Raw genomic sequence first — 69,157 nt, forward strand, 5'->3', positions numbered from 1 at the left:
TACACACTGTGAAATATAATGAAATGTACCCATACTACATACTGTGAAATATAATGAAATGTACCCATTCTACACACTGTGAAATATAATGAAATGTACCCATTCTACACACTGTGAAATATAATGAAATGTACCCATTCACATACTGTGAAATATAATGAAATGTACCCATTCACATACTGTGAAATATAATGAAATGTACCCATTCTACATACTGTGAAATATAATGAAATGTACCCATTCTACACACTGTGAAATATAATGAAATGTACCCATTCTACACACTGTGAAATATAATGAAATGTACCCATTCTACACACTGTGAAATATAATGAAATGTACCCATTCTACACACTGTGAAATATAATGAAATGTACCCATTCTACATACTGTGAAATATAATGAAATGTACACATTCTACATACTGTGAAATATAATGAAATGTACCCATTCTACATACTGTGAAATATAATGAAATGTACACATTCTACATACTGTGAAATATAATGAAATGTACCCATTCTAATACAATAATCAATTAAAAGTAATTCTACATTTCTGACGTCAGCCTACATGATGGTGATGATTATTCATCGTCCTCTCTCTGACCCGGAAGTGTTACAGTGTGTGTTGCTGCTGGATCAGCTGTGTTGTTGTCACATGCACACACGCGTACCCACGCACGCACACACACACACACACACGGCCAGCGTCCACGGCGTGTATTCAATCTGCGCTAAACACAGTGCGTGTTTGCGCGCGCGCGCGTTGTTATTGACGTGAGGCCACGCATGCACGCACGCATCAAGCATGAAGGGTGAGTTTATGATCCGATTTAAATTCAAATTCAAATCAGCTTTTATTGGCGTGAGAGAAAACACACGTTTACATTAACGAAGCAACGCTTTTTAGAATGTTGTGAAAACAGTTGAAAACGGTTTGTTTTTTTACCTCCTTCATGATGATGATGGTTCCCTGTTCTTTGAGGTGTCTATTTGTACGTCTCTAAATGTTATGATGAATTTAACAAGGTGCATGGACCCTCTTGTAAACAAGTGTAATGCTTCATGGTGTCGTCCACTCACAGTTAATAGTGTTGGTATTGAGTTGTGCTTGAAATGTACTGGAATTCTGCAAACTGTTGTGGAGGTACAGCATTATGTAAACAAAGTATACAGTTGGAGGTACAGCATTGTGTAAACATAAAGTATATACAGTTGGAGGTACAGCATTGTGTAAACAAAGTATACAGTTGGAGGTACAGCATTGTGTAAACATAAAGTATATACAGTTGGAGGTACAGCATTGTGTAAACATAAAGTATATACAGTTGCAGGTACAGCATTGTGTAAACATAAAGTATATACAGTTGGAAGTACAGCATTGTGTAAACATAACGTAGCTCTAAAGCCTATTTAAATGGAATAGAAAGACCTTCCTGTGATCCATTTAATGCCTTTGCATTAGTTAATGAATGAATGCAAAGGCATTATATGGACCAGAGCTACAAAACCCTCACATTTATAGCAGCTCTGTTTACATGCTGTGCAGTAGGTCTATAGATCTACTTGGTACAGATAGTATAGTCCTTAGGGTGGTTGTATTCTCTTGGCTTTTTTGTCGTTGGTCATATAGTTTGTGTGTGTGTGTGTGTGTGTGTGTGTGATCCATAAGCTAAATGTAGCTACCGGCTAACATACACTGTAGTGTCCACGGGGGTGAGATAAGCTAACGGTTAGCATGTAGCTAAAGGCTAACGTTACACTAGTCTCCAAGGGGAAGAGAGAAGCTAACGGTTAGCATGTAGCTACAGGCTAACAGTACAGTACTGTAGTGTCCAAGGGGAAGAGAGAAGCTAACGGTTAGCTGCAGGCTAACATTACACTGTAGTCTCCATAAAGGGTGTTTAGCTATGATGACCATAAGAAAACTGAAGCTACATTAATACAGAATAATATAACATTTCATTACATGACATGCAGCTTTACAGAGAATGGAGCAAATAAAGGCATAACACATTAAAATAATAACAGTAATGCAATACAGTGAGGACATGAATAACAATGCTTTTAGTTTACAGTGAGGACACTGTAACAAGGATTTATTAAATAATAATAAATAATAACAGTAATGCAATACAGTTGAGGACATGAATAACAAGGATTTTAGTTTCAAGCGGTTTTGAACGAGTCAAGGGATTTGCATGTCTTAATGGCTGTTGGTAGGGCGGTCCACATTTTGGTGGCATAGGAGCGAAATTAATTTAGTCCCTTATTTGTGCTGAATCTGGGTTGCACATGGTTTGTTGCACTCCCTCTGGTGTTGTGGGTGTGGACTTCGTTTACATTAAGGAAGTATTTATAGACAGGTACATGGGTATCTTAGTGAAGTATTTAGACAGGTACATGGGTATCTTGGTGCTGTAGCGAATCTTGTGGACCAGACCCATTGCAAGATGCTGTACTCTGTCGATAACTCTAATATCAAAAGCCGGAGAAGACGATGCAATGAGTAAATGACCTCACACATTATGTGAAAGTGAAATATCCCTTTAGGCATAATGTGACCGTGGGTGTGTTGTGTGTACAGTAACAACACCCACGCTCCACAACCTTTATTTTGAAGACAAACTATTTGGGTAAAGTGATGATAATATAAGAACACATTAACCCATTTAAACCTGCGGACGATTCTACAAATGTCTTCTAAATCCTGAAAGTTTTCTGAAAAACCTACAACACATACCTAAACATTATGTTTCTGTGTCAGTGGTGCTCAATGGACCCCCAGAATTGTCTGTATTTGGCCACCGACCCACATCTGAAAATATGTTTTTGACCCCCGGGCCCCAAAAGTTAAAAACGTTTGCTCTAAAAGAATATATACTCGAAGATTTGCACCACATTTTCACGATTTTTCGAAACGGGCAGTCCTACAAGCTTATAGCGCGGCACTCGGTGCCACACTATGAGCTTGTAGGTCTGCTATTTTTCAATAGTTAAAGTATAACATATTGCTTAACACCGCCCAGAATGGATTCAACCATTGTAAAGTCAACTTTGATGAGGCATGTCATGTCATGATTGTTCCAGCAAGTTCTGCACGATTATTTCTCAAATATGAATATATTTTCCACAAAAATATTTTTTGTGTTTAGTCTGTACTAGTTGCTGAACATTACTACATTAATTATATATAAATATGTATTGTCTTTAGTCTGTACTAGTTGCTGAACATTACTACATTAATTATATATAAATATGTATTGTCTTTAGTCTGTAGTTGCAGAACATTACTACATTAATTATATATAAATATGTATTGTCTTTAGTCTGTAGTTGCTGAACATTACTACATTAATTATAATATAAATATGTATTGTCTTTAGTCTGTAGTTGCTGAACATTACTACATTAATTATATATAAATATGTATTGTTGCTGTTCTTTCTGCTGTCTTAAGTGCAATAAGGGTTTTGTTGTGCAATAACAGCTGCAATTACATGTTAGGTTAGGCAATGTTAAATACATTTTATGTTTTTAAATTGGACCTAGTCCTAGACTAGTCCTAGTCCTCTTGTAGTCCTAGTCCTAGACTAGTACTAGTCCTCTAGTAGTAGGCACTGGGGAGGTACTGGACATTTCATATCACACACACACCATGAGACTACTATAATAATTAATACTAATGTAATCTTCTCATAACTCTTTTCAAACAGAGATGACGGAATCCTGATCAAGACTTCTCGCTGGTGATTTCTCCACCAATCGGACGTCTCGCTGGTGATTTCTCCACCAATCGGACGTCTCGCTGGTGATTTCTCCACCAATCAGACGTCTCGGCGGTGATTTCTCCACCAATCGGACGTCTCGGTGGTGATTTCTCCACCAATCGGACGTCTGGGCAGTGATTCCTCCACCAATCGGACGTCTCGGCGGTGATTCCTCCACCAATCAGACGTCTGGGCGGTGATTTCTCCACCAATCAGACGTCTGGGCGGTGATTCCTCCACCAATCATGGCGTTCCTGGACAACCCTGTGATCATCCTGGCCCACATCCGCCAGAGTCATGTGACCAGCGACGACACGGGGATGTGTGAGATGGTCCTGATGGACCAGGATGTGGACATGGAGCGAGGACAGCTCGCCCTGGTGCCCGGAGGGACCGCCCTGGTGCCCGGAGGGACTACCCTGGTGCCGGGGGGGACGGACTGGAGCCAAGGTTAGTATGGAGTGAGGACAGCTGGTCCTGGTGCCAGGAGGAACCGCCCTGGTGCTGGGAGGAACCACCCTGGTGCCAGGAGGAACCGCCCTGGTGCCGGGAGGGACGGACTGGACCTCCGGAACAATGGGATCTCAAGGTTAGTGACTGACTGGAACCGGGAGGGACCGCCCTGGTGCCGGGAGAGACCACCCTGGTGCCGGGGGGGACGGACTGGAGCCAAGGTTAGTATGGAGTGAGGACAGCTGGTCCTGGTGCCGGGAGGGACCGCCCTGGTGCCGGGAGGGACGGAATGGACCTCTGGAACAATGGGATCTTTCTGGACAAGGTTGGTGACCAATGGGGTCAGGGCATAGGTGAGTGTGTGTGTGGGGGTGAATGGGGTTTCTCCATCGCCATGGCAACCAGGAGGCTTTCATATGTTTCATCTCTTCAGGTGACGGAGGAGGAGGGCCTAGCGGGCCGGCAGACTCCCACGGCTGTGAGCTGTCCCAGTCCATGGACATCACGTCCAGCTGGGACTTCGGGATTCGCCGCCGCTCCAACACAGGTATACCCCCCCCACCCCCCGACGGTCCAACACAGGTATACCCCCCCCCCGACGCTCCAACACCCCCCCCCCCCCCCGAAGCTCCAACACAGGTATACCCCCCCCCCCCCCCGACGGTCCAACACAGGTATACCCCCCCCCCGACGCTCCAACACCCCCCCCCCCCCCCCCCCCCCGAAGCTCCAACACAGGTATACCCCCCCCCCCCCCCCCCGACGCTCCAACACAGGTATACCCCCCCCCGACGCTCCAACACCCCCCCCCGACTCTCCAACACAGGTATACCCCCCCCCCCGACGCTCCAACACCCCCCCCCCCCCCCCGACGCTCCAACACCGCCCACCCCCCCCCCCCGACGCTCCAACACAGTTATACCCCCCCCGACGCTCCAACACCCCCCCCCCCCCCCCGACGCTCCAACACAGTTATACCCCCCCCCGACGCTCCAACAACCCCCCCCCCCCCCGACGCTCCAACACAGGTATACCCCCCCACCCCCCCCCCCCGACGCTCCAACACAGTTATACCCCCGCCGACGCTCCAACACCCCCCCCCCCCCCCCGACGCTCCAACACAGGTATACCCCCCCCCACCCCCCCCCCCGACGCTCCAACACAGTTATACCCCCCCCGACGCTCCAACACCCCCCCCCCCGACGCTCCAACACCGCCCACCCCCCCCCCCCGACGCTCCCCCACCGATTCGGCCATTTTGGTCCAAATTTAAGGATTTCCTCAGAAAGACCTTGCGGTCTTGTTTACATTCTGGTCCATGCACTCAGACATACAGTGGGTCAGCTCCTCTTCCTGACCTCTGACCTGCTAGGCCTGTTTTAAGGGAGGCCAGTGATGTTTCACACCCATAAGACCTGTCGGCCAGCGGCCTACTGGAGAACGATGCAACTTGGGAACCTAATAATACCCGTTGTTAACTGTCTGTCTGTCTGTCTGTCTGTGTCCCACATGGAGATCTCTGTAACTGTCTGTCTGTCTGTCTGTGTCCCACATGGAGATCTCTGTATCTGTCTGTCTGTGTCCCACATGGAGATCTCTGTATCTGTCTGTCTGTCTCTGTCTGTGTCCCACATGGAGATCTCTGTATCTGTCTGTCTGTCTGTCTGTCTGTCTGTCTGTGTCCCACATGGAGATCTCTGTATCTGTCTGTCTGTCTGTCTGTCTGTGTCCCACATGGAGATCTCTGTATCTGTCTGTGTGTGAAGAGGGCAAAATGACTGACTGTGGTAGGCTAATCAATTGTCAGGTGTGAGGTTGCCATGGCAATCAATTGGCTGAAGCAGAGGCTGGTGAGGTGATTTATGCTTTTGTGGTGGTTCTGGAGAACCGTGTGTCCGACCGACTGGAGTCCTCCCTGCGGGGGTGTGTGGAACGCGTGTGTGGAATATGAAGTCGGCGGGGCGAACGCTTCTGGAGTTACGTTTTTAAAAGTAATCAGTCAAGTAAGCACTGAGGGCACTGAGGGCAGAGCTGCATGTAGCATTCTGTAAGCACTGAGGGCACTGAGGGCAGAGCTGCATGTAGCATTCTGTAAGCACTGAGGGCACTGAGGGCAGAGCTGCATGTAGCATTCTGTAAGCACTGAGGGCACTGAGGGCAGAGCTGCATGTAGCATTCTGATTGTCAGACCTGGTGGTCATTTGGTCCCAGGCCTAGAAGAGGTCCAATTACTTTGTTTTTGGAGATTTGGAGCTTATTCTTCTGTGCCGTTAAGATGTTTGGTGTGAAGTTGGAGGTTGAAATGTGGTATTCGGCGCCAGAGGGGGCGCCAGAGGGAGTCCAAAGGCTTTTTTTTTTTTTTTTTTACAAAACTACTTAGATTTCACTTTCACGTTTGTTTGTAGTCCTAGAGTAAAATATGTAGTTTTCACTGTAGTTCCTTTTGGCTCCCTTTGGGTTCTATTGGGTGTTTTACTACTGAAGGTTAAATCTGAACCGTTGGGGTGTTTTACTACTGAAGGTTAAATCTGAACCGTTGGGGTGTTTTACTACTGAAGGTTAAATCTGAACCGTTGGGGTGTTTTACTACTGAAGGTTAAATCTGAACCGTTTGGGGTGTTTTACTACTGAAGGTTAAATCTGAACCGTTTGGGGTGTTTTACTACTGAAGGTTAAATCTAAACCGTTTGGGGTGTTTTACTACTGAAGGTTAAATCTGAACCGTTGGGGTGTTTTAATACTGAAGGTTAAATCTGAACCGTTGGGGTGTTTTACTACTGAAGGTTAAATCTGAACCGTTGGGGTGTTTTACTACTGAAGGTTAAATCTGAACCGTTGGGGTGTTTTAATACTGAAGGTTAAATCTGAACCGTTGGGGTGTTTTACTACTGAAGGTTAAATCTGAACCGTTGGGGTGTTTTAATACTGAAGGTTAAATCTGAACCGTTGGGGTGTTTTACTACTGAAGGTTAAATCTGAACCGTTGGGGTGTTTTACTACTGAAGGTTAAATCTGAACCGTTGGGGTGTTTTACTACTGAAGGTTAAATCTGAACCGTTGGGGTGTTTTACTACTGAAGGTTAAATCTGAACCGTTGGGGTGTTTTACTACTGAAGGTTAAATCTGAACCGTTGGGGTGTTTTACTACTGAAGGTTAAATCTGAACCGTTGGGGTGTTTTACTACTGAAGGTTAAATCTGAACCGTTGGGGTGTGTTGAGACTGGAGGTTTTAACCGTGGGTTTTAGGGTGCTAAAGGAATCATGACATGAAATATGTTTTTGTATTTATTTTATTTATTTATTTTATTTTTCTGGTTTTCTGAGCTCAACTGCACCCAGAACTTCAGAACACACAGAGAAAACCACAGAACACCCACTGAATGTTCAAAGGTCAGGTTGTGTTTGGGTGTAACTGAGTCCATAAAACCTATAAGAATAAATAAAAATAAAAATAAATGAAAATTAATGACATGAAACCTTTATTACTAGAGGTTTAAATCTGAATATTGGGTGTTGCGGTATTTAAGATATATATATATATATATATATATATATATATATATATATATAAACGTTAATGCTGAAGACGGATTGTCTCATCAGGAAGTCAACCAGAGAAGCTCAACAAACCTGGTCTGGCTGGTAAGGTCTGAAGTTCTCCAATGTTCTCCTAATGTTCTCCACACGCATATTGATCATGTTATGTCCTTATAAGGTGTGTCCACACGCATATTGATCATGTTATGTCCTTATAAGGTGTGTCCACACGCATATTGATCATGTTATTTCCTGTGGCGTTGGTGAGCTGCTCAAGAACTGTAGCCATTCTGATGGAGGTCGACTCGTATCTAACGTTATTTTGTCCACATTTTTACAGAATCTTTCTTTCTTTCTTTCTTTCTCCTCTTGCAGCACAGAGACTGGAGCGTCTGAGGAAAGAACGTCAAAACCAAATCAAATGCAAAAACATTCAATGGAAGGAGAGAAGCTGCTCTACGTCTACTGGTACTGTTGTTATTAATATTATTATTATTAGTAGTAGTAGTAGTAGTAGTAGTATATGGAAAGCAAAGTTACTATGTTTACCCAGGGTAACTGGACTAAGCTCAAGAACTTGTTTACAGCCAGGCCCTGCTCATAGAACATTTCATGGTAGAGGTTCAATGCCTTGCTCAAGGGCACTTCCCCGGTCCGGGGATACGAACTAGCGACCTTCCAATATCAAAACCGCTCCGCAAACAGTTGGGCCAGCGCTGCCTCAACATATAAGTATCTGTCCTCACAGTGGACGACCTTGGCTTGCCACCGCTGCCTCAACATATAAGTATCTGTCCTCACAGTGGACGACCTTGGCTTGCTGTTTGAGAAGAGGGACTTCAGAGAGCGATCCAGGACCTCTGGGAGCTCCACTCTGTCGCTGCGTCTGGAGCAATGTCCGCAGCAGCTCAACAACCCCTTCAACGAGTACTCCAAGTTCGACGGCAAGGTGAGACCTTCTGCTTTATCCCGTTCTGACCTGAGATCAGATTCTATAAAATGTCTTCTACATCCTGACAGTTTACCATTCTGACCTGAGATCAGATTCTATAAAATGTCTTCTACATCCTGACAGTTTACCATTCTGATCTGAGATCAGATTCTAAAAATGTCTTCTACAAACAGTTTTCTGAAAAAGCTATGTTTCTATGTCAGTCGTTCTTCGATTTTTCAAAAAATAACAGATCTTCAAGCTCGTAGCGCGCCACCGAGTGGTGCGCTATGAGCTTGTAGATCTGCTATTTTTCAATAGCTAAAGCATAGCGTAATGCTAACACCAAAAGGGGTTCCCATCCCAAAATGGGTTAACACTAGCATGTCTGAACTTAACTCACCTACTACTCTGACGGCTAACGGTCAGGATGACCGTGTCTTTCCATTGGCCACTCTCTCCCTGCATTTCTTCTCCCATTGGCCACTCTCTCCCTGCATCTCTTCTCCCATTGGCCACTCTCTCCCTGCATCTCTTCTAATGCTCTTCACACCTCCCCCCCCCCCCACCCCGCCATTGTCTTCTAAATGTCACATTCCAACTAATTCAAGGCAGTTTCAGGACAACTCAAGTATTTTTTTCTTTTTCATTTCAGTTTACAGAACTATAATTATAGTGACGGTGTGAGCGCTATATTGAATACCCTTGCACAGCAAACACTGTCCGAAAAAAGAAAAGCAAGGCAAAGACATTAAAAAACAAGCAGTAATGCAATACAGTGAGGACATGAATAACAAAAAATAAAAGATCAATTAAAAGCAATGTTGTAGAAGTGGGTCTTGAGCTGTGCTTTAAAAATGTCTGTCGAAGGTGCCTGTCGAAGGTACAGTGGGAGCTTGTTCCATGCCGACGGCCCGTAGAAGCAAAAAGCTGCTTCCCCGTATTTTTTAGTTGCCATTTTGTTAGGCAAAGCAAGCAGGCCAGCAGTGGAAGACCTTAGGGGGTGGTTTGGGACATATTTAGGCAGGCAGTCATGTAGGTAGGAAGGTGTAGCCTACATTTACATGAGAGAAAGAAAAGGAGAGAGCCGTGCGTGCAAATCAGTTCCACTGGTCGCTTGCAGAAAAGGACAGAACTAACCGCTATCTTTTGACTGACAAAACATTTAGACGTTCGGGAGGTTGGAATGATTTCAAACACTGTCATTTGTATTTGGAATCGCATCGGCAAGCATTCTCGCTCCAAGGAAAGGACATTTCGGTCCTTATTGTTCATATCAGAAAGTGTATCTGTTGATGCAGATGGTGACTGTGTGTGTGCGTGTGCGTTTGCGTGTGCGTGCGTGTGTGCTCACGTGTGTGTGCGTGTGTGTGTGTGCGTGTGTGTGTGTGTGTGTGTGTGTGCGTGTGTGTGTGTGTGTGTGTGTGTGTCCACAGGGTCACATCGGCACCACGGCCACCAAGAAGATCGACGTGTATCTCTCCATGCTGATTGGTCAGGATAAGCTCCACCCCATGACGGTGGTGACCATCGCCAACGCCCGCGTGCACGACCTCATCGGACTGATCTGCTGGCAGTACACAGGGGAGGGGCGCGAGCCCAAACTAAAGTATAAATACTTAATACTACGCCTAAATACTTAACCCAGTACACAGGGGAGGGGCGCAAGCCCAAACTAAAGTATAAATACTTAATACTACGCTTAAATACTTAACCCAGTACACGGAGAGGGGCGCGAGCCCAAACTAAAGTATAAATACTTAACCCAGTACACGGAGAGGGGCGCGAGCCCAAACTAAAGTATAAATACTTAACCCAGTACACAGGGGAGGGGCGCGAGCCCAAACTAAAGTATGCATCAATGTAAATGGATCAGAGTTAGCCAAAGCTAAATTTCATCTTTAGTCCCTGTTAGGCAGGCTCTTAAAAAATGAATGATAAAAGAAAGACAGTGTGTATTGTGCAGGCACCCAACACCATGTCCATAGAAAAACACAATACAATACAATACAATACAGGAACAGATCAACATGGTACAGGGGACAGAACAACTGTAAAGTGAGAAATGACACCGGTGATGAATACTAATTAGTGCTGATAGTTACTCATGATTACAGATTTGAATTGTTTTTAGCCAACTTTTCAGGTTGAATTTGAAGGTCAGATAGTTGGAGGTCTCTCTTAATTCTGTGGGGAGACTGTTCCAGTGATGGGAGGCTCTAACAGAGACTGTTCCAGTGATGGGAGGCTCTAACAGAGACTGTTCCAGTGATGGGAGGCTCTAACAGAGAAGACTGTTTTACCAAACACACTACGTCTGATTGGCACGTCACAGTCCCCTCTGGTAGTTGCCCTTGTTGCTCTGTCACCACTGTCCCTTCGATCTATGAACTGGTTCAGTGGTGGAGGTTCAAGTCCATTTAAGATCTTAAAAATGAGCCAAGTATCTGCAAAGTGTTTAAAGCTGTTAAAATTAATTAAGTTGCACTTAATTTTTAGATGCGGGAGGCAAACGAATTCCCTCAAAACACAGTTTTTAGATGCGGGAGGCAAACGAATTCCCTCAAAACACAGTTTTTAGATGCGGGAGGCAAACGAATTCCCTCAAAACACAGTTTTTAGATGCGGGAGGCAAACGAATTCCCTCAAAACACAGTTTTTAGATGCGGGAGGCAAACGAATTCCCTCAAAACACAGTTTTTAGATGCGGGAGGCAAACGAATTCCCTCAAAACACAGTTTTTAGATGCGGCAGGCAAACGAATTCCCTCAAAACACAGTTTTTAGATGCGGCAGGCAAACGAATTCCCTCAAAACACAGTTTTTAGATGCGGCAGGCAAACGAATTCCCTCAAAACACCGTTTTTAGATGCGGGAGGCAAACGAATTCCCTCAAAACACAGTTTTTAGATGCGGGAGGCAAACGAATTCCCTCAAAACACAGTTTTTAGATGCGGGAGGCAAACGAATTCCCTCAAAACACAGTTTTTAGATGCGGGAGGCAAACGAATTCCCTCAAAACACAGTTTTTAGATGCGGGAGGCAAACGAATTCCCTCAAAACACAGTTTTTAGATGCGGGAGTGAAACGAATTCCCTCAAAACACCGTTTTTAGATGCGGGAGGCAAACGAATTCCCTCAAAACACCGTTTTTAGATGCGGGAGGCAAACGAATTCCCTCAAAACACAGTTTTTAGATGCGGGAGGCAAACGAATTCCCTCAAAACACCGTTTTTAGATGCGGGAGGCAAACGAATTCCCTCAAAACACAGTTTTTAGATACGGGAGGCAAACGAATTCCCTCAAAACACAGTTTTTAGATGCGGGAGGCAAACGAATTCCCTCAAAACACAGTTTTTAGATGCGGGAGGCAAACGAATTCCCTCAAAACACAGTTTTTAGATGCGGGAGGCAAACGAATTCCCTCAAAACACAGTTTTTAGATGCGGGAGGCAAACGAATTCCCTCAAAACACAGTTTTTAGATGCGGGAGGCAAACGAATTCCCTCAAAACACAGTTTTTAGATGCGGGAGGCAAACGAATAGAAAAAGAAAAAGAAAAGTAGTTAAAATATAGTCTAAGCTAAACTTTTAAGATTTTATATTATGCACATGCCATGGTCACATAACCATTATATGTTGAGTGCATGCTTTGATGGTTATTTACAGTTACAGTTTTATAATCAGTTTTGATGAGTAAACCTTTGTGGAGATCTTCTCTGTGCCATTCAGGATGGAAAATGAAATCCATTTGGATTTGGGGAGAAGTTTAAGTCAGGCTGCATGATATATCGAACATGTACCTTCATCAGAGTGGAGAATATAAGTATAAATCAAGTTGAGCAAAGCCACTCTTCTCTGCCCCTCTCTCTAACAGACACAGTTAACGATGCTTGTCAAGTGCCTGCCAGACAGACAATCAGATGACATGAAGGCAGGTGTAGAGTAGAGTGTAGACTAGTGAACTGAACATGTTCTCTTTATATCAAGTACTTCATACCAGCCCCTTATGAAACAACTTCTCCCCAAATCCAAATGGATTTCCATCCTGAATGGCACTGAGAAGATCTCCACAAAGGTTTACTCATCAAAACTGATTATAAAACTGTAACCATCAAAGCATGCACTCAACATATAATGGTTATGTGACCATGGCATGTGCATAATATAAAATCTTAAAAGTTTTATCTGATATTGATTAAAAACAAAAATGGGGGGGGGGGGGGGGGTGAGTTCGATTAATCGATTATTAATCGCCAGAGCTGTCGACTATTCGATTTGGCTGATGGTCACTTTGTGGCATCCCTAGTCCTGGATAAGCCCAAAGCTTATTGATACCGGGTAATCCGTAAGCTTGTTATCTGATTTCTTTCGGTTATCTGTTATCAAGCTCCAACAAATTAAAATCACATCCAGAGATTGTGTTTCGCCTGCAAACCAAACAACATGTGACATTTTATGATAATTTATGATTGAATGCAATGTTTTAATGTATTGATGTTCTTGTACAGCGAGAACGTGTCGTCGTACTGCCTCCACATCGCCGAGGATGACGGCGAGGTGGACACTGACTTCCCTCCGCTCGACTCCAACGAACCCATCCATAAGTTTGGCTTCAGCACGCTGGCTCTGGTGGAGAAGTACTGTTCCCCTGGATTACTGTCCAAACAGAGTCTGTTTGTTAGGATGTAAGTATTACTACTGCTACTGCTGCTACTACTACTACCAGTAAGACGCGCAAACGCGGGAAGCGAACGCAGCTGAGACCCTGCAGATCATGTCTGTCTGTGTGTCTGTCCCGCTGTTACTGTATATGTGGACCTGGCCCCTTTTGTGGCCATATATGGAGCTGAGTGGACCTGGCCCCTTTTGTGCCCATATATGGAGCTGAGTGATTGCTGATGCAACACACTCCATATTTGGACAGACACACACACACACACACACACACACACACACACACACACACACACACACACACACACACACACACAGACAGACAGACAGACATGATCTGCTAGGTCTCATAGTAAGTGCTCATTGCGTTCGCAACCAGTAAGACGCGCAAACGCGGGAAGCGAACGCAGCTCGTACATATTTGGGTTTTTTAAGATTTAAGGAGTCCCCAAAGCAGCTCCATATATGGGCACTAAGGCTGCAACAACGAATCGATTAAATCGATTAAAATCGATAATTGAATTCGTTGCCAACGAATTATCTTAGCGATTATTATCGCGGGTGTTTTCCAACATTAAAATGTAACATAAAGCTGCTTTCTTTTTACCGTTCAGTAACGGCACTAGGCTGAACGAACAATATGCAACGGGTCGTATAAACACAACACAAGATTGTCTTGAACGTGACCAGAGCAGCTCCCCCCCCCCCCCCCACACACACCGCAACGATCCTGTTGCAACGTTAGCTTGCTAGCCTAGCAAGGTTGTGTTTACTGTTGATATAGCAGCTATCGCTAACATGAGGAACAGAAACAAGTCCTCTTTGGCTCTCCGTGTTCATCGGATTCTTTATCTTACATAAAGAAATACGAGCGACCTGTTAAAGAAGTTAAGAACACAGCGTGGGGACAGAAGTCACAGTGACAGACTTGTACTGAGCGTGCCGTATGTGACTGAGCATTGCGGGCTGAGAGGACTCCCCCCTCCGCTCCCCAGGCTCAGGAGGGAGGGGGCTGTTTGACTGTACTGTGCGCTGGGCAGGAGCATGTCTTAACGGTAGAACGGAGCGGCACTAAAAGTCAGCATTGCAAAAATAAAAAGTATGATTTTATAGTAATGATTTATATAAAAGTAAGTCAATTCTGTCTTTCATATATTTGATTTATCCATGAATATTTTTCTTCACAGTTAGGTTTGTGGGCAGGGGGTGCTTAGGGGGTAAAGGGTCTGTAACAGAGTACAAAAATGGAACCAAATGGACTCAACATTGATTTTACAATAGAAATTAAAATATAAAAATTGGGGTCCCAGAGATAGAAATGGAAAGAAAGACAGTCAGCTATACACGGTCAACATTACAGATTACAGTATCATTACAAGTAGGAATGGCAATGAAATCAAATTGGATAAAAAAGGGGGTAACATATTAATTTTGAAGGAGTATTCATTTTTATTATCTTTATTGTTAGTTACAACATGCCTAAAATAACTTGAAGCTAATTTTTTTAAGTAATTGCAAAAAGGTGCCATAATCCGATTAATCGATTCATCGTTTAAATAATCGGCCGATGAACCGATTATGAAATTAATCGTTAGTTGCAGCCCTAGGGCACAAGTTGGACCATGCCAGTCATGTCACCATGACTCAGCCATAACCATATAAGGAGTCCCCAAAGCAGCTCCATATATGGGCACAAAAGCGTGACACACGGACAGACAGACAGACATTATCTGCTAGGTCTCATAGTAAGTGCTCACTGCGTTCGCAACTACTACTGCTACTGCTACTGCAGTATAATTTATACAGACAGACGAGGCATGAGTAATGCCTGTTCAAAGTGCCTGTTATCGCTGCTTGCAGCTATAGTATTTGTAACAGTTTTTCAGGTAATGGTCCATAGATTGTGTGTAGAACATTTCACGCAAATTGCTCCAAAATCCCGGCAGAAAATCAGGTTGCCTTAAAGGGACACCCTTTTTGCAAAAAAATATATGTTAATGACGTTTAGAAGCTTTAGAACACTTTCCTGGGGGTCTTTATGTGTGTAATATGTGGTTTTAGATATTTTAGATTGTAGCAGTGAGCCTGTTGTCTCTGATGTCATGGACACTGGGCTCACTTCCTTCCTGGACTACATGTTGTCTCAGTAAGACAGCTCTCCCCCCTATCCACAAGGAGGAGCAGTGCACCAAAGAATTATGGGAATTGTAGTCCAGGAAGGTAGTGAGACCAGTGTCCATGACATCAGAGACAACAGGCTCACTGCTACAATCTAAAATATCTAAAACCACATACTGCACACATAAATACCCCCAGGAAAGTGTTCTAAAGCTTCTAAACGTCATTAACATATATTTTTTTGCAAAAAGGGTGAAGTGTCCCTTTAATGCCTGACATCCAGCACCTGGCCTGAATATAGGCATTGAGATGTGCACACAATCTTCTCTGTGAGAAAATCAGGTATAAGCATTTTTTTAACTTTTTTTGTTTTTGAGAAGAGGGCTAATAAAAGGTACAGGTATGGTGTGTGCGATATTAATTGTGAGATTACCATAATGATGGTAATCATTAAAGGACCACATTTCAACCCATCTTCATATAGCAGGATAATATGTCTATACAGCTCATTACTGTGCGGAAATATACATAAATCTTCGTGTTTGAGCACAAAAAGCATTTTGAGAACCCACAAATTTCAGCGCTTCGCGCGCACACTGTGCGGCCCCCCACACACAAGCATTCTATAGTTGTGGCCCCCGGCCTCATCTAATTGCTGTAAAGTGACATAAGCATAATTATGACGCTGCAAGTATGTATTAGGGGCAGAAGAAGAATTGTCATTGGCTCATAAAACCCTCTCTCAGTAATGCGTTGTCTATGTCTCTCTCTCTCTCTCTCTCTCTCTCTCTCTCTCTCTCTCTCTCTCTCTCTCTCTCTCTCTCTCTCAGTAATGCGTTGTCTGTCTCTCTCTCTCTCTCTCTCTCTCTCTCTCTCTCTCTCTCTCAGTAATGCGTTGTCTGTCTCTCTCTCTCTCTCTCTCTCTCTCTCTCTCTCTCTCTCTCTCTCTCTCTCTCTCTCTCTCTCTCTCTCAGTAATGCGTTGTCTGTCTCTCTCTCTCTCTCTCTCTCTCTCTCTCTCTCTCAGTAATGCGTTGTCTCTCTCTCTGTCTCTCTCTCTCAGTAATGCTTTGTCTATGTCTCTCTCTCTCTCTCTCAGTAATGCGTTGTCTATGTCTCTCTCCCAGTAATGCGGCCCATGGCTTCTCTCTCATCCCGGTGGACAGCCTGAAGGTCACCATGAAGGACATCCTCCAGAAAGCTCTGAAGAAGAGGAAAGGCTCCCAGAAGGGCTCTGGTAAATGTAGTCCATAAAACCCATCTGTAGGACTACAGATAGTATAGAACCACAATCTGCAGTCCATAAAACCACAATCTGTAGTCCATAAAACCACAATCTGTAGTCAAACCACTTCCTGGTGAAATCTGTAGTCAAAACCACTTCCTGGTAAAATATGTAGTCCATAAAACCACTTCCTGGTGAAATCTGCAGTCCATAAAACCACTTCCTGGTCGAATCTTTAGTCCATAAAACCACTTCCTGGTCGAATCTGTAGTCCATAAAACAATTGTGTTCTGATGACTCCCCGTGTTGTGATAGGCTGTTAATGTGTTGTATTAATTCATAATTGTCTCGCTAATATTTACCATAATATTTCCTTTTCTGTTCGTACCCCCCAACCATAATAATAATAATAATAAAACTTTATTTGTATAGCACCTTTCATGACATTAAATGCAGCTCAAAGTGCTTTACAGAAAAATGGAGAATAAAAGAAAAGCAAGGCAACAACATTAAGAACAAGCAGTAATGCAATACAATGAGGACATGAATAACAAAAATAAACCATGGGACGTTATCTGCCAGCTACGTACATATTCATACCCCCACCCCACCCCAACGGCAACACCTCTGTCACCCCCAGCACCAGGATCTTTCCACACGGCCCCATTCACCTCCAGTCAAAGTAGGATGTTCAAAGCCTCATAACTCAGGATCTACGAGAGCTGTCCATGGTTCTGAATCTACGAGAGCTGTCCATGGTTCTGAATCTACGAGAGCTGTCCATGGTTCTGAATCTATGAGAGCTGTCCATGGTTCTGAAACTACGAGAGCTGTCCATGGTTCTGAATCTACGAGAGCTGTCCATGGTTCTGAAACTATGAGAGCTGTCCATGGTTCTGAATCTATGAGAGCTGTCCATGGTTCTGAATCTATGAGAGCTGTCCATGGTTCTGAATCTACGAGAGCTGTCCATGGTTCTGAAACTATGAGAGCTGTCCATGGTTCTGAATCTACGAGAGCTGTCCATGGTTCTGAATCTACGAGAGCTGTCCATGGTTCTGAATCTACGAGAGCTGTCCATGGTTCTGAATCTACGAGAGCTGTCCATGGTTATTTCTCTGGCTCAGATTTAGCTGGATTGAACAACGCGACAATGTTAGCGGCTCAATGCTAAATCCTGGTTACCGCGCTGCTAAAATATGACTATTCAATAGACGATTATATAGCTAATCTATCTGTATTGTGATGAATTGACTCCGCCTGCCCTGTGTTGTGATAGGTCCAAAGTATCGCCTGGAGCGTCAGACGGAGCCCAACGTGGGCGTCGACCTCGACTGTTCCCTGGAGAGCCAATCCACGCTGGAGTTCTGCCTGGTCCGAGAAAACAGTGAGTTCTGATTGGTTAGGTTAGGGTAGGGTTAGGTTAGGGTAGGGTTAAGGTTGTCTAAAGACAGGCTGACGTTATATGGCTGCATTGAAGTGTTGAGCATTGAACAATCTCAATAAATCACTATCATTAATCACAATATCTAATTGAATCGCAATATAAGAAAATAACCAAACAGTCCCGGGGGGGGAGAGTGTATAGGATATACGAAACAAACTAACATTGAGTTGGTTCATGTTGCACATAACATCTGTTCTTTTGGGCACGGTTAAACCAATGGTTTTCGATGGTGACGTAATGACGATATGTTTTAGTGTCGGGAGGATTAAAGGTAATGCTCCTATACATGTATGTAATCTGGCACCACTGCCATATCAGGCACAACTAGTCATTACGTGGGATTTGCTGGGACGAGTCCCGGGCAAAACTAGTACTTGCACGCTCTGCTTGCGCAAGTAATAATAATAATAATAATGTGTTCAGGTTCCAGAGGGGAGGAGAGCTCATAATAATAATAATAATGTGTCCAGGTTCCAGAGGGGAGGAGAGCTCATAATAATAATATTAATAATGTTTCCAGGTTCCAGGGGGGAGGAGAGCTCATAATAATAATAATAATAATAATAATGTTTCCAGGTTCCAGGGGGGAGGAGAGCTCATAATAATAATAATAATAATAATGTTTCCAGGTTCCAGAGGGGATGAGAGCTTATAATAATAATAATAATAATAATAATAATAATAATAATGTGTTCAGGTTCCAGAGGGGATGAGAGCTCATAATAATAATAATAATAATAATAATGTTTCCAGGTTCCAGGGGGGAGGAGAGCTCATAATAATAATAATAATAATAATAATGTGTTCAGGTTCCAGGGGGGAGGAGAGCTCATAATAATAATATTAATAATGTTTCCAGGTTCCAGGGGGGAGGAGAGCTCATAATAATAATACTAATAATAATAATAATGTTTCCAGGTTCCAGGGGGGAGGAGAGCTCATAATAATAATATTAATAATGTTTCCAGGTTCCAGGGGGGAGGAGAGCTCATAATAATAATAATAATAATAATGTTTCCAGGTTCCAGAGGGGAGGAGAGCTCATAATAATAATAATAATAATAATAATAATAATGTTTCCAGGTTCCAGGGGGGAGGAGAGCTCATAATAATAATAATAATAATAATAATAATGTTTCCAGGTTCCAGGGGGGAGGAGAGCTCATAATAATAATAATAATAATGTTTCCAGGTTCCAGAGGGGAGGAGAGCTCATAATAATAATAATAATAATAATAATAATGTTTCCAGGTTCCAGAGGGGAGGAGAGCTCATAATAATAATAATAATAATAATAATAATGTTTCCAGGTTCCAGAGGGGAGGAGAGCTCATAATAATAATAATAATAATAATAATAATAATGTTTCCAGGTTCCAGGGGGGAGGAGAGCTCATAATAATAATAATAATAATAATAATAATAATGATGTTTCCAGGTTCCAGGGGGGAGGAGAGCTCATAATAATAATAATAATAATAATAATGTGTTCAGGTTCCAGAGGGGATGAGAGCTTATAATAATAATAATAATAATAATAATAATAATAATAATGTTTCCAGGTTCCAGAGGGGAGGAGAGCTCATAATAATAATAATAATAATAATAATGTTTCCAGGTTCCAGGGGGGAGGAGAGCTCATAATAATAATAATAATAATAATAATAATGATGTTTCCAGGTTCCAGGGGGGAGGAGAGCTCATAATAATAATAATAATAATAATAATAATAATAATAATGTGTTCAGGTTCCAGAGGGGAGGAGAGCTCATAATAATAATAATAATAATAATGTTTCCAGGTTCCAGGGGGGAGGAGAGCTCATAATAATAATATTAATAATGTTTCCAGGTTCCAGGGGGGAGGAGAGCTCATAATAATAATAATAATAATAATAATAATAATAATAATAATAATAATGTGTTCAGGTTCCAGGGGGGAGGAGAGCTCATAATAATAATATTAATAATGTTTCCAGGTTCCAGGGGGGAGGAGAGCTCATAATAATAATAATAATAATAATAATAATAATAATAATGTTTCCAGGTTCCAGGGGGGAGGAGAGCTCATAATAATAATAATAATAATAATAATAATAATAATGTTTCCAGGTTCCAGGGGGGAGGAGAGCTCATAATAATAATAATAATAATAATAATAATAATAATGTTTCCAGGTTCCAGAGGGGAGGAGAGCTCATAATAATAATAATAATAATAATGTTTCCAGGTTCCAGGGGGGAGGAGAGCTCATAATAATAATAATAATAATAATAATGTTTCCAGGTTCCAGGGGGGAGGAGAGCTCATAATAATAATAATAATAATAATAATAATAATAATGTTTCCAGGTTCCAGGGGGGAGGAGAGCTCATAATAATAATAATAATAATAATGTTTCCAGGTTCCAGAGGGGAGGAGAGCTCATAATAATAATAATAATAATAATGTTTCCAGGTTCCAGGGGGGAGGAGAGCTCATAATAATAATAATAATAATAATGTTTCCAGGTTCCAGAGGGGAGGAGAGCTCATAATAATAATAATAATAATAATAATAATAATGTTTCCAGGTTCCAGAGGGGAGGAGAGCTCATAATAATAATAATAATAATAATAATAATAATGTTTCCAGGTTCCAGGGGGGAGGAGAGCTCATAATAATAATAATAATAATGTTTCCAGGTTCCAGGGGGGAGGAGAGCTCATAATAATAATAATAATAATAATGTTTCCAGGTTCCAGAGGGGAGGAGAGCTCATAATAATAATAATAATGTTTCCAGGTTCCAGAGGGGAGGAGAGCTCATAATAATAATAATAATAATAATAATAATGTTTCCAGGTTCCAGAGGGGAGGAGAGCTCATAATAATAATAATAATAATAATAATAATGTTTCCAGGTTCCAGAGGGGAGGAGAGCTCATAATAATAATAATAATAATAATAATAATGTTTCCAGGTTCCAGGGGGGAGGAGAGCTCATAATAATAATATTAATAATAATAATAATGTTTCCAGGTTCCAGAGGGGAGGAGAGCTCATAATAATAATAATAATAATAATAATAATAATAATAATGATGTTTCCAGGTTCCAGGGGGGAGGAGAGCTCATAATAATAATAATAATAATAATAATAATGTGTTCAGGTTCCAGGGGGGAGGAGAGCTCATAATAATAATAATAATAATAATAATAATAATAATGTTTCCAGGTTCCAGGGGGGAGGAGAGCTCATAATAATAATAATAATAATAATGTGTTCAGGTTCCAGGGGGGAGGAGAGCTCATAATAATAATAATAATAATGATGTTTCCAGGTTCCAGGGGGGAGGAGAGCTCATAATAATAATAATAATAATAATAATAATAATAATAATGATGTTTCCAGGTTCCAGGGGGGAGGAGAGCTCGGAGGAAGACCCTCCTGTAGACATCACGTCGGTTCAGGACATGTTGAGCAGTCATCACTACAAGAGCTTCAAGATCTCCATGATTCACAAGCTACGCTTCACTACGGACGTACAGCTAGGTAAATACATGTACAGTACAGTACATCTCCTTACAACAGTGTTTTACAGGATTTTACCGTGTTAAAATAACACCATAAAACCACCATTGCGCCCCCTAGAGCACTGGTTCCCAAACTCAAGGACCCCCAAATTGCCTCTCCCCCTCCCTTCCTGAAAACTCAGGACGGGAGGGGCTCAAATGCTCATCATGGCCCATAGCACTTACCCCACCCCCATAGTCTTTCTGTAGACTTAGATAGCATTTGATACAGACTTATAGCATGTTATGTAGACAGCACTATAATTACATTGTATGTAGTCATAGCACGTCATAGTACATATGTATAGTAGTATAGATGTATAGTTTATATGTATAGTTTCATTATATAGATATTCCACTGTTACTTTCTTAGCTTACGCATGTTTCTTGATAATGTTTTTATGTGATGTATTCCCATGCTTTTTTGTTCTTGCTTAATGTAAGTCGCTCTGGATTAAGAGCGTCTGCTAAATGCCTAAATTGTAAATTGTAATTGTAATACGCCCCCCATGCGAGGCTGCGAGCGTAGCCTACTCCAGTCACAGAATCACGACATCCGATCGTATCCTGTAACCTTGTGTGTAGAGACATGTTCCCCAACTTCCCCATGATGGACACGGATCTAAAGCCGGGTCTCCCTTCCTTCATCAAACTGTTACTGCGATCGAGACAATGAAAGCAGATATGCGAGAAAGATTAGGCGAGGCGCGCATCATACTCATGAAAGCAGAGTTCTGAAGGTTTAAAGTCACAGACATTGACAGGCAGATATAAAAATGAACACAAATAAATTAATATCCTATAAGTACTACACACCTAATGAAAGCCTTTAGAGAAGGCATGGACCTGAACAACTATTATTCACAAAATAAGGCCTATAGCGACATACTATATACCGTATGAAACAGAAGACTCTCTGCTTTCATAAGAAAAAAACTAATACTGTAATAATAATAACAATCACACCCCTGTGAAGTGAGCAGCACCGCTCACTTCACAGGGGTGTGACTAGCTGTGGCTCTGTCCATGGTTCTGACTTCATGTTGTAGCATTGAGACTAGCTGTGACTCTGTCTATGGTGCTGAATTCATGTTGTAGCATTGAGACTAGCTGTGACTCTGTCCATGGTGCTGAAGTCATGTTGTAGCATTGAGACTAGCTGTGACTCTGTCCATGGTTCTGAATTAATGTTGTAGCATTGAGACTAGCTGTGACTCTGTCCATGGTTCTGAATTAATGTTGTAGCATTGAGACTAGCTGTGACTCTGTCCATGGTTCTGAATTCATGTTGTAGCATTGAGACTAGCTGTGTGACTCTGTCCATGGTTCTGAATTATTGTTGTAGCATTGAGAGACTAGCTGTGACTCTGTCCATGGTTCTGAATGAATGTTGTAGCATTGAGACTAGCTGTGACTCTGTCCATGGTTCTGAATTAATGTTTTAGCATTGAGACTAGCTGTGACTCTGTCCATGGTGCTGAATTCATGTTGTAGCATTGAGACTAGCTGTGACTCTGTCCATGGTGCTGAAGTCATGTTGTAGCATTGAGACTAGCTGTGACTCTGTCCATGGTGCTGAATTCATGTTGTAGCATTGAGACTAGCTGTGACTCTGTCCATGGTGCTGAAGTAATGTTGTAGTATTGAGACTAGTTGTCACTCTGTCCATGGTGCTCAATTCATGTTATAGCATTGAGACTAGCTGTGACTCTGTCCATGGTGCTGAATTCATGTTGTAGCATTGAGACTAGCTGTCACTCTGTCCATGGTGCTGAAGTCATGTTGTAGCATTGAGACTAGCTGTGACTCTGTCCATGGTGCTGAAGTCATGTTGTAGCATTGAGACTAGCTGTGACTCTGTCCATGGTGCTGAAGTAATGTTGTAGCATTGAGACTAGCTGTGACTCTGTCCATGGTTCTGAATTAATGTTATAGCATTGAGACTAGCTGTGACTCTGTCCATGGTTCTGAATTAATGTTGTAGCATTAAGAGACTAGCTGTGACTCTGAAAAAATATTCGGGGCGAGAGGCATGTTGTTGTCAGAGATGTCAGAAATGAAGACGGAAGTAAAGCCATCTGGTCAAAACCACGGATAGCTCCGTAGATTAAAACCACGGAGAGCCTCTTGTAAACAAGTGTAATGTTTTATGGTGTCGTCCACTCACAGTTAACAGTCTTTGTATTGTGTTGTGCTTTAATGTACTGTAATTCTTTGTATTGAGTTGTGCTTTAATGTACTGTAATTCTTTGTATTGAGTTGTGCTTTAATGTACTGTAATTCTTTGTATTGAGTTGTGCTTAAATGTACTGTAATTCTTTGTATCGAGTTGTGCTTTAATGTACTGTAATTCTTTGTATTGAGTTGTGCTTAAATGTACTGTAATTCTTTGTATCGAGTTGTGCTTTAATGTACTGTAATTCTTTGTATCGAGTTGTGCTTTAATGTACTGTAATTTTTTGTATCGAGTTGTGCTTTAATGTACTGTAATTATTTGTATTGAGTTGTGCTTAAATGTACTGTAATTCTTTGTATCGAGTTGTGCTTTAATGTACTGTAATTCTTTGTATTGAGTTGTGCTTTAATGTACTGTAATTCTTTGTATCGAGTTGTGCTTTAATGTACTGTAATTCTTTGTATCGAGTTGTGCTTTAATGTACTGTAATTATTTGTATTGAGTTGTGCTTAAATGTACTGTAATTCTTTGTATTGAGTTGTGCTTTAATGTACTGTAATTCTGCAAACTGTTAATCAATCAATCAATCAATCCCCCCCCCCCCCCCCCCCCCAGGTGTGTCTGGAGAGAAGCTAGAGATCGACCCGGTGGCCAATCAGAAGACCAGCACCAAGTTCTGGATCCGCCAGAAGCCGATCTCCATCGACTCGGACCACCTGTGTGCCTGTGACCTGGTGGAGGAGAGGAGTCCCAGTATGTTCACACACACACACACACACACACACTGTGACCTGGTGGAGGAGAGGAGTCCCAGTATGTTCACACACACACACACACACACACACACACACACACACACTGTGACCTGGTGGAGGAGAGGAGTCCCAGTATGTTCACACACACACACACACACACACACACACACACACACACACACACACACACACTGTGACCTGGTGGAGGAGAGGAGTCCCAGTATGTTCACACACACACACACACACACACACACACACACACACACACACACTGTGACCTGGTGGAGGAGAGGAGCCCCAGTCACAGAGCTGTAAGGGTCCCTTTGATTCCTAACTATCATTTAGCTGGGGACCCCCTGGAACTCCCTGATGGACCCCTGGGGGTCCCAGGACCCCACTTTGGGAACCACTGATATAGACTGTATAAGTCAGTAGATAAGGAGATAACATGTCCTTATACGGAGATAACATGTCCTTATAAGGAGATAATAACATGTCCTTATACGGAGATAACATGTCCTTATAAGGATATGACAACATCCTTATAAGGAGACAACATGTCCTTATAAGGACATAACATGTCCTTATAAGGAGATAACATGTCCTTATAAGGAGATAATAACATGTCCTTATAAGGACATAACATGTCCTTATAAGGAGATAACATGTCCTTATACGGAGACAACATGTCCTTATAAGGAGATAACATGTCCTTATAAGGAGATAACATGTCCTTATAAGGAGACAACATGTCCTTATAAGGAGATAACATGTCCTTATACGGAGATAACATGTCCTTATAAGGATATGACAACATCCTTATAAGGAGATAACATGTCCTTATAAGGAGACAACATGTCCTTATAAGGAGATAATAACAACATGTCCATATAAGGAGATAATAACATAACTTGTCCTTTTAAGGTCATGCCATCTTCAAGCTGACGTACCTCAGTAACCACGACTACAAGGCGCTCTACTTTGAGTCTGACGCCGCAGCGGTCAACGAGATCGTTCTCAAGGTCAGTAGGTCGTTGTGGAGGTCAACGAGATCGTTCAGGTCGTTGTGGAGGTCAGTAGGTGATTGACAGGTCACATGGGTGATTGACAGGTCACATGGGTGATTGACAGGTCACTGGTGTCGCCACCCATGGTTACTTATAGAGGAAGTGACACACGGGGAAAAGGAATCACAAACACAGTGTAGGCATTTATAAATGGTAAATGGTGCATTTATGAATGGTAAATGGTGCATTTATAAATGGTAAATGGTGCATTTATGAATGGTAAATGGTGCATTTATAAATGGTAAATGGTGCATTTATATAGCGCCTTTATCCAAGGCGCTTTACAGAGATTGTGCATTACATTCACACATTCACACACCGATGGCAGTGGAAACCATGCAAGGCACCAACCTGCACATCGGGAGCAATTAGGGGTTCAGTGTCTTGGAGAAGAGGAGCTCTAGGCGCCAGACAACTTTTAACCCATTTAGGCCTGACGTCGAAAATAATAATAAAACGTTCGCTCTGAAAGAACTACATCCTGTTGTTTTTAACTCCTCAGATCAACTACATCCTGTTGTTTTTAACTCCTCAGATCAACTATATCCTGTTGTTTTTAACTCCTCAGATCAACTATATCCTGCTGTTTTTAACTCCTCAGATCAACTACATCCTGTTGTTTTTAACTCCTCAGATCAACTACATCCTGGAGTCCAGGGCGAGCACATCGCGGGCCGACTACTTCGCCCAGAAGCAGCGGAAGTTGAGTCGACGAACCAGCTTCAGCTTCCAGAAGGACAGGAAGTCCACCCAGTAGACCCAGCACTACTGGGTGTGCATCCATCTACTGGGGACCTCCATCTACTGGGGACCCCCTCCATCTGCTGGGGACCCCCTCCATCTACTGGGGACCTCCTCCATCTACTGGGGACCCCCTCCATCTACTGGGGACCTCCTCCATCTACTGGGGACCCCCACCATCTACTGGGGACCTCCATCTGCTGTGGACTCCCTCCATCTACTGGGGACCCCCTCCATCTGCTGGGGACCCCCTCATCTACTGGGGACCTCCTCCATCTACTGGGGACCCCCTCCATCTACTGTGGACTCCCTCCATCTACTGGGGACCCCCTCCATCTACTGGGGACCTCCTCCATCTGCTGGGGACCCCCTCCATCTGCCGGGGACCTCCTCCATCTACTGGGGACCCCCTCCATCTACTGGGGACCTCCTCCATCTACTGGGGACCCCCTCCATCTGCTGTGGACTCCCTCCATCTACTGGGGACCCCCTCCATCTACTGTGGACTCCCTCCATCTACTGGGGACCCCCTCCATCTACTGGGGACCTCCTCCATCTGCTGGGGACCCCCTCCATCTGCCGGGGACCTCCTCCATCTACTGGGGACCCCCTCCATCTGCCGGGGACCTCCTCCATCTACTGGGGACCCCCTCCATCTGCTGTGGACTCCCTCCATCTACTGGGGACCCCCTCCATCTACTGGGGACCTCCTCCATCTACTGGGGACCCCCTCCATCTACTGGGGACCCCCTCCATCTACTGGGGACCCCCTCCATCTACTGGGGACCTCCTCCATCTACTGGGGACCTCCTCCATCTACTGGGGACCCCCTCCATCTGCTGGGGACCCCCTCCATCTTCCGGGGTCTACCAGGGGTCGTTAGAACTACTAGAATATAATTTGGTTTATATAATTTTGGAACCAGTTAGTTAACTAACTGGTTCATATATTGATGTACTGTAATAATGGTTTATATGTTGATGTAATAAAATCACTCTTGATTCTCACAAATCCCTGGTGTCTCCACCTGGTGTCTCCACCTGGTGTCTTCACGTGACCGCTGGTCACCGTCCTGGTGTCTCCACCTGGTGTTGTCACCTGGCCATATTAGGTCAGTTTATAGATTCACATCCTGGTGACCATAAAAGGGTATAGATTCACATCCTGGTTATAGATTCACATCCTGGTTATAGATTCACATCCTGGTTATAGATTCACATCCTGGTGACCATAAAAGGGTATAGATTCACATCCTGGTTATAGATTCACATCCTGGTTATAGATTCACATCCTGATGACCATAAAAGGGTATAGATTCACATCCTGATGACCATAGTCTCATGTAGCCTGATCGAGCACATCACAGCGTGTCTCTGGGCCGTGGGACCATCACTCTGGGCCGTGGGACCATCACTCTGGGCCGTGGGACCATCACTCTGGGCCGTGGGACCATCACTCTGGGCTGTGGGATGAACCATTTAGGCCCGATTTAAGAAAAGTCTTCTAAATCCTGACAGTTCTTTGAAAAGCCTAATGGTTCTAACAATGATAAAGACCCCCATCTTAACATATGTTGTTCCAGGAACCCCTCAGAAGCAAAGATCTTAGTTAAAAACGTTTGCTCTGAAAGAATATAATTATATTGAAAGATTTTTGCCACATTTTCAAGATTTAATGCTATTTTTCAACCGCTAAAGTATAACATAGGGGTTCCCGCCCTGAAGGGTTAAAAACTTGTTTTGACCAGAAATGCATTCTTGGAGATCAAGGATCAAGATGGCGCGCTCCAGTCTCGATGACATCATCAGCTAGCTGCCCAATGCTAATGTGAGTAGCATCTCGATGACATCATCAGCTAGCAACCCAATGCTAATGTGAGTAGCATCTCGAGTGGATAAAGATAACTATATAAGAGCGATCTTGGCGTACATCTACGCCAATGGCACCACCTGGTGGCCAGACCAGGCTGATACCTGTCCATTTAAACTAGACGGGCCTGTTGACTGATACCTGTCCATTTAAACTCTAGACGGGCCTGTTGACTGATACCTGTCCATTTAAACTCTAGACGGGCCTGTTGACTGATACCTGTCCATTTAAACTCTAGACGGGCCTGTTGACTGATACCTGTCCATTTAAACTCTATAGACGGGCCTGTTGACTGATACCTGTCCATTTAAACTCTAGACGGGCCTGTTGACTGATACCTGTCCATTTAAACTCTACACGGGCCTGTTGACTGATACCTGTCCATTTAAACTCTATAGACGGGCCTGTTGGCTGATACCTGTCCATTTAAACTCTGTAGACGGGCCTGTTGACTGATACCTGTCCATTTAAACTCTGTAGACGGGCCTGTTGACTGATACCTGTCCATTTAAACTGTCCCAAAGTTTTTAGGAGAGTTTACAATAAGGCCCGACCCTAACTGGGCCCTCATCTGACCCTCAAAACACTGCCCCCCCCCCCCCCCCCCCGCTATCTCCATATATGGAGCGGACCTGTTCTGAAATTCCATATACCAGTATGTTGATCTGACCTCATCAAACCCTGTACACTCAAGACACGCTCCATATATGGCCAGTACAGAATTAATTCCATGTTGATCTGACCCCCCCCACCCCCATGCCAAAGCGCCAGCTCTCGCCCAGCAGTCTGCCGTCAACGAGGTGGGTGCGTGCACGCCACCTCGGAGCGTCTTACTGGTGGTGGTAATAATAATAATAAGCAGACAGACAAGTTTATCTCAGAGTTCAGGTTCCATTTATTATTATTATTATTTATTTATTTTTTATAAATAGACACACTCTGACACATTGTTTAAAATATAAAAAATACAATAGCATTATTATTCTGGACACTTTAATTTTCTTTTCTTTTTAATGTTAGGTATTTTATCAGCATCTAAATGTTTCTTCTTATTATTATTATTATAGACTAGATTTAATTTAAATGTTCACATCATCATCATCATGATGAAGAAGAACTTCAGTAGAAAATGGACATGCGGTCACATCGTTACATTTAATCCAGTCAGCCAATAGGAACACAATACAAAATAACACACGCACAAGCACACACGCGCACGCAAGCACACATGCGCGCACACACACACGCACGTACGCGCACACACAGTGCAGTAACGGAATCATCTTGGTTGTGTTGTTAGAGCAGTGGTTCCCAACGCCCCCTGGAGGACCGTGAGGATATTGCAAGTCGGCCGACCTTCAAATGATTGACGATATTTTTGTATTTTCATGATAATTTAACGATAATAATCAATGTAAAAAATGCAAGGTATTTGACCACCTAGAGGACGACTCTGCCCGTTTTCAACCTTTCTTCGTATAAATTACCTTACGGTCTTTTCTATAAATTACCTTACGGTCTTTTCTATGAATTACCTTACGGTCTTTTCTATGAATTACCTTACGGTCTTTTCTATAAATTACCTTACGGTCTTTTCTATAAATTACCTTACGGTCTTTTCTATGAATTACCTTACGGTCTTTTCTATGAATTACCTTACGGTCTTTTCTATAAATTACCTTACGGTCTTTTCTATAAATTACCTTACGGTCTTATATAATCTACCAGGAAGAGGTTGAGAACTGCTGTCTTTGACAAACGTATTCCATTAAATAAAGGTTAAATAATTTGTAACTACTACGGATCATTTAAGGAAACAAAGATAAATATCAATGTAGAAATGTTCATTTCTAAGTTTTCCCACACATTGAATGAACATTTTGTTTGTGGTGGAATGGTCTTTATTTGCCCTTTAAAATACATCAAATAATGTTCCTCTGTTTTTAAAATACATCAAATAATGTTCCTCTGTTTTTAAAATACATCAAATAATGTTCCTCTTGTGCTATAGTGTTGTCCTGAATTTGTCATTGGACAGACAGACAGGCAGACAGACAGACAGACAGTCCTTTGTCAGTATCCCATAGGCTGTATGAACAGCAGCCATATTGAACCACACACACACACACACACACACACACACAATAATTTAAAACTCATTTTGGTAACAAGCAGGTGTACAACTAAAGGTATTCCTCAAGCACATTAACCCAATCGGTGCCAAACTCGAGATATCTCGTGAATAGCAATTTAATCCCTCCCACATTAATCTGAGGTCGCGCTACACAGCCTAGAGTGAGGCTGGACTACGATATGTTAGTCCACAGCCTAGAGTGAGACTATGGACTACAGATATGTTAGTCCACAGCCTAGAGTGAGGCTGGACTACAGATATGTTAGTCCACAGCCTAGAGTGAGGCTGGACTACAGATATGTTAGTCCACAGCCTAGAGTGAGACTATGGACTACAGATATGTTAGTCCACAGCCTAGAGTGAGGCTGGACTACAGATATGTTAGTCCACAGCCTAGAGTGAGACTATGGACTACAGATATGTTAGTCCACAGCCTAGAGTGAGACTATGGACTACAGATATGTTAGTCCACAGCCTAGAGTGAGACTATGGACTACAGATATGTTAGACCACAGCCTAGAGTGAGGCTGGACTACAGATATGTTAGTCCACAGCCTAGAGTGAGACTATGGACTACAGATATGTTAGTCCACAGCCTAGAGTGAGGCTGGACTACAGATATGTTAGTCCACAGCCTAGAGTCAGACTATGGACTACAGATATGTTAGTCCACAGCCTAGAGTCAGACTATGGACTACAGATATGTTAGTCCACAGCCTGGAGTGAGACTATGGACTACAGATATGTTAGTCCACAGCCTGGAGTGAGACTATGGACTACAGATATGTTAGTCCACAGACTAGAGTGAGACTATGGACTACAGATATGTTAGTCCACAGCCTAGAGTCAGACTATGGACTACAGATATGTTAGTCCACAGCCTGGAGTGAAGCTGGACTACAGATATGGAGACTGTCACTTCCGCTTTCTGGCTTTCTCTCTCTGCCCTCAACAACGCCACCTAGAGGGCTGGGCAGGATTGTGTTTGTAACGTACCTACAATACATTCTACATGTTATTTTAATATTTTATCATCGTATTTCTGTATTTATTTTAATATTTCATGGTTATATCTCTGGATGATCTCTTGGGTCTTCGTAGATGTAAATGTTTTATTTCTCACAGTGATTCAAACAGAACAGTACATTACAGTACAGTACTGATACAGTACTGTATCAGAACAGTACTCGCCAATAAGACCTGCAGTGCTCCAGGTAAGGTAGGGTAAGTGATATTTTGTGGTTAAATCAAATAGTTTTTTGGTACAGTGTTAAATCACTATATTGTGACAGTAATCATTGCTATAGAGTGTGTTCAGTTACAGTGTTAAATAGCTCTATATAATATGGAGGTTTTTTAACACTTAATTTAACCAAAGAATATCACTTCCACACACACACACACACACACACACACACACACACACACACACACACACACACACACACACACACACACACACACTCACAAGTAGAACCATTTATGACCACCAGGGGTCTTCAATGTTTTCCAGGACAAAGACCCCCCCACACCCCTCTTACTGAGACAACATGTAGTCCAGGAAGGAAGTGAGCCCAGTGTCCATGACATCACTGGTGACATCACTGGCTCTGCTGACATCACTGGTGACATCACTGGCTCTTTGAACATATTATAATATCTAAAAAAAAACACGTAAAAAACAAACCCAGGAAAGTGTTTGTGTTGTTCTAAGCGTCATTAAAATAAGATCTGGTTGCAAAAGGGGTGAAGTGGCCCTTTAATTCCAGCAAACCTGTTGAGACGAGATGTGATGAACGACAGACAGACCTGTGATGACAGGTCTGACACAGACACAGTGTGTCTGTTGTCTTTTTGCATAGAAAGTAACTAAAGGTTATGCAATAACCGTGGTTAAAACCAAAGAAAAAGTAACCGTGTTTTTAGAGACAATTAAATAAGAAATATACATGCCGTTGAAATCATGTCGTGATACACATTAACGCAGACCTCATTGAAAAAGGAATCAAGTTTAAAAAGGATGTATTCGTTACAAAATTAGACCTCAAGTCCCTTTAATGCAGAAGGCTTCTAAAATAAAGAAAACGGCTGTTAAATATATTTTTTTGAATGATGAAAAGAAATAAAAAAACACTGTATTCATCATCTTTCATCAGACAGGCAACATTCTAATAACATCACCATATATATATATATATATATATATATATATATATATATATGTGTATGGGCCTTTCTCGGCCCCACCCCTCTCCAATTGTTTATATTGTGTTTAGTTTCCAAGATGGCCGCAGCACCAGGAGGGGGTGGGGCGGAGGTGTGCGGGTGGAGTAGACATATGCCCTTACTGGGCTGCGTTCACACATTCAAGACACCTGTCTTGCGTTTGTCTTGTGTCTGTGTTTAATGGCCGCTCCAATGCATTTCCAATGGAAGCCCATATGGTTTGACCAAACATTTTGTTTGATGGGGGGAAGGGGGGGCAGAACACATACATCAAAGCTGTGTTCAGACACAAGTCAGGTGTCAGACACAAGGCAAGTGTCTTGAATGCAGCCCAGTAAGGGCATATGTCGACCCCGCCCACTCACCTCCACCCCACCCCACCCCCCCCCTGGTGCTGCGGCCATCTTGGAAACAAAACACAATATAAACAATGGGAGAAGGGTGGGGCAGAGAAAGGCCCTTATTACAGTACAAGTGAGAAAAACTGAACAAAGGCGTTGGTTTTCCCGGTGCGGCAGGCCGTTGCCGGGTTGGTCCTCCGAGCCGGTAAACACGTCGTCGGGTGGGGCGTGGGGGTTAGGTGGGGTCACGGTGGCCGGCCATCGGTGAGTCCTGGTTGGCCCGCCGGCCTCCCGTTCGCATTCTTTTTCTTTTTTTTGGACCTCCACCCCGAGAAAAAATTATCGTTGTCCGCTGGCTCATGCTGTCTATGGGAACGCAGTTTTTATAACGCTAATATCTCGGAGTCTTCTTCCAGGCTGCGTTTTTATTTTATTTTATCAAAACAAGCTTGATTTGCGACTCATTTCTCTAAACGATGTGATCGCTGGTTACATAACGACCGCAGGAACCCGTTACATAGCGATAATTCACTTCCTGTCATTCCATTCACTGAGAGAAAAGGCTTTCAAAATAAGACGGCTTAACGTTGGAGTAGACGGTGGCGTCCTGCGAGTTGTCCAAATCAACCACCAGATGGCGCTGGTGGCGGCGAATGAGTTTTAATTTATATCGTCTAGGGCAGTGGTTCTCAACCATTGGTCCTTGAGGGGGTTCCAGGTGGTCCGGGGACCACCAGGGTTCCTTGGGGAGGGTTCCAGGTGGTCCGGGGACCACCAGTGGTCCTTGAGGGGGTTCCAGGTGGTCCGGGGACCACCAGGGGTCCTTGAGGGGGTTCCAGGTGGTCCGGGGACAACCAGTGGTCCTTGAGGGGGTTCAGGTGGTCTGGGGACCACCAGGGGTCCTTGAGGGGGTTCCAGGTGGTCCGGGGACCACCGGTGGTCCTTGAGAGGGTTCCAGGTGGTCCCCATGCAGCTAAATGATGGAGAGTTGGTAACCAAATGGACCCTTATAGATCTTTAACTCTTGAGACTTTGAAATGAAACCAAATGGACCGTACACGGTTCCATTTGGTTTCATTTTACGCTCTCAAGAGTTAAACATCTGTATTACTTAATAATTTACAAGACGTCTATACAATATTAGAGAAAAGCCTAATTGTTATTTTGATCAAAATGTGGCTTTTATCTCTCCTAATGGTATAAACATCAACACAGCATGGAATTGTGGACAAAATCTCATCCAACGATAACAAAATATTCTTTAGTTTTGGGTCTGAGAGGCTGAGGGCTCTATTTCCGTCACCGCTAAACCCCTTATCCATAAACTTCTTTGCTTTTTTTTCTCCAATGTAAATCGACACGTTGCAAGCTTGTAGATTGGCTATTTTAACTATTAAAAAAATGTTTTTGATGCGGCATTCCTATACCTAACCTGACTCGGCCAGATGGTGGCAGTATTGAGTTCAACAGTTCCCTCCTCCTACCTCAATCTGGTCTCTCAAGCAGAAACGATGAACAGGAAGCAGCGGGACAACAGTGATGATAGCTCCATAATAATGTAGAGTTGTAGTCCTGTTAGCTTGTGTTTACATTAGAGTTGTAGTCCTGTTAGCTTGTGTTTACATTAGAGTTGTAGTCCTGTTAGCTGTGCGCTGTGGCAGAGCTTCAATACGCCACCAGTCTGGCGTTGATCCCGCCTCTAGTGGACGTACAGCCGCGTATCGCTCCGATCAGAACAGGATCGGAGTTTCGTCGTCTCTGCCCGAGAGAGACCAGATGGAAGCAGGAGGAGGAACTCACCGCTGCCCCTCCTGCTTCCATCTGGTGGAGTCAGGAGGTGTTCACCCGCCCGGTTCTAAATGATATCGTCCAGGAGGTGCGGCGTTCCCACCCAGTCCAGCGTGCGCGGCTCGGAGGCGGCCATGATCATGCACATGAACTGCTTCCCCGTGCGGCGGTCCGTGGGGTAGACGGTGGTGGGCGTGAAGCGCCGGTTCCGCTCCACGAAGTCGCAGAGCCGCCGGTAGACCGCCGGGTACTCGTGGCGCAGAGACACGCCGCGGAGACGCAGCTCGCGCTGGATGTTGATGAAGCACACCTGAGAAACACCACATGGTCACAAAGGTTGCACCCTAGGTTTGACCCTAAACTGGGGTTCACAGTGAGAAACACATGGTTATAAAGCTTTAGGACATATATTATTCATATATATATATATATATATATATATATATATATATATATTCATCTTTATTAATTTGAACATTCAGTGGATTTTCTGTGGTGGTTTTCTCTGTGTCTGTGAAGCGTTTTGAGCTGCAATGAACAGCCAAACAGGCCTCAACAGTAACTCTCTTACCTCTCTCGCCCGGTGCCCCTCCTCTCTCTCCTCTCTCTCCTCTCCATGGTATTGTCTCTTACCTCTCTCGCCCGGCGCCCCTCCTCTCCTTCGCGGTCGATGTCGGCGGTCCCGGGAGGCGGGGTCAGGATGAGGGTCTCCATGTCGACGCCCCCTCCCCCCCCCTCCTCCTCCTCCTCCCGGTGAACCTTCCTCTCCGGGCTGAAGGACGCCAGCGCCACCTTGAAGCCACAATTTACAATTTAGACATGTAGCGGACACTATAATATCTATATAATAAACTATATGAGAATACATTATAAGTGTAAGGGCTAAGATGGAGTCTGAAGAGATGGGTTTTCAGACTACTTAATGTAACTCTGAGAGTGTAGATTTGGTTCCAAACTATCATTTAGCTGGAGACGCCCTGGAACTCCCTCAAGGACCCTTGGGGGTCCCCGGACCCCACTTTGGGAACCACTGATGAAGTGAGTAAATCTGTTGTAGTGAGTAAATATATTTTAGTGAGTGAAGGTAATATAGTGAGTAAATGTAATGTAGTTGAGTAGTTGTACTCGGTTCACTGACCCTGGCGTACTTGCAACTAGTAACTGTGACTGTCTATGGTGCTGAAGTCATGTTGTAGCATTGAGACTAGCTGTGACTCTGTCTATGGTGCTGAAGTCATGTTGTAGCATTGAGACTAGCTGTGTCTCTGTCTATGGGGCTGAAGTCATGTTGTAGCATTGAGACTAGCTGTGACTCTGTCTATGGGGCTGAAGTCATGTTGTAGCATTGAGACTAGCTGTGACTCTGTCTATGGGGCTGAAGTCATGTTGTAGCATTGAGACTAGCTGTGACTCTGTCTATGGTGCTGAAGTCATGTTGTAGCATTGAGACTAGCTGTGACTCTGTCCATGGTGCTGAAGTCATGTTGTAGCATTGAGACTAGCTGTGACTCTGTCCATGGTGCTGAAGTCATGTTGTAGCATTGAGACTAGCTGTGACTCTGTCCATGGTGCTGAAGTCATGTTGTAGCATTGAGACTAGCTGTGACTCTGTCCATGGTGCTGAAGTCATGTTGTAGCATTGAGACTAGCTGTGACTCTGTCCATGGTGCTGAAGTCATGTTGTAGCATTGAGACTAGCTGTGACTCTGTCCATGGTGCTGAAGTCATGTTGTAGCATTGAGACTAGCTGTGACTCTGTCCATGGTGCTGAAATCATGTTGTAGCATTGAGACTAGCTGTGACTCTGTCCATGGTGCTGAAGTCATGTTTTAGCATTGAGACTAGCTGTGACTCTGTCCATGGTGCTGAATTAATGTTGTAGCATTGAGACTAGCTGTGACTCTGTCCATGGTGCTGAAGTCATGTTGTAGCATTGAGACTAGCTGTGACTCTGTCCATGGTGCTGAAGTCATGTTGTAGCATTGAGACTAGCTGTGACTCTGTCCATGGTGCTGAATTAATGTTGTAGCATTGAGACTAGCTGTGACTCTGTCCATGGTGCTGAATTAATGTTGTAGCATTGAGACTAGCTGTGACTCTGTCCATGGTGCTGAAGTCATGTTGTAGCATTGAGACTAGCTGTGACTCTGTCCATGGTGCTGAAGTCATGTTGTAGCATTGAGACTAGCTGTGACTCTGTCCATGGTGCTGAAGTCATGTTGTAGCATTGAGACTGACCTTGGCGTACTTCCGGACGGTGGGGGTGTGGCTTCGTGGCGCCGCCCCCCCGGGGGGCGTGGCCTCTCCCACGGCGATGCTAACGTTGAGCAGGAAGCACTCGTTGGGGTCGTACTCTCCGCCCGCGTCGCGCAGCTCGCCGCAGTACTCTCCCAGGTTGTCCTTGAAGCTGTCCAGCTCACGCAGGCTAGAAATAACATAATTATTATTATTATTATTATTACTATACGGTAAGCTGTCCAGCTCACGCAGGCTAGAAATAACATCATTATTATTATTATTATTACTATACGGTAAGCTGTCCAGCTCACGCAGGCTAGAAATAACATCATTATTATTATTATTATTACTATACGGTAAGCTGTCCAGCTCACGCAGGCTAGAAATAACATTATTATTATTAATATTATTATTATTCTGGGTGCCTGCCATGCAATGGCAGAAACACAGGTTGAAATCCGTAACACATACTTACTCATTGTAATAATCGTCAATACGTGAAACTTTGACCTGTATGGCCGGGAATGGTGTGCTTGTGCTTTTCTTTCCAATTCGGGTTACCGTGCCGACGTAATTCGCAATAAACGTCGCGAAAAATCCCCATTCAAAGTCAATGGAGAAACGCGTGGAAAAACCGAAAACGACACGTTACTTTGGAGCCACATTGCTCTGGCATATTATTACATAGAAACACAATTTAAACGTCAAACAGCACACGAGGCCATCGACTTTCTTGTGGTTCAGACGGAATTCGAATACGTTGCACGGTTTGCCCACTATCGCAGTTCAAAGTGTGTGTGGTCTGAGCAATAATCTCGACGCCCAGAGAGAGAATCGGACAGAGGGAGAAGCCACTGTGAAGACTGTAGCGAAATTCTCAGAACAAATCGTCCTCACGGCCAAAATATTAACTTTACACGCATGGGTTTCGGTAATTTAGCCACACTCTTTCACCCAATGTCACAACCACGGCCCAGATACATACGGTATGTGAACTACAGCCCTGAAAGCGACAAGTGTACCATCATAATGTCTCATAAAATTCCATGTTAACTGCCTGAATGAGTCAGTCATTAAGGGGGTATTAGGGGTATATTAGGGGCATTACCTCAGGTATGTGGGGGACATGGCCAGCCCGTCCAGGCTGGTATTAGGGGTATATTAAGGGGGTATTAGAGGTGTATTAAGGGGGTATTAGAGGTGTATTAAGGGGGTATTAGGGGTATTTAAGGGGCATTACCTCAGGTATGTGGGGGACATGGCCAGCCCGTCCAGGCTGCGCTGCAGAAACACGCCCGACGCTGACGGGTTGGGGAAACCCAGGAAGAGAACGCCACGCCCCCGAGACAGGAAGCCCACCTGGGGGGGGGGGGGGAGTTCATGGAAAATAACTTTTCAAGACTGGAGTTAGTTGGTTTCTACCCCACAGCAACTATAAGTAAAACATACTCCCCCCCCCCCCCCCTACCTTAGCGAGCCTAGAGAAGGCCTTGTGAACGTCGGGCGTCTACCCTCTCTCCCCCTCCCTCTCTCCCCCCCCTCCCTCCCCCCACCCTCCCCTCCCTCCTCCCTCCCCTCCCTCCCCCCACCCTCCCCTCCCTCCCTCCCTCCCTCCCTCCCTCCCCTCCTCCCTCCCCTCCCTCCCCTCCCTCCCTCCCCCTCCCTCCCACCCTCCCCTCCCTCCTCCCTCCCTCCCCACCCTCCCTCCCCTCCCTCCCTCCCTCCCTCCCTCCTCCCTCCCTCCCTCCCACCCTCCCCTCCCTCCTCCCTCCCTCCCCCTCCCCTCCCTCCCTCCTCCCTCCCCTCCCTCCCCTCCCCCTACCTTAGCGAGTCTAGAGAAGGCCTTGTGAACATCGGGGGTTTCCCTGCAGTGTCGGATGACGTGTCGGCAGACGGAGCCCACGCGGCCGTACAGACAGCTCCCCTTGTGGACGTCCCAGTCGCTGCGCCGGCAGCCCCGCGAGCAGTAGTAGGTGTAGCAGCTGTGGCACGACTTGAAGTACAGGCAGGCGTTGAACACCGTCTCTGTACGGCGACACCTACAGTACAGTACAGCATGAGTACAGTACAGTACAGTACAGTACAGTACAGTACAGTACAGTACAGTACAGCATGAGTACAGTACAGGCAGGCGTTGAACACCGTCTCTGTACGACGACACCTACAGTACAGTACAGTACAGTACAGTACAGTACAGTACAGTACAGTACAGTACAGTACAGCAGTAGTACATCATGGTGTCGTCTTCATTGGGTTAGTGGTAGCAGTAGCGGTATTGTTAGCGTTAGCGTTAGCATACTGACCGGTTGTTGGAGCACATCATGGTGTCGTCCTCGTCAGGGCTCTGGTCCGGCGAACACTCGTCGGCGCTCTTCAGGCCGTCGCTCGAGGCCACGCCCCCTCCTCCCCCGATGGAGGCGGAGTCAGGGTAGACCACGCCCCCTCCCCCGATGGAGGCGGAGTCGGCGTCGTCTCGGAACGCTTCAGGGTTCATCCTCCGGATGGACGTCGGCTGCTTGTCCAGCGGAAGAGGCTCCGCCTTCCTGGACAAGGACCAATGGGATTATGAGTTTTATTATTAGAGGCTCCGCCTTCGTGGACAACGACTCAGAGGCTGCGAGGCCTCGCACCTTTCGCGTCTCGCAGCCTCGCGGACTTGCCAGGGACCCCAATAAGAGAAGATTCTTACGGCTCTAACAGTGATTCTCAACCCGTTTAATTTCAAGGACCCCCAGTTTGACATGCATTACGCTACGGACCCCCATTTAATGGCATTTCTATCTCTGGGACCCCCAATGTGTATTGTAAAATCAATGTTAATGTAACTCTGAGTGTACAAATGGTTCCATTTGTACACTCAGAGTTACAGACCCATAAGGGTCCATTTGGTTCCAATAAGGGTATAAGGGCATAAGGGTTTAGGGTATAAGGGTTTAGGCCCTAAACCCTTATACCCTAAACTTTAGGGTTTAGGGTTCAGGGTTACCTGGACATGGAGGCCGCCTCCTCCTCGTCGATGAGTTTCTTCAGCTGGTCCAGGATGTCTTCGCTGGCGCGTCGACTCGGAGGCTTGTAGTCCGTCACCAGGTCGGCCAGCAGCTCGTCCAGCTGCTCTAGACTCTGCTGTAACGACGAGGCGTTCTCCTGGACCAATAGGGATAGGGTTAGACTAACGAGGCGTTCTCCTGGACCAATAGGGTTAGGGTTAGTCTAACGAGGCGTTCCCCTGGACCAATAGGGTTAGGGTTAGACTAACGAGGCGTTCTCCTGGACCAATAGGGTTATAGCGTTAGTCTAACGAGGCGTTCTCCTGGACCAATAGAGACTGAGTTAGTTTAACTAACTAACTACCTAAACTAAAGCCCAAAACACACCAATTGCAACGCAAGGTGCGGTTTACCTTGAAACAAACGTGAACTAGTGTGGTAGACTAAGTCCATTAAGGTTTTTCAGAAGACTAAATATGACTAAGACTGAATGGTGTTATTCAGAAGACTAAGACGAAATCTTTTCTGGCAAAATTAACGAATTTATCGGCAAAATCGCTTTTTGACGCTTTTTGACCCTGTGCCACCCCACCTACCCCTAACCCTAACCCAGGGTTTCTTATTTACATGATTGCCTTGCGCCTGTAATTAGATAGACAACACATTACAGCTGTAATTAGATAGACAACACATTACAGCTGTAATTAGATAGACAACACATTACAGCTGTAATTAGATAGACAACACATTACAGCTGTAATTAGATAGACAACACATTACAGCTCCAGTGTTCCTCTGTTTGTTTGTTTGTCTCCTCTCTTGGGCAAAAAGAACAATGTCTGTAACAAGTAATCCGATTGTTGATCTTGTGATAGCAGCTTATTGTGCATTGTTTAGAGTTGTGATTCTCAACCCGTTCAATTTCCAAGGACCCCCACTTTGACATGCATTAGTCTACGAACCCCCATTTAATGGAATTTCCAACTCTGTGACCCCCGATTTATATTATTGTAAAATCAATGTTAATTTAACTCAGAGAGTTACCTAACGGGTCCGTTTGGTTCCATTTGTACACTCTCTGAGTTACAGACCCATAAGGGTCGACTTGGTTCCTATAACTATCATTTGGCTGGGGACTCCCTGGAACTCCCTCAAGGACCCCTGGGGGTCCCCGGACCAGACTTTGGGAACCACTAACCTGCGTCTTGTCTCTGCACGGCGAGGCGGAGGCGAAGCAGGACATGCCGCCGCGCTGCTCGGCGTCGCGCCGCGAGTCCAGGACGTCCCAGCTGGCCGAGCGTTCCGGCTCGGAGGACCGCGACCCCCCCGCGGGAGGTCGGAGGTCGTTGTCCGTGATGGTTATCTCCGGGGTGACGAACCAGTGGCGGCCGGACACGCTCCGGGCCGTCTCGGACGCCGTGGGGCTCTTGTCGATCAAAGAGTTGTCAGACATGGAGAGAGCCGCGTAGCGTCTGGGAGAGCTGGAGAGGTTGACCACCACCGGACGCTGGCGCTGGTGATGGTGGGCCTTCAGAGCCGGGACGCATACTTTGGTTACACATAGCATTGGTTACACATAGCATTGGTTACACATAGCATTGGTTACACATAGCATTGGTTACACATAGCATTGGTTACACATAGCATTGGTTACACATAGCATTGGTTACACATAGCATTGGTCCGACTACATTACAGTTGGTGAGGGGTGCGTTAAAACGACCGGATTAAAGTTGGTGAGGGGTGCGTTAAAACGACCGGATTAAAGTTGGTGAGGGGTGCGTTAAAACGACCAGATTAAGGTTACACCAGACACACGGCACACTCGTATGGTCTCTCTTATTTACAAACGGCAGCCGTAGGGCCCCCCCCCCCGCCCCCCCTACAGAGCCGTTTATATCTTATCTCATTTACAGGCTTGTGGTCGCTGTCGTCTGCGGGGCGAAGATCGTCGGCCGCCGCAGCTTTCCTGGGGTCCAGGAGGTTGTTCCTGGGGTCCAGCAGGTTGTTCCTGGGGTCCAGGAGGTTGTCGTAGCTCTGGCCCCGGTGTGGCTCCGCCCCCCCGCGGTGTGGCCCCGCCCCTGCCCTCTCGGCGTGCGACGACAGGATGTCGTCCCACGACCGCGAGTAGGACTTGGAGTCGACGCCCATCCGCAGAGGGGGAGGAGCTTCAGCGCACGGGACGGCGCTCCAGTGCGTCACTCTGGTGGGAGTGGCCTGTGACAGGGGAGGAAATGCATTACGTTGATTGGTTGACTCTGGTGGGAGTGGCCTGTGACAGGGGAGGAAATGCATGACGTTGATTGGTTGACTCTGGTGGGAGTGGCCTGTGACAGGGGAGGAAATGCATGACGTTGATTGGTTGACTCTGGTGGGAGTGGCCTGTGACAGGGGAGGAAATGCATGACGTTGATTGGTTGACTCTGGTGGGAGTGGCCTGTGACAGGGGAGGAAATGCATGACGTTGATTGGTTGGTGATATTTGGCTCCCCCTTCACATACGGATGCTGAGGTGGTTTCATGTCTGCTTTTCACATGACATGAATAAACGAACATCTCACGGTTAACCCTATAGTTACCTGGGACACGTAGGAAGCCGGGGGATTGGTGGAGTAGCCCGACCCCGCCTCTGAGCCGTACCACTCGTCGCTCTGCGGTTGGACCACGCGGGCGTGTCTCCGCCCCTCCGTGTAGTACGCCCGTGCCGGGAAGTGGTGCTCGGGCGGCAGGGCGCGGCCGTAGGCGTCGGCCCCGCCCCCCGCGGGGGGGTGGTGTTGGTAGTACAGCCTGGGCGGAGCCGTCTGGATCTGATAGGTCCGCGGGTCGTCCCCTCCGAAGAACGTCCGGGCGGTCGGCCCGGGCGGCGTCTGGACGATGTAGGAGGACGGCGCGAAGCCCGACGGTTCGCCGCCCGGCGGTTTGGCGTAGGCGGCGGCGGAGGGGGGGGGCGGGTACAGCGGGTGGAAGCACGGCGGCTCCATCTCGGCGAAGTAGGGCGACCCCCCCACCCCCACCACGCTGGGCACGGCGTGCACCGCACGCGTCCGCGGGTCCTGAACCACATATATAATATCATTATATATTCATATCATATTATATAATGATCAGGGTCTTGAACCAGATATATAATATCATTAATATAACACGCGTCCGCGGGTCCTGAACCACATATATAATATCATTAATTGCGAACGCAGTGAGCACTTACTATGAGACCTAGCAGATCATGTCTGTCCGTGCGTGCGTCTGTGTGTCTGTGTGTCCCCCCTTTGTGCCCATATATGGAGCTGAGTGATTTGTTTGTGATTGATGCAACACACTCCATATTTGGACGTATAGCTGCTTTGGGGACTCCTTATATGGTTATGGCTGAGTCATATGTACGAGCTGCGTTCGCTTCCCGCGTTTGCGCGTCTTACTGGTATAATATACAATGCAATGCAATATCGTTGCTGTCGGGAGGAAACCTCATAACTCCATTTCTTTATTCCATGAATCAGTTCTACTGAACACCCTTTACGTCTGTGTGTTGTTTCGAAAATATTGAACCAATGGAAAGTAGTTGGACAAAACCTAGTTGGACAAAACCTCTTAACTCCATTGGACGCTCAAACTGCTAAAGCAGCTAACTCCACCACCTCTCCCCCTCTCAAACGGTCTGCTAAAGCAGCTAACTCCACCACCTCTCCCCCTCTCAAACGGTCTGCTAAAGCAGCTAACTCCACCACCTCTCCCCCTCCATTTAAAGTCACAAGTTAACAAAAACAACTTTGATGGGGCAGTATTGCATTGTTTTAAAAATATAAGGTTTTATTAATTTCCTTAAAACATATATTTTTTATTTCCTGAAAAATTAACATTTTGGAGTTATGAGGTTTCCTCCGTTTTCTAGGGTTATTGTTAAAGTTACTTAAAGGACCACTTCGCCATTTTTCAACCATTTCTTCATATAATTGGTCCTCACTAATGTCCATGATAAAATACCACCATTCTTTTCCTACTCTGTCTGTGTATGCAGGACTGTATGCAGTTCAGAAACCAGTCTGTGTCTCATAGGAGGGCTGTGGGCCGTTCAGAAACCAGTCTGTGCCTCATAGGAGGGCTGTGGGCGGTTCAGAAACCAGTCTGTGTCTCATAGGAGGGCTGTGGGCCGTTCAGAAACCAGTCTGTGCCTCATAGGAGGGCTGTGGGCGGTTCAGAAACCAGTCTGTGTCTCATAGCAGGACTGTATGCAGTTCAGAAACCAGTCTGTGTCTCACAGGAGGGCTGTGGGCGGTTCTAACCTTACCTGCACGTAGCACACTTTTGGAGTGAAGTTCTGTCCGGCCATGAAGCATTCCTCTGGGAAGTACGAGCTTGGCCTGGAAGGAGGACATGTTATTATAACTAAAACTAACGAGAAAGATTGTAAAACATTTTCGTTAATAAAAACGAAATAAAAACCAGAACATGAAAAGAAAGACGATAGTGTGTCAGGGTTATGATTTGGGTTATGGTTAGGGTGTCAGGGTTATGGTTAGGGTTAGGTTTATGGGTAGGGTTATGGTTAGGGTTAGGGTTATGGTTAGGGTTAGGGTTATGGATAGGGTTAGGGTTACGGTTAGGGTTATGGTTAGGGTTAGGGTTAGTGTGTCATCACCAAACTAACTGAAACTATAGACAGAAGTTAGGGTGGCTTAGCAGCCGCTAACTATGTATAGGCTTCATCTGTAACTGTGATATCCTTTATTTGAAATGCTATCTTTTCTTGAGGTTTTATTACACGATACTCACTCCGGTCCTTTTCAATCCTGAACCTGACTCATCCATCTGGGTTGAAATGGGCCCAAATAACTTAAACTAAAACTAAAACTAAGCGTTGTCACAAAAATAAAAACATACTAAAAAATTAATAAAAACTAGCAAGGCCGCTCTAAAAACTACCTAAAACTAACTGAATTACAAATATAAATAAGTCAAAACTAACTAAAACTAACTGAATTAGAAAAATAAATAAGTCAAAACTAACTAAAACTAAACTATAATGAAAAATCCCAAACTATGTCTAACCTGTGGAGGAGGGGCCTAACCTAGGAGGAGGGGTCTAACCTCTAAGGGGGAGGGGTCTAACCCTGGAAGGGGGAGGGGTCTAACCCTGGAAGGGGGAGGGGTCTAACCCTGGAAGGGGGAGGGGTCTAACCTGGGAGGAGGAGGGGCGGCGCTCACGTATCTGGGCGACTCCTCGGTGTAAAAGTATTCGCCGGGCGTGGTCGGGCGTTCTCCGGCGGTGAAGTCGTAGTAGTCGCCGGGCGAAGCCATCCGCCGCGCGGCGCCAGCAACCTCCGCGGCGACCTGCTGCAGCGTTGAGGTCGCAACGGAAACATTTAGATTTTAGTCTTTTGAATAGTTTTCATTTAGTCTCAGTCACATTTTTGTCACCTGGAATGCTTTTGTGTTAGTCCAGTTTTGGTCGACTATTATATCATAAGACTTGTGTTTTGGCGGGCCTTGATGCCGTCGTAATTTCTGATTTCACATTTGCTGAAAATATGTAAAATGACTTGCACTGGATCTCTTGTCCACTATCCTAACATTTTAGTCGAGTTTCTTATTTGTTGACGAACTTGTCAGTACATTTAGTCTCAGTTTAAGTCACCGTAGCTTAGTTTTAATTTAGTTTCCATTTAGTTTTATCGTCAGTGAAAAAAAAGGCAGTCGGCGACGTCGTAGTTTTAGTCGACAAAATCAAGTCTGCCACACACCTGCTGCAGGTAATAATAATAAACACACCTGCTGCAGGTAATAATAATAATAATAAACACACGTGCTGCAGGTAATAATAATAAACACACCTGCTGCAGGTAATAATAATAATAATAATAATAATAAACACACCTGCTGCAGGTAATAATAATAATAATAATAATAATAATAAACACACCTGCTGCAGGTACGAGGTGTTGGGCATGCTGCGGGACGAGTAGCGCCCCCCGGTGGCCGCCGCCCGGCGGTACTCGCGGCCCAGCGAGTCTGTGGGCGTGGCCGTGGGCGTCGCCCGGGAGGTGTAGGAGAAGTGGCGAGGGACCGTCAGGCTGCGAGCGCTGCCCCCGTGCTGCGGGTTAAAACAATAGGCCGTCAGGCTGCGGGTTAAAACAATAGGCCGTCAGGCTGTGGGTTAAAACAATAGGCCGTCAGGCTGCGGGTTAAAACAATAGGCCGTCAGGCTGTGGGTTAAAACAATAGGCTGTCAGGCTGTGGGTTAAAACAATAGGCTGTCAGGCTGTGGGTTAAAACAATAGGCCGTCAGGCTGTGGGTTAAAACAATAGGCTGTCAGGCTGTGGGTTAAAACAATAGGCCGTCAGGCTGTGGGATAAAACAATAGGCTGTCAGGCTGCGGGTTAAAACAATAGGCCGTCAGGATGTGGGTTAAAACAATAGGCTGTCAGGCTGTGGGTTAAAACAATAGGCCGTCAGGCTGTGGGATAAAACAATAGGCTGTCAGGCTGCGGGTTAAAACAATAGGCCGTCAGGATGTGGGTTAAAACAATAGGCCGTCAGGATGTGGGTTAAAACAATAGGCCGTCAGGCTGTGGGTTAAAACAATAGGCCGTCAGGCTGTGGGTTAAAACAATAGGCCGTCAGGCTGTGGGTTAAAACAATAGGCCGTCAGGCTGCGGGTTAAAACAATAGGCCGTCAGGCTGTGGGTTAAAACATATAACGACACCATATATTTTTCCAAGCGGTTATCAATCACGATACATATTTTTCAAGCTACTTAAACAATACTACCACCTACAAGGTGTATACAGTATAACTCACCCCTCCCCCGTGCTGCCTCTGGTTATAAAACATATAAAACAATACTACCTCCTACACGTTAAATAAAACAATACTACCTCCTACACGGTAAATAAAACAATACTACCTCCTACACCTTAAATAAAACAATACTACCTCCTACACCTTAAATAAAACAATACTACCTCCTACACCTTAAATAAAACAATACTACCTCCTACACCTTAAATAAAACAATACTACCTCCTACACCTTAAATAAAACAATACTACCTCCTACACGGTAAATAAAACAATACTACCTCCTACACGTTAAATAAAACAATACTACCTCCTACACGGTAAATAAAACAATACTACCTCCTACACCTTAAATAAAACAATACTACCTCCTACACGGTAAATAAAACAATACTACCTCCTACACCTTAAATAAAACAATACTACCTCCTACACGTTAAATAAAACAATACTACCTCCTACACGGTAAATAAAACAATACTACCTCCTACACCTTAAATAAAACAATACTACCTCCTACACGTTAAATAAAACAATACTACCTCCTACACGTTAAATAAAACAATACTACCTCCTACACGTTAAATAAAACAATACTACCTCCTACACGGTAAATAAAACAATACTACCTCCTACACGTTAAATAAAACAATACTACCTCCTACACGGTAAATAAAACAATACTACCTCCTACACGGTAAATAAAACAATACTACCTCCTACACCTTAAATAAAACAATACTACCTCCTACACGGTAAATAAAACAATACTACCTCCTACACGTTAAATAAAACAATACTACCTCCTACACGGTAAATAAAACAATACTACCTCCTACACCTTAAATAAAACAATACTACCTCCTACACGGTAAATAAAACAATACTACCTCCTACACGGTAAATAAAACAATACTACCTCCTACACCTTAAATAAAACAATACTACCTCCTACACCTTAAATAAAACAATACTACCTCCTACACGTTAAATAAAACAATACTACCTCCTACACCTTAAATAAAACAATACTACCTCCTACACGGTAAATAAAACAATACTACCTCCTACACGGTAAATAAAACAATACTACCTCCTACACGGTAAATAAAACAATACTACCTCCTACACGGTAAATAAAACAATACTACCTCCTACACCTTAAATAAAACAATACTACCTTCTACACCTTAAATAAAACAATACTACCTCCTACACGTTAAATAAAACAATACTACCTCCTACACCTTAAATAAAACAATACTACCTCCTACACCTTAAATAAAACAATACTACCTCCTACACGGTAAATAAAACAATACTACCTCCTACACGTTAAATAAAACAATACTACCTCCTACACGGTAAATAAAACAATACTACCTCCTACACGGTAAATAAAACAATACTACCTCCTACACCTTAAATAAAACAATACTACCTCCTACACCTTAAATAAAACAATACTACCTCCTACACGTTAAATAAAACAATACTACCTCCTACACCTTAAATAAAACAATACTACCTCCTACACCTTAAATAAAACAATACTACCTCCTACACGTTAAATAAAACAATACTACCTCCTACACGTTAAATAAAACAATACTACCTCCTACACCTTAAATAAAACAATACTACCTCCTACACGGTAAATAAAACAATACTACCTCCTACACGGTAAATAAAACAATACTACCTCCTACACCTTAAATAAAACAATACTACCTCCTACACGTTAAATAAAACAATACTACCTCCTACACGGTAAATAAAACAATACTACCTCCTACACGGTAAATAAAACAATACTACCTCCTACACGTTAAATAAAACAATACTACCTCCTACACCTTAAATAAAACAATACTACCTCCTACACGGTAAATAAAACAATACTACCTCCTACACGGTAAATAAAACAATACTACCTCCTACACCTTAAATAAAACAATACTACCTCCTACACGTTAAATAAAACAATACTACCTCCTACACGGTAAATAAAACAATACTACCTCCTACACGGTAAATAAAACAATACTACCTCCTACACCTTAAATAAAACAATACTACCTCCTACACGTTAAATAAAACAATACTACCTCCTACACGGTAAATAAAACAATACTACCTCCTACACGGTAAATAAAACAATACTACCTCCTACACCTTAAATAAAACAATACTACCTCCTACACGTTAAATAAAACAATACTACCTCCTACACGTTAAATAAAACAATACTACCTCCTACACCTTAAATAAAACAATACTACCTCCTACACGTTAAATAAAACAATACTACCTCCTACACCTTAAATAAAACAATACTACCTCCTACACCTTAAATAAAACAATACTACCTCCTACACGTTAAATAAAACAATACTACCTCCTACACGTTAAATAAAACAATACTACCTCCTACACCTTAAATAAAACAATACTACCTCCTACACCTTAAATAAAACAATACTACCTCCTACACGTTAAATAAAACAATACTACCTCCTACACGGTAAATAAAACAATACTACCTCCTACACGTTAAATAAAACAATACTACCTCCTACACGGTAAATAAAACAATACTACCTCCTACACGGTAAATAAAACAATACTACCTCCTACACCTTAAATAAAACAATACTACCTCCTACACGTTAAATAAAACAATACTACCTCCTACACGTTAAATAAAACAATACTACCTCCTACACCTTAAATAAAACAATACTACCTCCTACACGTTAAATAAAACAATACTACCTCCTACACCTTAAATAAAACAATACTACCTCCTACACCTTAAATAAAACAATACTACCTCCTACACGTTAAATAAAACAATACTACCTCCTACACGTTAAATAAAACAATACTACCTCCTACACCTTAAATAAAACAATACTACCTCCTACACCTTAAATAAAACAATACTACCTCCTACACGTTAAATAAAACAATACTACCTCCTACACGGTAAATAAAACAATACTACCTCCTACACGTTAAATAAAACAATACTACCTCCTACACCTTAAATAAAACAATACTACCTCCTACACCTTAAATAAAACAATACTACCTCCTACACCTTAAATAAAACAATACTACCTCCTACACCTTAAATAAAACAATACTACCTCCTACACCTTAAATAAAACAATACTACCTCCTACACGTTAAATAAAACAATACTACCTCCTACACGTTAAATAAAACAATACTACCTCCTACACCTTAAATAAAACAATACTACCTCCTACACCTTAAATAAAACAATACTACATCCTACACCTTAAATAAAACAATACTACCTCCTACACGGTAAATAAAACAATACTACCTCCTACACGTTAAATAAAACAATACTACCTCCTACACGGTAAATAAAACAATACTACCTCCTACACGTTAAATAAAACAATACTACCTCCTACACGTTAAATAAAACAATACTACCTCCTACACCTTAAATAAAACAATACTACCTCCTACACCTTAAATAAAACAATACTACCTCCTACACGTTAAATAAAACAATACTACCTCCTACACGGTAAATAAAACAATACTACCTCCTACACGTTAAATAAAACAATACTACCTCCTACACCTTAAATAAAACAATACTACCTCCTACACGTTAAATAAAACAATACTACCTCCTACACGGTAAATAAAACAATACTACCTCCTACACGTTAAATAAAACAATACTACCTCCTACACGGTAAATAAAACAATACTACCTCCTACACGTTAAATAAAACAATACTACCTCCTACACGTTAAATAATACAATACTACCTCCTACACGTTAAATAAAACAATACTACCTCCTACACGGTAAATAAAACAATACTACCTCCTACACGTTAAATAAAACAATACTACCTCCTACACGGTAAATAAAACAATACTACCTCCTACACGTTAAATAAAACAATACTACCTCCTACACCTTAAATAAAACAATACTACCTCCTACACGTTAAATAAAACAATACTACCTCCTACACCTTAAATAAAACAATACTACCTCCTACACGGTAAATAAAACAATACTACCTCCTACACGGTAAATAAAACAATACTACCTCCTACACGTTAAATAAAACAATACTACCTCCTACACGTTAAATAAAACAATACTACCTCCTACACGGTAAATAAAACAATACTACCTCCTACACCTTAAATAAAACAATACTACCTCCTACACCTTAAATAAAACAATACTACCTCCTACACGTTAAATAAAACAATACTACCTCCTACACCTTAAATAAAACAATACTACCTCCTACACGTTAAATAAAACAATACTACCTCCTACACGTTAAATAAAACAATACTACCTCCTACACCTTAAATAAAACAATACTACCTCCTACACGGTAAATAAAACAATACTACCTCCTACACCTTAAATAAAACAATACTACCTCCTACACGTTAAATAAAACAATACTACCTCCTACACCTTAAATAAAACAATACTACCTCCTACACGTTAAATAAAACAATACTACCTCCTACACCTTAAATAAAACAATACTACCTCCTACACGTTAAGTAAAACAATACTACCTCCTACACCTTAAATAAAACAATACTACCTCCTACACCTTAAATAAAACAATACTACCTCCTACACCTTAAATAAAACAATACTACCTCCTACACCTTAAATAAAACAATACTACCTCCTACACGGTAAATAAAACAATACTACCTCCTACACCTTAAATAAAACAATACTACCTCCTACACCTTAAATAAAACAATACTACCTCCTACACCTTAAATAAAACAATACTACCTCCTACACCTTAAATAAAACAATACTACCTCCTACACGTTAAATAAAACAATACTACCTCCTACACCTTAAATAAAACAATACTACCTCCTACACGTTAAATAAAACAATACTACCTCCTACACGGTAAATAAAACAATACTACCTCCTACACCTTAAATAAAACAATACTACCTCCTACACGGTAAATAAAACAATACTACCTCCTACACGGTAAATAAAACAATACTACCTCCTACACCTTAAATAAAACAATACTACCTCCTACACGGTAAATAAAACAATACTACCTCCTACACGTTAAATAAAACAATACTACCTCCTACACGGTAAATAAAACAATACTACCTCCTACACCTTAAATAAAACAATACTACCTCCTACACGTTAAATAAAACAATACTACCTCCTACACCTTAAATAAAACAATACTACCTCCTACACGTTAAATAAAACAATACTACCTCCTACACGGTAAATAAAACAATACTACCTCCTACACCTTAAATAAAACAATACTACCTCCTACACGGTAAATAAAACAATACTACCTCCTACACCTTAAATAAAACAATACTACCTCCTACACCTTAAATAAAACAATACTACCTCCTACACGGTAAATAAAACAATACTACCTCCTACACCTTAAATAAAACAATACTACCTCCTACACGTTAAATAAAACAATACTACCTCCTACACGGTAAATAAAACAATACTACCTCCTACACCTTAAATAAAACAATACTACCTCCTACACGTTAAATAAAACAATACTACCTCCTACACCTTAAATAAAACAATACTACCTCCTACACCTTAAATAAAACAATACTACCTCCTACACGGTAAATAAAACAATACTACCTCCTACACGGTAAATAAAACAATACTACCTCCTACACCTTAAATAAAACAATACTACCTCCTACACGGTAAATAAAACAATACTACCTCCTACACCTTAAATAAAACAATACTACCTCCTACACCTTAAATAAAACAATACTACCTCCTACACCTTAAATAAAACAATACTACCTCCTACACGGTAAATAAAACAATACTACCTCCTACACGGTAAATAAAACAATACTACCTCCTACACCTTAAATAAAACAATACTACCTCCTACACGGTAAATAAAACAATACTACCTCCTACACCTTAAATAAAACAATACTACCTCCTACACCTTAAATAAAACAATACTACCTCCTACACGGTAAATAAAACAATACTACCTCCTACACCTTAAATAAAACAATACTACCTCCTACACGTTAAATAAAACAATACTACCTCCTACACGGTAAATAAAACAATACTACCCCTCCCCTGTACAGTATAACTCACCCCTCCCCCCTCCCCTCCCCCGTACAGTATAACTCACCCCTCCCCCGTGCTGCCTCTGGTGTTTGGCGGCCGCGGCCGCCATGGTGTCGGGCTTGATGTCGACCCGACAGCGGACGTGAGGGCTGGTGGCCCCGCCCTTCTCCGGCCCCGCCCCCTCCTCCTCGCCGTAGCAGGGCGAGTAGCGGCCTGCGCAGCCGGCTGCGTCGGGCGGCTGCAGCCTGCTGGGATGCACCTCGTGCAGCAGAGCCCGCGTCGCTGCGCAGACGACAGGAAAGAGTTAACGGGAACTAACGGAATGAGAGAGGAAAGAGTTAACGGGAACTAACGGAATGAGAGAGGAAAGAGTTAACGGGAACTAACGGAATGAGAGAGGAAAGAGTTAACGGGAACTAACGGAATGAGAGAGGAAAGAGTTAACGGGAACTAACGGAATGAGAGAGGAAAGAGTTAACGGGAACTAACGGAATGAGAGAGGAAAGAGTTAACGGGAACTAACGGAATGAGAGAGGAAAGAGTTAACGGGAACTAACGGAATGAGAGAGGAAAGAGTTAACGGGAACTAACGGAATGAGAGAGGAAAGAGTTAACGGGAACTAACGGAATGAGAGAGGAAAGAGTTAACGGGAACTAACGGAATGAGAGAGGAAAGAGTTAACGGGAACTAACGGAATGAGAGAGGAAAGAGTTAACGGGAACTAACGGAATGAGAGAGGAAAGAGTTAACGGGAACTAACGGAATTACCAACAAAAACAAAACGTCGACTGAACTAAATAAGAACTACAATAAAACAATACATGCACGATGAGTAACTAAAATATGATAACATCGCATGATAAAAAGGTATTTTTGATCTGAAGTCAGCTTGTGGTACCTGGCCTTACTAGTCATGACCTGAAGTCAGCTTGTGTGCTAAAGTATAACATAATGTATAATGTATAATGTATAATGTTTATGTACATGTATGTATATTACTATAAAGCTAAAGTATGACATAATGATTAAAACACCAAGGGTTTCCCGCCCAGATGGGGTTAATGTGCCTCTCTGTTCTAACCTTGGTAGGACGACTGCCTGCGCGGGGACACGTCTGGCCTCCAGGGGTCGCCGCTGAGTTGAGCGGTGGTGGCGGTCCTTTGGGCGTCCCTGCTGCGCCTGCCCGGCCCGGGCGTGGACCCCTCGAAGGCCATGGTCAGCAGGCTGGTCTGGACGCGAGGCGCACTCTTGGACCGCGTCCTTCTCTTTGGTTCTGCCATGTCCACCTAGTGGTGGGTTCAGGTAACAACTTAGCTGTCCGCCTAGTGGTGGGTTCAGGTAACAACTTAGCTGTCCGCCTAGTGGTGGGTTCAGGTAACAATTTAGCTGTCAATTACAATTTACAATTTAAGCATTTAGAGACTCTTAATCCTAATCCAGAGGGATTCACATTAGGCAGGAACAAAAAGCATGGCAATACATCACATACATAACAAGTAGTTCTCATGAAACATGTTTAAGCTAAGAACGTAACAGTGGAATCTCTATATAATTAAACTATATATGAACTATACATACTATACTATACATATAGTATAGTATATACTATAAAGTGCTATGTCTACATACAATGCAATTCTAGTGCTGTCTACGTAACATGCTATAAGTCTGTATATCTAAGGAGCTATCTAAGCGCCTAGTGCTGGGTTCAATTAACAACTTAGCTGCCTTTGACGGAGCATTCCGTCAATTCAAATCCAACCAAGACAACGTCAGTACGTTACAGTGTAGCGATACAGTGATACGTATCGTATCGCTGTTACACTCATCAGCCCTCCATTTGAAAGGCCAGGGACCCCCGTAAGAGAAGATCTTTACGGCTCTAGCAGTGATTCTCAACCCGTTTAATTTCAAGGACCCCCAGTTTGACATACATTAGTCTACGGACCCCCATTTAATGGCATTTCTAACTCTGGGGACCCCCAATTTATATTTTAAAATCTATTTTAATGTATAACTCTGAGGTGCAGTACCCATACCCACCACCAGGTCGTAAGGGTGCAGTACCCATACCCACCAACAGGTCGCTGGCGGCCAGCGGCTGAGCGCTCATCAGTCGCTGGCTGAAGATGTCGGGCGCCGAGAAGCGTTGTCTCGCCTGGCGGCCCGGCGAGTTCCACGGCACGTCGGCCTGCCGCCTGTAGGACAAACACGGTCATTACAGTTAGTAAAAATGTGTAAAATGACTAGTTTTTATTTGTTGACGAAATTGACAATTTATTTAGTCATCATAACTTAGAGTTATAATTTAGTTTCCATTTAGTTTTCGTCAGTTGAAAAAAAAGGTAGTCAACGAACATTTTTCGTCATAGTCTTAGTCGACAACCCTGCTCCTAACCTGTAGAGGGAGCTAAAATAATCCTGCTGCTAACCTGTAGGGGGAGATAAAACAACCCTGCTCCTAACCTGTAGGGGGAGCCCTCCCTAAAACAACCCTGCTCCTAACCTGTAGGGGGAGCCCTCCATGTTTTCCGGGCGGCAGTTCTTCCTCGTCGGTTGATCCTCCTGCGGCGGGGGGGCGGGGTCACATGGTCCGCGGCGGGGCGGGGCCTCTTTGAAGGGAGCTGATTGGCCGGCGGAGGAGATGAGGTCGTCGTGGGTCACGGTCGATCGCAGTAAGTCCGGCAGGTTTGTACGTGTCATCTTAAAGGGACGACGGGCGCGTACGTGTCATCTTAAAGGGCCATTTCACCTGCTGGAAGAAACTGCAGTCACTCAATGTTAAACCAAATTACTTCTAAATGCTGACAGTTTTCTGAAAAACCTCATGTTTCTGTATCAGTGGTGCTCAATATTGGATGTCATGTGATTGTCTACCGACCCCCATCTGAAAATATGTTATTCCAGGAACCCCTCAGAAGCGAAATATTTGAGTTAAAAACATTTGCTCTGATAGAAGATGTATTTAAAGATTTGTGCCGCATTTTTACGATTTTTCAAAAATAGCAGATCTACAAGCTCATAGCTCATAACTATTTTTCAATAGCTAAAGTATAACATAATGCTTAAAACACCAAAAGTGGTTCCCGTGCAGAATGGGTAGGTTTCATGACATTAATTTACATTCATTTTTATTTTTATTTTTTATTTTAGGTTTCATGACCACAAAAAAAAACAGATCTTTGAACACTCAAAGCGCATTTTCTGTGTTCTGGGGTTTTCTCTGGGGTGTGGAATTTGAGCTGCAATGAAAACAGGCAGAACAGTGAAAACAGTGACATCTGCTGGCAAATGTGGGTGATGATGTTATAATATGGGATTTGCAGGCTGTGACATCACAATCAGCAGGAAAATCAGAGCACTTGTTTGAGCCAGAAAAGCCCCAGACCACAGAACTGAATCTACTGAATGTTAAAAGTTCATGTTTTCTTTAGTGCAAATCATGAGCTCAGAAAACAAAAACTAATTACAAAAACGATTAAATTAAATGTCACAATCCCTTTAATAGTATTTGTAGTAGACAACAGTAGCACAATTTCAAAATGTGCACTCTATAGCCAGAAAAAAAATGTAGTGTGTTTGTGTGTTTGACTAGGGTTTGACTGGATTGCTGGATTACTACAATGACCAGAATGCTTTGCTGCACTTCCCCTCCTCGTGGAGGGGAAGTGTCTCTTACTGAGACAATATGTAGTCCAGGAAGGAAGTGGAACACACGTCTCTGCTTCTGGTGGCTGATATTGTCCTTCTAATGAACGTTAGACTAGTTGAAAACACACGTCTCTGCTTCTGGAGACTGATATTGTCCTTCTAATGAACGTTAGACTGGTTGAAAACACACGTCTCTGCTTCTGGTGACTGATATTGTCCTTCTAATGAACGTTAGACTGGTTGAAAACACACGTCTCTGCTTCTGGTGGCTGATATTGTCCTTCTAATGAACGTTAGACTGGTTGAAAGCACACGTCTCTGCTTCTGGTGGCTGATATTGTCCTTCTAATGAACGTTAGACTGGTTGAAAGCACACGTCTCTGCTTCCGGTGACTGATATTGTCCTTCTAATGAATGTTAGACTGGTTGAAAACACACGTCTCTGCTTCCGGTGACTGATATTGTCCTTCTAATGAACGTTGACGACCCCCATCTGAAAATATGTTGTTCCAGCAAGCAAGGCTTCTCCAGAGTTAAAAGCGTTGCTTTGAAAAGATATGTATTCAAAGATTTGCGCCACATTTTCACGATTTAAAAAAGATTGCAGACCTACAAGCTTGTAGCGCGGCAATTGTAGATCTGCTATTGTAGATCGGCAGCTTTTAGATCTGCTATTTTTCAATAGCTAAAGTACCAAAAGGGGCAGTTTTGTGCTTTGTGCGGTGCTACTCAGAGTGACCACTGGTTGGGCTTGCTGGAGGCAACCCCCTATTAACCCCCCCGTATGTAGGCTTATTAACCCCTCGTATGTAGGCTTATTAACCCCTCGTATGGACTGTCTGTCAGAAGCGGTTGAGGGCCGATCTCGGGACGCACCAGAGCCTCTTTTCAGTCTTTGTCGCGCAGCGTGAAAAGAAACGGCCCGCAGCGGCTTGGCTGTTTTTCACGCGCAACGAACTGTGAATGTATTCATCTCCTTGTGTGTGTGTGTGTGTGTGTGTGTGTGTGTGTGTGTGTGTGTGTGTTGCACATTCAGAGAGAAAAGACAGAAGATGCATTTGCGGTGATGCAGCAACTCACTGTTTTCTCACGCTCTACTGAGGACACACACACACGCACACACACACACACACACACTAGATCGCACGGACTTACACACTAGACCGCACACACTTACACACGCGATCATACATGGACAACTGGTGGCCCGGGGGCCAAATGCAGCCCCCACCTTCACTTAATGCATGCAGGTCACAAGTTATTATCAGAATACTGATATAGTATTGATTTCAGCTGTTTACAATTCTAAACATGCAAACACGAGCCGCTTTAATTACTTGTTATTGCCTTTTTGTAGGTCCAATGTATTTGTATTTAGCTCATAAAGTTAAAATACGCGTCGATCAGATGTGCTATTTTATATACGACAGTATAGTGGCCCTCTGGAGTGAGTGTGGAACTATAGTGGCCCTCTGGAGTGAGTGTGGAACTATAGTGGCCCTGTGGAGTGAGTGTGGAACTATAGTGGCCCTCTGGAGTGAGTGTGGAACTATAGTGGCCCTCTGGAGTGAGTGTGGAACTATAGTGGCCCTGTGGAGTGAGTGTGGAACTATAGTGGCCCTCTGGAGTGAGTGTGGAACTATAGTGGCCCTGTGGAGTGAGTGTGGAACTATAGTGGCCCTCTGGAGTGAGTGTGGAACTATAGTGGCCCTCTGGAGTGAGTGTGGAACTATAGTGGCCCTCTGGAGTGAGTGTGGAACTATAGTGGCCCTCTGGAGTGAGTGTGGAACTATAGTGGCCCTCTGGAGTGAGTGTGGAACTATAGTGGCCCTCTGGAGTGAGTGTGGAACTATAGTAGCCCTCTGGAGTGAGTGTGGAACTATAGTGGCCCTCTGGAGTGAGTGTGGAACTATAGTGGCCCTCTGGAGTGAGTGTGGAACTATAGTGGCCCTCTGGAGTGAGTGTGGAACTATAGTAGCCCTCAGGAGTGAGTGTGGAACTTCAGTCTATTTTAGCAGCTGAATGAGTAGTATTAAAATATTATTGTCTTTTGCTTTTTCGTTTAATTAGTCGAGACAGTGTATAATATAAACTGTATATTGATGAACATTACATTAAGAATGCAGTGTAAATATACCAGATTTAGCAAAACATGCTCATTTCCATCTGCAGTCCCCTGCAGACATCAAACAATACAAACAGGACTGACATACAGGACAAACATAGCATACAAATACCTGGTACATTTCAAACTTATCAGACTAGTAAGAATACAAAATAAGAAAAGATTAAACTATTATTAGGGTAGGTTTACTCTTTTTTGGACTAAGCGTCATACATGATCACAAGACACATTGTTTAACCTTTTTTTTATGTCCAATGTATTTGCATTCAAGATCATAAAGTTAACATAAGTAACCTATAACTAAATGCATTTGAAATGAAGTTACTTTTCAGGATTTCAATTCAAATAATAGCAATCTGCTCCCCTTCACCACCTCCATCAAGGTAACCTCAGGCTGGGTCCCATCTGCCTTCAGGTCACCCAGAGTAACACCACTCCTCAAGAAACCAACCCTTGACCCCTCAGATGTCAAGAACTGCAGACACTCCTTTCCTTTCTTTCTAAAACTCTTGAACGTGTTTTTCTCCAACCAACTCTCTCTCTCCATCTCTCACAGAACAACAACCTGCTGGTTCCAAACCAGTCAGGATTCAAGAAGGCCCACTCCACAGAAACTGCACTGCTCGCAGTCACAGAAGCACTACCATACACTACTGTATTCAATGCTTTCACATTGCAGTGATCTGTATCCGAGTACACTTCATTACAACTGTATTCAATGCTTTCACATTGCAGCGATCTGTATCCGAGTACACTTCATTACAACTGTATTCAATGCTTTCACATTGCAGTGATCTGTATCAGAGTACACTTCATTACAACTGTATTCAATGCTTTCACATTGCAGTGATCTGTATCCGAGTACACTTCATTACAACTGTATTCAATGCTTTCACATTGCAGCGATCTGTATCCGAGTACACTTCATTACTACTGTATTCAATGCTTTCACATTGCAGTGATCTGTATCCGAGTACACTTCATTACAACTGTATTCAATGCTTTCACATTGCAGTGATCTGTATCCGAGTACACTTCATTACAACTGTATTCAATGCTTTAATTCACATTGCAGTGATCTGTATCCGAGTACACTTCATTACAACTGTATTCAATGCTTTCACACTGCAGTGATCTGTATCCGAGTACACTTCATTACAACTGTATTCAATGCTTTAATTCACATTGCAGTGATCTGTATCCGAGTACACTTCATTACAACTGTATTCAATGCTTTCACACTGCAGTGATCTGTATCCGAGTACACTTCATTACAACTGTATTCAATGCTTTAATTCACATTGCAGTGATCTGTATCCGAGTACACTTCATTACAACTGTATTCAATGCTTTCACATTGCAGTGATCTGTATCCGAGTACACTTCATTACTACTGTATTCAATGCTTTCACATTGCAGTGATCTGTATCCAGAGTACACTTCATTACAACTGTATTCAATGCTTTCACACTGCAGTGATCTGTATCCGAGTACACTTCATTACAACTGTATTCAATGCTTTCACATTGCAGTGATCTGTATCCGAGTACACTTCATTACAACTGAATTCAATGCTTTCACATTGCAGTGATCTGTATCCGAGTACACTTCATTACAACTGTATTCAATGCTTTCACACTGCAGTGATCTGTATCCGAGTACACTTCATTACAACTGTATTCAATGCTTTAATTCACATTGCAGTGATCTGTATCCGAGTACACTTCATTACAACTGTATTCAATGCTTTCACATTGCAGTGATCTGTATCCGAGTACACTTCATTACAACTGTATTCAATGCTTTAATTCACATTGCAGTGATCTGTATCCGAGTACACTTCATTACAACTGTATTCAATGCTTTCACATTGCAGTGATCCTATGCTATAGTACACTTCATTACAACTGTATTCAATGCTTTCACACTGCATCGATCTGTATCCGAGTACACTTCATTACAACTGTATTCAATGCTTTCACATTGCAGTGATCCTATGCTATAGTACACTTCATTACAACTGTATTCAATGCTTTCACATTGCAGTGATCTGTATCCGAGTACACTTCATTACAACTGTATTCAATGCTTTCACATTGCAGCGATCTGTATCCGAGTACACTTCATTACAACTGTATTCAATGCTTTCACATTGCAGTGATCTGTATCCGAGTACACTTCATTACAACTGTATTCAATGCTTTCACATTGCAGTGATCTGTATCCGAGTACACTTCATTACAACTGTATTCAATGCTTTCACGTTGCAGTGATCCTATGCTATAGTACACTTCAATCAACGTCAGACTTCGGTGCTCTATAGTCTATAATATGATACTGGGTGTTCAATACCTTACCTATCATCTAAAGAGTATATTGATTACCAATTAATGACCTATAGTCTACTATAATTCTAATCAAGCAGTTAATTATAGTTTCCAACTGTAGGTTAAAGCAAGCAGATTGGAATGCCATACATGCACGCACACACGCGCACACACACACACACACACACACACACACACACACACACACACACACACACACACACACACACACACACACACACACACACACAGGCGAAATAAAGGATGGATGGATGGATGGATGTTAGATAGATATATAGATGATAGATAGATGATATATGGATGATAGAGCAGATTTTCTCTAGAGAGAGAGAGAGAGAGAGAGAGAGACTATATAGATGTATGAATGAGTATGTGTGGAGCTACTCACTGCATCGTTCCTATATCTCCCTGTCAGCCATAGAGTAGATATAGGCTACATATATATATATATATATATATATATATATATATGGATGGATATATAGATATATTATGTGTACGGATGTATGGAACTACTCACTGCATCACTCCTATATCTCCCTGCCAGCCAGACTAGATAGATGGATATAGATATGTATATATATATATATATATATATATATTATATGTATCTACTTACCGCATCCCTCCTATATCTCCCTGCCAGCCAGACTAGAGATATATATATATATATATAGATGGATATAGATATGTATAGATATTATATTATTATATAGATGTATCTACTTACCGCATCCCTCCTATCTCCTCCATGACCGATACAGACTCTCAGCATCCATATTGCTGCCTCGGCGCGTGCGTGCGTGCGTGCGCGCGCAGCAGCAGCAGCAGCAGCAATGAGACGAGTTCCTACTATGACGTCATCATACGGCGTGCGGGCGCGCGTACCGCGGTGCCGCGCGCACTTTAGCATGTATCGTCATGACGTGGTGGTGCAACTCTGCAGCAGCAGAGCTGGCGTGCGTGTGTGTGTGTGTGTGTGTGTGTGTGTGTGTGTGTGTGTGTGTGTGTGTGTGTGTGTGTGTGTGTGCGCGCGCGCGTGCGTGTGTGCGACAGAATTACAGTACATTTCAAGCACAAACTCAACACAAAGACTGTTAACTGTGAGTGGACGACCCAATTAAGCATTACATTCGTTTACAAGAGGGCCCACCATGTTCAATTCATCAAAACATTTAGAGACGTACAAATAGACACTTCTATGTAGACAAAGAACAGAACAGAACAGGAATTCATCATAGAATGTCAAACGAGGCTGATCTGACATTTTATTTGATTATTTTATTATTTTATTTATCTATTCTTGTTGAATCTCATCCCTGAGTGACACCAAATGCATTACTAAATGTATAATACAATAAAATAAAAACAATCTGAAACTAATAAAAACAAAAAACAAATCTGAATTAATTCGATTTTTGATTCATAATGTATATAATCTAATATGTACTGTAAACACATTGATTCATGAAGTAAATAATATATATAATATAATGCATTCTAAACACATTGATTCTTAAAGTATCATTTATAATATAATGTATTAATGTAAACACATCCTAATGTTACCAACATCATGGAACTGTGGACAGAATAGACAACATGTAGGCTTTGCTGCCACCTTTTGGTGACAACGGACAATCACACAGAACATCAACAGTGATTTACTTGCAGAACAAAATGACAATTATTAATATTTTAACTATTTATCTGCTGGTGTTTATAATGAGAAGTTTGATTGGTTGGTTGATTGATTGATTGATTGAAATATTTATTAACAGTTTGCAGAATTACAGTACATTTCAAGCACAAACTCAATAGAAAAGACTGTTAACTGTGAGTGGACGACACAATTATAAGCATTACACTTGTTTACAAGAGGGTCCACCATGTTCAATTCATCAAAACATTTAGAGACTTAAAATAGACACTTTGTAGACAAAGAACAGAACAGGAATTCATCATAAAGGAGGTAAAAAGGGAAAAGAAACATATACATTAATTAAGTAGGCTACTTAATGACAATACATATCTGTTTATAATGAGAAGTAATTAATGACAATAAAATGTATGTTTATAATGAGAAGTAATTAATGACAATACAAATACATGTTTATAAAGAGAAGTAATTAATTTATTGTTTTAATGTGCAAATCAATCGTTTTGGTTTACTTTAGCCGTTTATTTTATTCTGAAGAGCTACCGGAAGTCTTATTCTAGCAACCTATCCTAGCTGAGGCGACACTGGTCTCTCTCCGCCCTCTCTCTCTCTCTCTCTCTCTCTCTCTCTCTCTCTCTCTCTCTCTCTCTCTCTCTCTCTCTCTCTCTCTCTCTCTCTCTCTCTCTCTCTCTCTCTCGAGTCAGTGTCTCTCTCCCCCATCCCCCCCCTCTCTCTCTCTCTCTCTCTCTCTCTCTCTCTCTCTCTCTCTTTCTCTGAGTCAGTGTCCCTCTCCCCCCCTCTCTCTCTCTTCTCTCTCTCTCTCTCTCTCTCTCTCTCTCTCTCTCTCTCTCTCTCTCTCTCTCTCTCTCTCTCTCTCTCTCTCTCTCTCTGAGTCAGTGTCCCTCTCTCATCACAACAACAATGGAGTCATGATGGTTTTCTGTGTAGTTTCAGTGTTTAAAGACAACAGATCTTAAAGACCACACGGTGAGTGTTTAAAGACAACAGATCTTAAAGACCAGACCTTATTGTTATTATAACATATTATGACGAATCGATGTTTATTAATGTCATGTTTTATCGTCATTCACTGAGTGAGTGAGTGAGTGAGTTAGTGGGAGCTAGCGTTAGCTTGACGCTAACTGCAGTGTCTCGTCATCAGTGTTACTGTTTTAAATGTTTACATTTTAGTCTCTTCAATTAAACACCATGTCGTCTAAATATAGTCCCGTTTAGTTTACTGAAACAACCGTAGTGTTTTAGTCAACTAAATTAGCACTGTCGTCATGGAATGAGTCCTGTTAGCTCTCCAGGTTAGCTCAACTGTTATCGTTACTATTTTTATTATTATCATGTGAGATCAGCAGATCTACAAGATCACGTGTTTCATTGCCGTAGAAACTGTTTCATGTTGTTTATAAAAAAATCATGTTTATGTTTTCAATAATTTTAAGGTCTCTCTCTCTCTCTTTTCAATAATATTTGTATTGGCATTACATACAATACATTCACACACAGTCTCTCTCTCTCTCTCTCTCTCTCTCTCTCTCTCTCTCTCTCTCTCTCTCTCTCATTCATAATGTCTCTCTCTCTCTGACTGATACATATGTCAGCTGATGACATTATTGCCTTTTTGCGACCCATAAGGGTCCATTTGGTTCCATGTGTTACACTCTCAGAGTCACAGACCTGTAAGGGTCCATTTGGTTCCATGTGTTACACTCTCAGAGTTACAGACCTGTAAGGGTCCATTTGGTTAAATTTGGTTGATTGATTGAAATATTTATTAACAGTTTGCAGAATTACAGTACATTTCAAGCACAACTCAATACAAATACTGTTAACTGTGAGTGGACGACACCATAAAGCATTACACTTGTTTACAAGAGGGTCCACCTTGTTCAATTCATCAAAACATTTAGAGACGTACGAATATACACAATTATAGTCAAAACGGAAAATCATCATAGGAGGTAAAAAGGGAAAGTGAGGGGGAAAGGGGGGGGGGGATTCAGATTTTACAACCATACCTTTGGTTGCTTTGAATGCCAGCATCAGAGTTTTGTATTCTGTGCGGGCAGCGACCGGGAGCCAGTGGAGGGAGCGTAGAAGGGGGAGACGTGTGAGAATTTTGGCTGGTTGAAGACCAAGCGAGCTGCGGCATTTTGGATCAGTTGGAGGGGCTTAAGTGCACATGCCGGTAGGCCAGTAAGGAGGGAGTTACAATAATCAAGTTTTGACAAGACTGTTGTGTTGTCTGGATTAGGAGCTGGGCTGACTCCTGGGTAGCCTGGGCACCATTTCATTTCGGTATATGATCCGGGCTGGAGCAGGATGATATGCTTACGTCATGTTGTAGGCAATGGTTTGCCTACAACAAACAGGAAGCTGTTTGTTGCTTCCTGTTTGATTAAAAGCAATAAAAGCTCTCGTAAGCGAGAGCTTTTATTGAGAGGGAAAAGGAAGTTGTCGCCGCCTGTTCATCCTGTCTGGCGACTACAAAACAATACTACAACATGACGTAACCACATCATCCGGCCCCAGGCGGGATCATACGGACTTTTGAAACAGAGACCAGGCTTTCCTCCGAGGCGGTGGAAAGCCTGGTGAGGCGAGGTTAACTCCTGGGTGAGGAACGGTCTAATTAATTTAGTCCGTTGTTTGTGCCTAATCTGGGTTGCACAGGTTTGTTGAACTCCCTCTGGTGTTACACTCAGAGTTACAGACCCGTAAGGGTCCATTTGGTTCCATGTATTACACTCTCAGAGTCACAGACCTGTAAGGGTCCATTTGGTTCCATGTGTTACACTCTCAGAGTTACAGACCCGTAAGGGTCCATTTGGTTCCATGTATTACACTCTCAGAGTTACAGACCTGTAAGGGTCCATTTGGTTCCATGTGTAAAAACAGAGAGATGTGTTTGGGTGAGCGGTGAGTCTCTTACCACTGCGGCTCAGTGACGTCATGTTGTAGTTTTAGTAAAAACAGAGAGATGTGTTTGGATGAGCGGTGAGTCTCTTACCACCGCGGCTCAGTGACGTCATGTTGTAGTTTTAGTAAAAACAGAGAGATGTGTTTGGATGAGCGGTGAGTCTCTTACCACCGCGGCTCAGTGACGTCATGTTGTAGTTTCAGTAAAAACAGAGAGATGTGTTTGGGTGAGCGGTGATGTCATGTTGTAGTTTTCGGTGGTCACCTTACAGTATAAATAGGTCTTAAGGGTGCACGTCAATGCCCCCCCCCCCCCTGGGTGCAGTCCATTGTTCAGATTGGAAGCTCTGCCCTATTTAGCATGTGAATCAGCAAAGATGAGTCATTGTATTTAACTGAATGTAATGCCTAAACTGAGGGTGTGTGGACACACACACACACACACACGACACACCCACTGTTAAAATAGTATTATTTAGCGAAAGGGCCTTTCTGTGTGGAGTTTGCATGTTCTCCCCGTATCCCCTAGGGTAGGTAGTGGTATCCTCACAAAAACATGCAGTACTCCTGGTCTCTAAACTACCTCCCCCTGGCCAGCCTGATGGAGGGGAAAGGAACTGGTCGGAATAACGTGTTCCTTCCACGCGCTACGTCCGGCCAGGGAACCCCCCCCCCCCTGTCAGGTGAAAATAAGCAGCTTGGACTCCTCATGCATAGAAGGAGGCATGAGGTCAGTCCGCTGCCCCCCCCCCCCCCCAGGTTGGTAGAGGAAGTGTAGCGCCCAGGATTACATTAGATAATTGACACTGGGTGAAAAAACTGGGTTACAAAATCGTGGGATAAAAAAGTATTATTTTGGAGGGGTCCCCAGTTAAAATAGTATTATTTAGGAGGGGCCCCCAGTAAAAATAGTATTATTTAAGAGGGGTCCCAGTCATAGACTGTAAAAAATATGGACAAAGCGTTCCGCGGGTCTAACGTGAACGTAAAATGAAGCCTGTCAGTCCTTGCAATGGAAGTCGCCATCTTTCTAGATCCGTTTTGGCCCATCTCAGGCCAGCTGGCCCATTGGCTGGCCCAGACAACGAGGCGGGACTTCCCCCCTTCTTCTTCGTTGGTTTTTATTTTGACTCGAGTGGGTGGGGGATCCCGTTCATAGACTGTAACGGTAGCCACGCCCCTCAGAACATGCACGACTTTATGGTCATTTATTTTATAAATGGGACCATAATTTTCCAAAAAGAATATCATGACATTAGAAATGAGACTTTAAACTAGTGACTGGAAGCAGAAAGTATTCATGACCATGTTTATTAAGGTAATACAGTCTAGGTGAAGTTGGGCCCAAATACATGGACTTCTATGGGGCTATGGGTTTTTCTGGGTCCAGTGATAGCGCCACAACAGGCCATTATATGAACTTTCATTTCCTTAGTGGCTTCACAAAATATTTGTCGGACTGCCCCCCTGGTCCCAGTCCTAAATAATACTATTTTAACAGTGGGACCGTCCCACTGTTAAAATAGTATTATTTAGGAGGGGTCCCCTGTTAAAATAGTATTAATTAGGAGGGGTCCCCTGTTAAAATAGTATTATTTAGGAGGGGTCCCACTGTTAAAATAGTATTATTTAGGAGGGGTCCCCAGTTAAAATAGTATTATTTAGGAGGGGTCACCAGTTAAAATAGTATTATTTAGGAGGGTACAGTATCAACATGATACATAAACTATATTGTGTATATTTATGTGTATATTTCCATTTATATTTCTAGGTGTCAACATGAGCGGGGCGGCTCTAGCCATAGAGATCGTGGTGGTGTTCTTCCTGGCGTTGTTTCTGCTGCATCGATATGGAGACTTCAGGAAGCAACAGAGGATGGTTCTGTTCGGAACGCTGCTGGCCTGGTACCTCTGTTTCCTCATCGTGTTCATCCTCCCGCTGGACGTTAGCACGGTACGGCACACACACACACACACACACACACACACAATGTTACATCTGAACTCGCCTTTCTTTGAAAACGAATGAGTAGGCGTCATCTGAAAATGTCCTTTAATGTTTTTCATGCGTGTGTGTGGGTGTGTGTGTGCGTGTGTTACTGTGTGTGCGTGCGTGTGTGTGCGTGTGTGTGTGTGCGTGTGTGCGTGCGTGCGTGCGTGCGTGCGTGCGTGCGTGCGTGCGTGCGTGCGTGCGTGCGTGCGTGCGTGCGTGCGTGCGTGCGTGCGTGCGTGCGTGCGTGCGTGCGTGCGTGCGTGTGCGTGCGTGCGTGCGTGCGTGCGTGCGTGCGTGCGTGCGTGCGTGCGTGCGTGCGTGCGTGCGTGCGTGCGTGCGTGTGTGTGCGTGCGTGCGTGCGTGTGTGTGCTTCCTGCAGACCATATATAACCAGTGTAAAGACGACAGGAGACACGCCTCTCTTCTCACCGTCAGCCCGCCGTTGTCCAATCAGAGCACAGGAAACACCTCTGTCCCGCCCACTAAAAGGTTTGTGTGTGCCGACCCCTCCTACATCATACTAAAATTCAGCGAATGTCTGAATGTCCCTGACAGCGCTTTATCTCAACATTGGCTGGCCCAATCACTCCCTAGCCCCTCCCTATATTCAGCTATAAGGTAGATTTATAGGGCCCTAGCCCCTCCTATATTCAGCTATAGTGTAGATTTATAGGGCGCTAGCCCCTCCTATATTCAGCTATAGTGTAGATTTATAGGGCGCTAGCCCCTCCTATATTCAGCTATAGTGTAGATTTATAGGGCGCTAGCCCCTCCTATATTCAGCTATAGTGTAGATTTATAGGGCGCTAGCCCCTCCTATATTCAGCTATAGGGTAGATTTATAGGGCGCTAGCCCCTCCTATATTCAGCTATAGGGTAGATTTATAGGGCGCTAGCCCCTCCTATATTCAGCTATAGTGTAGATTTATAGGGCGCTAGCCCCTCCCTATATTCAGCTATAGGGTAGATTTATAGGGCGCTAGCCCCTCCTATATTCAGCTATAGTGTAGATTTATAGGGCGCTAGCCCCTCCTATATTCAGCTATAGTGTAGATTTATAGGGCGCTAGCCCCTCCTATATTCAGCTATAGGGTAGATTTATAGGGCGCTAGCCCCTCCTATATTCAGCTATAGTGTAGATTTATAGGGCGCTAGCCCCTCCTATATTCAGCTATAGGGTAGATTTATAGGGCGCTAGCCCCTCCTATATTCAGCTATAGGGTAGATTTATTGGGCGCTAGCCCCTCCTATATTCAGCTATAGTGTAGATTTATAGGGCGCTAGCCCCTCCTATATTCAGCTATAGGGTAGATTTATAGGGCGCTAGCCCCTCCCTATATTCAGCTATAGTGTAGATTTATAGGGCCCTAGCCCCTCCTATATTCAGCTATAGTGTAGATTTATAGGGCCCTAGCCCCTCCTATATTCAGCTATAGTGTAGATTTATAGGGC

The 69,157-nt window shown here is 43.4% G+C and overlaps 3 protein-coding genes across 6 annotated transcripts in view; 2 read left to right on the top strand and 1 right to left on the bottom strand.

The window, feature by feature from the left end:
* Nucleotides 1–681: 681 nt before the first annotated feature.
* mapkap1 (MAPK associated protein 1) lies at nt 682–26,679 on the top strand. 4 transcript variants are annotated; one of them, XM_080766694.1, is made up of 14 exons: nt 682–817; nt 3,719–4,222; nt 4,659–4,772; nt 7,830–7,868; nt 8,139–8,231; nt 8,567–8,712; nt 10,131–10,303; nt 13,205–13,381; nt 16,615–16,724; nt 17,992–18,099; nt 21,550–21,690; nt 24,502–24,639; nt 25,566–25,663; nt 26,343–26,679. In XM_080766694.1, the coding sequence occupies exons 2-14, from the start codon at nt 4,018–4,020 to the stop codon at nt 26,463–26,465; spliced, it is 1,665 nt and encodes a 554-aa protein (XP_080622820.1). In that variant the 5' UTR covers nt 682–817; nt 3,719–4,017; the 3' UTR covers nt 26,466–26,679. The 4 variants fall into 4 exon arrangements, with proteins under 4 accessions (XP_080622820.1, XP_080622821.1, XP_080622822.1 ...); XM_080766695.1 differs by lacking the exon at nt 7,830–7,868; XM_080766696.1 differs by lacking the exons at nt 682–817; nt 3,719–4,222 and adding an exon at nt 4,386–4,446.
* Nucleotides 26,680–34,874: 8,195 nt separating this feature from the next.
* Nucleotides 34,875–55,701, bottom strand: LOC308317092 (apical junction component 1 homolog; the record flags this gene model as incomplete). Its single annotated transcript, XM_080765886.1, has 17 exons — nt 34,875–35,117; nt 35,441–35,599; nt 37,046–37,232; nt 38,286–38,404; nt 38,868–39,084; nt 39,349–39,588; nt 40,032–40,189; nt 41,231–41,580; nt 41,919–42,249; nt 42,612–43,085; nt 44,321–44,393; nt 45,212–45,366; nt 45,953–46,123; nt 53,062–53,279; nt 54,080–54,284; nt 55,076–55,196; nt 55,505–55,701. 17 exons carry the CDS (start codon nt 55,699–55,701, stop codon nt 34,875–34,877), a joined length of 3,618 nt encoding a protein of 1,205 aa, XP_080622012.1.
* Nucleotides 55,702–63,680: 7,979 nt separating this feature from the next.
* Nucleotides 63,681–69,157, top strand: part of lmbrd2b (LMBR1 domain containing 2b) — a 30,342-nt gene continuing 24,865 nt past the window's right edge. The window contains exons 1-3 of the mRNA XM_080766391.1: nt 63,681–63,769; nt 67,485–67,666; nt 68,085–68,194. Coding sequence (XP_080622517.1) covers nt 67,493–67,666; nt 68,085–68,194 — 284 coding nt within the window. The 5' untranslated portion in view covers nt 63,681–63,769; nt 67,485–67,492. The remainder of the gene's footprint in view (nt 63,770–67,484; nt 67,667–68,084; nt 68,195–69,157) is intronic.

Source organism: Protomyctophum bolini, assembly GCF_963924005.1.
Source record: "Protomyctophum bolini genome assembly, chromosome: 6".
Lineage (NCBI taxonomy): Eukaryota > Metazoa > Chordata > Actinopteri > Myctophiformes > Myctophidae > Protomyctophum > Protomyctophum bolini.

Excerpts from the sequence above, each read along its gene's own strand:
- mapkap1 (XM_080766694.1), top strand. The coding sequence starts at position 4,018 with ATGGCGTTCCTGGACAACCCTGTGATCATCCTGGCCCACATCCGCCAG. Across the intron at positions 10,304-13,204 it reads GGGCGCGAGCCCAAACTAAA|CGAGAACGTGTCGTCGTACT; the intron begins GTATAAATACTT and ends GTTCTTGTACAG. Across the intron at positions 13,382-16,614 it reads CAGAGTCTGTTTGTTAGGAT|TAATGCGGCCCATGGCTTCT; the intron begins GTAAGTATTACT and ends TCTCTCTCCCAG.